Source organism: Ipomoea triloba, chromosome 9 (assembly GCF_003576645.1).
Source record: "Ipomoea triloba cultivar NCNSP0323 chromosome 9, ASM357664v1".
Taxonomy (NCBI): domain Eukaryota; kingdom Viridiplantae; phylum Streptophyta; class Magnoliopsida; order Solanales; family Convolvulaceae; genus Ipomoea; species Ipomoea triloba.
The window spans coordinates 25,836,717-25,905,820 of record NC_044924.1 but is presented as its reverse complement, the minus strand read 5'-3'; the positions used below and the strand labels follow the sequence as shown (position 1 = coordinate 25,905,820).

The 69,104-nt window shown below is 34.2% G+C and overlaps 6 protein-coding genes and 3 non-coding genes across 19 annotated transcripts in view; 6 read left to right on the top strand and 3 right to left on the bottom strand.

Moving 5' to 3' along the window:
- The first annotated feature begins 8,791 nt into the window (after positions 1-8,791).
- TRNAS-GCU lies at positions 8,792-8,873 on the top strand. The gene has a single exon. It is a non-coding gene; the product is annotated as a tRNA-Ser (tRNA).
- A 16,040-nt stretch (positions 8,874-24,913) lies between these two features.
- LOC116028441 lies at positions 24,914-25,721 on the bottom strand. Its single transcript, XM_031270157.1, has 2 exons — positions 25,460-25,721; positions 24,914-25,253 (listed from the first exon to the last, which is right to left on the bottom strand). Exons 1-2 carry the CDS (start codon positions 25,616-25,618, stop codon positions 24,972-24,974), a joined length of 441 nt encoding a protein of 146 aa, XP_031126017.1. The 5' UTR covers positions 25,619-25,721; the 3' UTR covers positions 24,914-24,971.
- Positions 25,722-26,168: 447 nt separating this feature from the next.
- On the top strand, positions 26,169-33,026 carry LOC116031015 (pentatricopeptide repeat-containing protein At1g05600). Of its 3 annotated transcripts, none has more exons than XM_031273446.1 (3): positions 26,169-26,378; positions 28,900-29,999; positions 32,707-33,026. In XM_031273446.1, the coding sequence occupies exons 2-3, from the start codon at positions 28,922-28,924 to the stop codon at positions 32,910-32,912; spliced, it is 1,284 nt and encodes a 427-aa protein (XP_031129306.1). In that variant the 5' UTR covers positions 26,169-26,378; positions 28,900-28,921; the 3' UTR covers positions 32,913-33,026. The 3 variants fall into 3 exon arrangements, with proteins under 3 accessions (XP_031129306.1, XP_031129305.1, XP_031129304.1); XM_031273445.1 differs by lacking the exon at positions 32,707-33,026 and adding an exon at positions 28,394-28,577 and having other exon boundaries at positions 28,900-30,456; XM_031273444.1 differs by lacking the exon at positions 32,707-33,026 and having other exon boundaries at positions 28,900-30,456.
- A 2,778-nt stretch (positions 33,027-35,804) lies between these two features.
- LOC116030029 (trafficking protein particle complex subunit 4-like) lies at positions 35,805-44,484 on the top strand. 8 transcript variants are annotated; one of them, XM_031272122.1, is made up of 5 exons: positions 35,820-35,927; positions 41,871-41,983; positions 42,760-42,841; positions 42,948-43,116; positions 43,993-44,484. In XM_031272122.1, the coding sequence occupies exons 3-5, from the start codon at positions 42,782-42,784 to the stop codon at positions 44,187-44,189; spliced, it is 426 nt and encodes a 141-aa protein (XP_031127982.1). In that variant the 5' UTR covers positions 35,820-35,927; positions 41,871-41,983; positions 42,760-42,781; the 3' UTR covers positions 44,190-44,484. The 8 variants fall into 8 exon arrangements, with proteins under 8 accessions (XP_031127980.1, XP_031127979.1, XP_031127976.1 ...); XM_031272121.1 differs by having other exon boundaries at positions 42,752-42,841; XM_031272117.1 differs by having other exon boundaries at positions 42,738-42,841.
- LOC116030028 lies at positions 37,983-39,020 on the bottom strand. Its single transcript, XM_031272115.1, has 2 exons — positions 38,613-39,020; positions 37,983-38,379 (listed from the first exon to the last, which is right to left on the bottom strand). Exons 1-2 carry the CDS (start codon positions 39,016-39,018, stop codon positions 38,342-38,344), a joined length of 444 nt encoding a protein of 147 aa, XP_031127975.1. The 5' UTR covers positions 39,019-39,020; the 3' UTR covers positions 37,983-38,341.
- Positions 44,485-46,626: 2,142 nt separating the features above from the next.
- On the top strand, positions 46,627-51,186 carry LOC116030207 (pentatricopeptide repeat-containing protein At5g50280, chloroplastic). Its single transcript, XM_031272383.1, has 4 exons — positions 46,627-46,903; positions 47,011-47,094; positions 48,299-49,059; positions 49,331-51,186. Exons 1-4 carry the CDS (start codon positions 46,745-46,747, stop codon positions 50,649-50,651), a joined length of 2,325 nt encoding a protein of 774 aa, XP_031128243.1. The 5' UTR covers positions 46,627-46,744; the 3' UTR covers positions 50,652-51,186.
- A 4,448-nt stretch (positions 51,187-55,634) lies between these two features.
- Positions 55,635-55,707, top strand: TRNAR-UCU. Its single transcript has one exon. It is a non-coding gene; the product is annotated as a tRNA-Arg (tRNA).
- Positions 55,708-58,288: 2,581 nt separating this feature from the next.
- Positions 58,289-58,361, bottom strand: TRNAE-CUC. The gene has a single exon. It is a non-coding gene; the product is annotated as a tRNA-Glu (tRNA).
- Positions 58,362-61,884: 3,523 nt separating this feature from the next.
- LOC116029357 (glutamate--tRNA ligase, cytoplasmic-like) overlaps positions 61,885-69,104 on the top strand; it is an 8,743-nt gene continuing 1,523 nt past the window's right edge. Inside the window, exons 1-6 of one of the 2 annotated variants that reach the window (XM_031271324.1) lie at positions 61,885-62,182; positions 62,599-62,752; positions 66,701-66,797; positions 66,934-67,087; positions 67,654-68,732; positions 69,039-69,104. The exon at positions 69,039-69,104 is cut by the window's right edge and continues 402 nt beyond it. In XM_031271324.1, the coding sequence (XP_031127184.1) occupies positions 62,616-62,752; positions 66,701-66,797; positions 66,934-67,087; positions 67,654-68,732; positions 69,039-69,104 (1,533 nt within the window). In that variant the 5' untranslated portion in view covers positions 61,885-62,182; positions 62,599-62,615. Of the gene's footprint in view, positions 62,183-62,598; positions 62,753-65,254; positions 65,492-66,700; positions 66,798-66,933; positions 67,088-67,653; positions 68,733-69,038 lie in introns of those variants that run through there. The other variant, XM_031271325.1, reaches the window with a different exon arrangement.

Below are 69,104 nucleotides of genomic sequence, written 5' to 3'. Positions count from 1 at the left end.
ATATATATATATATATATATATATATATATATATATATATATATATATATATATATATATATATATAGGGCTAGGGTTTGGTCATTCGACCCTTCTCCTGCGCAGTCGCGACGACTCTTCTCCCTCCACTCGCTCACCTCTGACTTCTCTCTTCTCTCAGAGACACTCTGACCATTCTTCTCCGTTCTCTCTTTTCTGATTTCTGTCCAGTCTCCATCTCTGAGACAGTGAGAGTCTCTTCTCTTATCTTCTCTAGTTTTGTACTTCTTTATTAGTCTCTTGTATTTGAGACTTCGAGGGTTCTGCCCGTTCTGCATAGCCCTAGTCCTACAACCTATACTTGAGTTCGCTGTCCGCAATAGACGCCGGTGGACAGTTGAGCCTTGGTGAAAACCTCAAGCAGTCAAGCCAGTGGTGGAAGCCGTGATGTGCGCCCGTGTGCGGTGTGACCGTGTCCCTATGTTGATTTGTTGAAGTTGAAGCCCCAATTCTCCGGGAAAATATTGGAGAAAATAAGTAATCTAAAATCTTTTATAAATTTAATACTATATTTCTAGGTTTCTTGTGTAGTTGTGTTATTGATGATTGATACTTGAGTGTGTTATTGATGATTCATGCTGTGATTTGTCTGTAAATTTGTTGTAATGGTGAGTTTAGGAGGTTGTGACTCTGTGAGCCCTAATTTTTGCGGCAAAATCATATAGATGATGAATTTCTGAAATTTTTGATATATGGTTTCAAATTTATGGTAATAGGACCCTTAAATTTGTACATATTGTATTTATGTTTCAATTTGTACATACTGGTGGAAGCTGTAATCTGTATTCTGTAATGCGCTTATGGATTTTATGAATTAAAGCTGTTTTATGAATTTGAAACTTGAATGTGTGAATCTATTACCCTAATTATGAGCTAATGAGCCCATGCCCAAGAGCCCTAAGCCCCTAAAGATAGGGCAATTCCATTTACATGATGATTTGAAGTTTCAAACCTGATAATGGATTTTATGGTGGAAGTCCAATATGTAATCTTCTTGAATATGTATCCATGTGCGTCTGCAATATGTTTATGAATTATGTATATATGCTATCTCATATCTGTATGCATTTTACATACAAAATGGTGGAAGCTATGCATGTGTCTTCTCTGCAGTCTATGTAATGTTGTAATCTGTCTGCTTTATTTATTTGGATATTTGTTTACTGATGCCCATCTATATAGATGGAAAGCATCAATGCATTTGGACACCTTCCAACCTCAATTGAAGAGGAACATGGATTAGAAGCCCAACGCATTGAGAGAAATCCTCAGCAGCCTATGTCTTCTAATCCTGTTGTTTCTACTAAGAAGAGGAAAGAGGTGGAGTCTAGGTCCAAAGTATGCGGTCATTTTGAAAAGATCATTGATGCTGAGGGCAAATTAATTAAGGGACAATGTCTTTACTGTGCAAAAGTTTTTGCATGTGAGAGTAAAAAGCATAGCACTTCCTCCTTGAGAAACCATATGTTGGGCTGCCTCAACGTTGAACTTCTTCATGCTAGGTGTTTTGAAGTTGATGGGTAAGGACTCCTTCCTCATAAAAGGGGGCACAATTGTAATTTTGGGCACTATTAGTACTCTAGTAGCTCTCATTCCTCTTTCTACCATATTATCTCTTATAGACTTCTATTGACCATGCAAGCCCAATCCTCCAAGATCTTTGCTTAGGTTCCTTTTTTTTTTTTTCTAACATATCGATCCTCGTAGTATAGTGTACGATTGGTACTCTCATTAACTGCTTCTCCCAACACTTACTCTAGTTTTTTCTCTATGACTTCCTTTAATTTGACTTTCTGTCCATACTACTCTTGGGATCCCCATGCCCTGTGGTCTTAACCACTCCTTCGTTAGCCTCTGCTAGCCTTGGGGCGTGCTCAATCTCGTAAGATGTGACTTAGACCTTTTTTTCTTGGCCCATGGCCGCCTAAGTAGTGTGCTCCATTGCTACTACGTCGTCCAAACTCCTATCACATTGGTTAACTCCATGATTATTGGTGAACGCTATGCTTAGGCTCTTTAGGGGCTTGATTGTGTCCCTTTTGTCCAATTACCTCGAATATCACCATGATGTTAGATTGTTCCATTTGATCGTCCCTGTGAGACACTAACCCTCAGGAGGGGGATAGTCGCTTTTCTAGCCGGCTAAATTATTTTTGCAAATTGTGGGATTGTCGACTACTTGATCCTGCCATGTTTGTACAAAAAAGGATTGAATTAGATTGGTAGAGGTTGACTAAGAACACATACTTTTCATAGTGTCCTCATAGACATCACTAATAATATAATGGGTTTTTTTTTAAAGAAAAGTAAACCCACCATGAAATTAGATATTTAGGGGTAAAATTGATAATGAATACAAAAATTTATCACTTTTCAAAAAAAAAATACAAAAATTTATCAAATAAGACACTAGACCACAAGTTCCCTTTCGGTTCATAAATAAAATAATATTAAATGTGGACACAAATCCAAGCCTATTGGGGGTTATTACAACACCTAGGCTATTTAATTAGGCAAGTTACTTGAAATAGAGAGATAAATGAAGTCGTATGTTGACTATGAAGATGGTGTTTGTAAAGGGATTAAGGACCTCCTTATATATAGGTATAGGTCCAAACTAATCTTTTCCTCCTAACCCACTTAAACTTTCTTCCTGAACTTCTTTGCTAAACCCTAGGCCTCCGTTAAATACAAAAATATTAAATTTAAAATTACAAAAAGTTATTTTAAAAAATAAAGGCAAAATTAGTCGGGTAAATTAAATGTGTAAAAAGTAGGTCATGAAAAATACTTTGAATGAAAAATAAAATAATATTAATTCTAATAAATGAAATATGGGTTTGATTTTTGATATACTGATAAATTATAATCTCTTTTTAAATAATAGACTTCAGATTTTTATATCTCAGGAAGATGCAAAGAGAGAGTATAATATATGAGAATGAGATTGAATGCAACTTAATATTTTAATAATGATATGGGTATGTGGTTGACATCACCATGAAATCTAGATATGTAACCAAACAAAGTACAAAATCAAACAAATTACAATAGGGCTACAAAATTGTATATACATATATTGAAAGAAAGAGGATAGATCGATAATGCTTATTCATATAAAAAATGAGGAATAACATGAAACATTTATATTAAGTGGTTAAAAATTTATGAGGATAGATCGATTGAGTTTCTTGCATTTATTCATGATCAAATGTGAACTAGGTTTCTCGTGTCATAAGTGTAGAATAATTTGATTCATCCATCTAAGATGATCAATGACTAAAAAATGACGGAGTCAATTTTATAAATATTATTAGTACAAGAGAAGCAACTTAGGGATTCCATATGCATCTATTTATTTAATGTAACAAAACTAATTTGTCCGAATCTGTTCTTTTTGCAACACGAGTAACTCAATTGCACATGAGACACTACCAACAAAAAAGAAGCGGTCAAACAATGAAGAGTGAAGACGAAGACAATGACAAACCTATCTAAAATCAAATTAACAAAACTTACAGTAAGTAGTATCTACCATACTACCTAATCCAATTATAATAATTATTTGAGCAAATACCAATATTTTGTCCCATGACTATTAGTAAAATGACAATTTTGGGCCACATGTTTAATTTCTACCAATTTTGAGCCCACGACTACTGTTTTAGTGCCAAAATTCATCGCGCCGGTCACCTATCCGTTTAAAACGTGTTGAAATCTAAAATTTTTAAAGGTATTTTCGTCATTTTCAACTCAACATCCCAATTTGAGCATGAATAAAGAGATTTAGGTCCTAAGATCGATCACAATTACAGTTCTTCTCCTCAAATTAAGGTAAAATGAGGAGGAAAATTGTGAATTTTGATCGATCTTAGGACTTAAATCCATTTATTCATGCTCAAATTGGGATATTAAGTTGAAAATGACGAAAATACCCTTAACAATTTTAGATTTTTGCACATTTTAAACAGATGTGTGACTGGCGCAATGAATTTTGGCACTAAACTAATAGTTGTGGATGAAAATCTATATATATATTAAAACAGAAGTGCTAGCTTTCCCGCTCATTTTAGTCCAAAAATTTTGAAATCGGTCAACATAATATTATATAATAATTCCTTATCAGAAATTCTATCATTCCTTATTTATGGTTAAAATTGACAAAATATTCAAAATATGATTACATTCCTTATTATACATGGAAATTAATGAAATATTTTATTCAATTCCATTACTGTACGGAAAGTAATAATTATTAAACAAAATTATAGTTATTATACCATGCAATTCAATTATACCATTCCTTATTTTCCCGTCCATCCTAAGAAAATACTTATGTTTTGAAATTTGAAATTACAAACATTTTTTACCTAATTAAAAAATAAAAAAATGATATATATGTTAATTTAATTTATAGTAATGATTACCTAAATATTTATTATAACATGAATCATGGTCTACTTTTAAGGTACACTAAACTATACTTAGTATATTCTTTTTCAACTTAAGTTCAGGTTTTTTTTTTATATACAAATAAAATTAATATATAAAAAATATATCATCAAAAAGTTCTAATTAAAATTTTTTAAAATAACACCTATATTGATATTTTTATTTTAATGTATTAAATTAATATACAATTATATTAACTCAACCTAATTACGTACGACAATTGAAATAATTCTTTTTCAAACATTTCATTCACATAAAAGTAAACTTCTGTGCAAAATAAAACAAAAATAAATCTCATTGTTATTTGTAATTCTATTTTCCATCATTATATTGCTATATATATAGATCTCTATCCTTCATAAAGTCATAAATAATAATATGGTAATTTAATGGTAATAGAATTTATAAAAATGAAAATATATATTCTATTAAAATAAAAAAATTCTAAATCAAAATAGATATGTAAAATTTAATTTATTCTAATAAGATAAAATTTTAATTTAAAGTAATATATATATATATATATATATAGTTATTATTGCTAAAAAGAGAACATAATAACTATAATACATATATACATATTGAATCATTGTTTCATGTCAAAAGTTCACCCAAAAAAAATTATTGTATATCAATTTGTTTACTTCATCTAACTTTTAAAAATAATTACAATATTATTACTACTATATATAAATTTCTTCCTACATAAATAATGTTAGTTTTCAAAGTTTAAGAATGCGAAAGGTAAAATATATCATTATTATGATTTTAGCATTCTACTAATAACAAATATAAGTATTATTGTATTAATTTAAATGTTTTGTAGTACAAATGTTGTAAACAAATTTTATAAAATACCATAAATTATAAAAATTTACAAATCTAAAATAATAGTTATTATTTAAATATTATGAGCCCAAAACAAATTAATTTACGTTAATAACATAACTGAAGAAAACTAACATAAAAATGAACTAATTGAACTAACTTACATTTGCGGAGTTTGAAAAAAATATAATGTTATTGGGTAAATGTCTCACATTTAAATATAATGTTATCAAATTAATTGAAATTCACATATTTAAAAATGATGCGTCATATCGAGATATATCAATTTAAAATGAAAAAAGAATAAGAGACAATAGAACTAAAAGAAATAAACTTTCAATAAATTAGTTAAAAACATATCATAGATCTACAAATATTGAATTGAACCACAAAGTCAATTGTGGACCTATTAATTAAATGATGATTTAGAGATGTTTTGATTGTGCTACATTTACGGGTTGAAAAATATTTAGAAACAAAACTAAGTGGTTTCCAGACATCTATTACTATTTATGATAACAGACAATAGTTTAAGGCAAAAAATTGTGTTCGACCGTCTAATGGTATCAATCCGTGAGACGGGTCGAATCTTTAATTAACGATGTCAAAGATCTGACTGTCTTACGGATTGAGACCCATGAGATGGTCTCACACAAGTATTACTCAAAGTTTAAAATAACACCAAAGTAGATTTTAAAACAAAACCCAAATATCAATGTAAAATTTAAAAATAAGAATGTGTTTTCATGCAAGGAAAAAAAATAATATTTATCAATATCTATATAATAAAAAATTATCAATTTCTATTTTTATCCATTTATGTAGACATATATTATATTTATAGTATTTTGTACAATATGAAAATATATACACATTTTTTAATAGAATTGTGATTACTGGCATAATTATACACGTTAATTACTGCAATGGTTACTTATTAAAAAATTATTTTAAAATATGTCTAAGCTCATACTCTTAATTAAAAATTCAAAAATATTTAAAAATTTGACTAAATATGTAATATATTTAGGGACTACATTAATCCATATAATTTAAAAATTAAATTCTTTTAATTTGTAAATGTAATTTTCTTAATTATAATTAATAAAATATAAAATATAATTAAGAATAAAATTTAAAAAAATGTGTATTCATAAATATTTATATTTTTAAAAATGCATACATACATATACTTATGCATTAAATTAATCATACAAAATTAAAATGTTATTTTTTAATTTCTAAATTTAATTATTTTAATTATAGTATATCAATATAAATTATAATTACAGAAATTATATTATAGAATATGCATATATACATATTAATAAATATTATTTGTATATACACTATATTACACAATCATATAAGAAAGTGCGTCTGATTAGAGTTTAAAATCACATATACAGAATTTAAAATTTACATTTTTAATTTCTAAGTATAATTTTCTTAGTTATTATTCATATTGTTAGAATTATAATATATATGAAATAAGATTAGGAATAATTCAATTTAATTATGTAAATTTTTCTCTATAAATTTATATAAATATTTACATGAATAGAGATTATATTAATCATACAAAGTTTTAATTTTATATGCTATGATAATAGATACTTGACTAAATATATAAAAATCCAATTATATTATTATATTGTACATTTTAATATATTGGTATGTTTCAAATTTTTTTATTTAAGTTCATAATAATAAAAAAAATCTCCGTGCACCGCACGGGTAAAACACTAGTTGGTATTAAAACAATAGTCGTGAGACCAAAATTGGTAGAAATTAAACATGTGGACCAAAATTGTCATTTTACTAATAGTCGTGGGACCAAAATTAGTATTTGCTCTAATTATTTAAATAATTGTTTTTAAAAAAGTAAAAATTAAACATTAATTTTAATGCAACTTATAATGAACGTTTCCTATATAATCTTGCATTGATATATTTCAAATTACTTATTTAAATACAAACATTGAGTATTAAATTAGTCGCGCAATGCGCATGCAAAACTAGTATAGAAAGAAAGAGAATAGATGGATTGATAATGCTTATTCATGTAAACAAATGAAAAATAACATGAAACATTTATATTAAGTGGTTAAACAGTTGCCAAGCACCTTGTACTCAGATGACATGTAGTGACTCTCCCATATTGGAGGTTATGAGATTGAGCCTCAGTGGCGATGCCGTTGACTCTTTGTTGACTCTCCCATATCTATACACACCACTTTTTTTTTGAATGGTACTGGCTCAACAAAGAGTCAACGGCATCTCCACTGAGGCTATATATATATTGCAACTAAAAGTGCCAAATTTTACTACATATATAAAAGTGTGTTAATGTATACGTTCATTGAGTGCACATTTCATAATTTCACAAAAATTCTTTTCACTTTAGAATTATTAATGTTCTTTTTTAATATCAAAATAAGAGATAAAATTATATTAAAATATAATTTTTTTAAAGAAAATATAATAATATAATGAACCATATGAAACGGTAAAAATATAATTCTCATTATTATTTGTGGTAAAGAAAAGGTAGCTAAGTAAATGACGTGTTAATGATACAAACACTGAAGTACACAAGTCATTAGTCAAATGCAGGTCCAATATTACAACAAATGCTTTTAATTAACAGTTTCGACTTTACCACATGTTAGGTAACTTTTTATAAAGATTGAAGACTTTAGTGCAATTAGCTAGGGTAATAGGGTTCAATAATTTAGTAGTTTGAGGCTTCAGAATATAGCTAAGTAGCTAGTAATGAGATTTTCTACCTATGTTCAATTTGCATGCAGCTACATTTCAATATCCATATGGGTACGTGGAGCAAAATTTGTATCAGATTTTTTTACTATATGACATGACAATATAATTCTTTTAACTTATTGATTATCATAAATTGAAGGATCCTACTTAATGTTTAAAAAAAAATTAATTTGAGAAGAAAAAGTCTATAACAAAATATTTGACAAATTATGTAAAAGTTAATAACTTTTTGAATATCAATACTTTTAAAGATTTTCTAGAAGTCTCGGTCAAATATTTACAGATTTTTAAAGACTCTTTAAAAATCTGAATGGATACTAATAGACTTTTAAATAGTTTTTTTTTTTTTATAAATTTAACTTGGTAGGGAGATACCCACATAGGTTCTGGACGATTTTAACTAGGATTGTACATGAATCGCCACGATGGGCATTCCATCCTATCATTATCTAAAAGTTTACATATACTATCCGGAGGATCTGCCAAAATGTGGATGCCTTTTGGGTAATCTTTAGACAATCTTGCCAATTGGTCCGCTACTGAGTTGAGCTCTCGGGGTACTGTTTCTAGACTCCATGATTCCACATTGCGTAATTCCTTCTTGCATGCTTTTAGAATATTCCCTACCACCTTGTTCGTGTTGAGGACGCCTATCACCTCACGTGCTAATTTGCTAATTTCTTTATCAATTGTTGCTTTGGCCGAGTGGTTAAGGCGTGTGCTTGCTAAGTACATGGGGTTTCCCCGTGAGAGTTCAAATCTCTTAGGCGACGTCAAGTTAACTTTTAAATAGTCTTTAAACGTAACATAAACTTGTTGGGTTATCTTAATTATATATTTTTTTATTTTAATATCAAGACAATGGTAGCCAACTACCATGTGGTGTGATGACATTCTGATTACCATTCCAAATGAGTAATCATAGTAAAATATATAATCAATAAAACAATGGGAAAAGGGTCAAATAAGCCTTCAAATTTTACCCAAAAGTGCAATTAAGCTCTCAAACATTCAAAAAGTTCAATTAAGTACACGAACTTATCATTTTGGTACATTTAAACCCAGATGACCAGTTGTTCACCTGAAAAAACAGGTCATAAGTTTCTGACCAACATTCCGGTGGCCGGACTTCTCCAACCAACAGCCGTCTTCTCCACTGGAGAAGTGGAGAAGACTAAGCCTCTTCGTCTGCTTCGTCTTCTCCGGCGGAGAGGATTAACAGCATGTTTGGTATATGAAATCCAAAGCTACAGAAATTTCCTTCTCGAACTGGTGAAATGATCCGCTCTCAAAATTCATTTTTCGAAGTTTACACAACCCCTCTCCCAACTCCATCATCGCACCTTTGTGATTTTGCAACAAATAAAAAACAAAACAAAAAATTTTCTATCACACATGAAGCCATATCTTAGTAATTTTCTAATTTCACCCTTCATCAAATGGAAAGTGACCACTTTCAATTCGAAAGCCAGCCATCAATGATTCGATTCAAATAATATTGAAGACTTTATTAGAGGAAAATAAACTTGATTGAAGAGGTGATGGAAGCCGACGACGCATTGCAGAATGGCGTGAAAAAGGGTTCGAGAAGGGTCATATGAGGAGTGCCACATATTCGAACCGACCTTCGTCGTCGTCCTCCTCCGCTTGCCGGAATGTTGGCCGAAAAATTATGACCGGTTGTTTCATGTGAACAACCGGTCATATGGGTCTAAATGTACCAAAACGATAAGTTCGTGTGTTTAATTGAACTTTTTGAATGTTCGAGAGCTTAATTGCACTTTTAGGTAAAGTTTGGGAGCTTTTTGAATGTTCGAGAGCTTAATTGCACTTTTAGGTAAAGTTTAAGAGCTTATTTAATCCTTTTCCCCAAAACAAATAAATATGATACATATCGTATTAATCTATACTCTTATGTTGTTTTCTCTATTGACGCCTCAAGGGTTATCATGTCGTCTTTTAATTATTGTTCAATTAGTTTGGTCCCTAGATATGCTAATCTAGGTGCACACACTCTTGCTTCCTCGGCCTTTTCACATGCTAACTCGTTGTATTGCGAATCAATTCCACCAGACTCTATCTCTGTTTTGATTTAATCTACCGTTTTTGGTTGGCTTTCAAAAAAAAATGATACATATAATAAACTAACATAAAATAAATACTTTATAATAATTATAATTAAAATGACAAATATAGTAAAGATGCATGAGAATCTTAGATAACCTAAAAATTGAGAGGGAATCACATTCCTTTCAAAATTCAATATGGAGGGTATGTTGCATCCATTAAGAAATGTTATATTTTATTAGGAAAGTAAGATAGCATGAACCAAACATGGGAATATAAGATTTGGAATGTCACATTCATTTGGTTATGTTGTATAACTTGAACCAAACATTAAAAGTCCATACAAATCCAGATTAAATACACTGCGAATAACCTTATAATGGCAAATTTTATTTTGGACCGTGTTCCACATAGCAGCGTGGACCAAGTAGAAAAATGACGTTGTTTGAAGGTTTTTTTTTTTTTTTTTGTTTTTTTTGTTAACAATGATAGATGACAAATTCTGTTATGCTCCATGTAGCAAACTCTCTCACTGTTCAGTTTCATTTTATACACCTTTTAGTTTTATTTCAGCACCATTAAAATATGATTATAATTTAACTACAGTTTCATTTGACAATATATACTAAATATGTGAGACCTGCTTTTTTTTTTTTTTTTTAAAACAAACATGCATTACTTAATTAGAAAATCCAAACGGATTACATCATAAATAAAAAGAGGGGCCGAATCTACACACTCTCTACAATCAACAATGAACACGGGTTCACTAGCTAGCTTATGGGCTGCCATGTTCGTAGATCGCTTAACAAACACAAAGCTAATACAATCAAAGTCATTAGCTATTTTACGAATGTCCTCAAGAATTAATCCAAAAGAAGAATTAGAATCAATGTCCTTCAAACCTTGAGTGACTATAAGGGCATCTGTTTCCACTAGGACTTTATCAATATTCTTCTCCTTGAGCCACTTCAATTCAAAGCCTCCCTTATACTGGTAGTCTCTACTAGTTTTGATTGATAAATAATCCATACCACTTAAGCTCCCTAGCAGTTACGAAATCCCCCCTTGAGTTGCGTAGAACACAGCTTAGATCTGTAACTCTGTTAGTCGTATTGATAGCTGCATCCACATTAAGCTTATACCAGTCTTGGGGAGGTTTCTCACATCTAACTTGCTTTGGTTGAGATACGGAGCTTCTGTTGTTCCTTTGTACCAAGTTCCAGGCCTCCAGAAAGTCCCTTCCATCACCATGTGGGGTTGTATTGATATGTTATTCCAGACTTTTTGGTTACGCAGTTCCCAGATTTTCCAACATGTTACTAAGAGCTGAAATAGAGAGATTTCATCCATATTCTTAACATTCTCTGTAATCCAAACTAGTAGGTAGTGCCCAACCACATATATATAGTATATATAAGATATACCAATATGTAATCAAGGGCTAGTATAGCTTAAATGGTAAGTTTGTGTTATATTGATGAAATGGTCCAGTGTTTGAACCACCATGTAGGCTTTGATGAATTTCTTTCAAAACTTATAATATCAATAATGTGGCTTTTTTTTTTTTCCTTTTTTTTTTCCATTTCTTAATATCAAAAGTGAGAATTTTAATTGAATTTTCTATTTGTAATATTGTGATTTTTTTTTCATTTCTTAATATTAATAGTGAGATGAGTGAAATTTTGTTTTTAGCATTTTTTAAAATATTAATAGTAAGAATTCTAATTGAATTTTTTATTTGTAACATTGTGACTTTTTTTTTAATATTAATAGTGAGATGAGTGATTTATAATGTGTTTTCCAGTCAAACTATTTTTTCTGATTAATTACGGAGTATGTTTTATATTTTATTTTAAATATTTTTATCTTGATGTATTTCGGATTTTCATCTCTAGTTAACAATATCTATGACTCGATCTCTAAGTGTTTCATTTTTTAAAAAAGAATATCTCATTAGTTTATCTTTCGCCCCCACTGAGAAAATTTTCTGGATCCGCCACTGCTAATAGGTAAGGGTCCTATTAAACTAGAAGATTATTTAAACCCCTCCACCAATTCCTAGCAAAGTCACAATAGATGAGGAGATGTTCTACTATCTCTAGATGCTTTAGACACAAGGAGCATAGTGTGGAGTAGGGAACATATCTTATTTGAAAATTGTTTGCTATTGGTAAAATTCTAGAACATGCTTGCCAAATAAAATTCTTCACTTTTGGAGGAACTGCCAACTTCCAGATTTGCGTCTAGCCAAAGCCATCATCATGAGGAATTTCACCACATAAGAATCTATAACAAGTCTTGACCGAATAAGTACCTTTTTCTTCTCCATTCCAAATGAGCTTGTCTTCACATTTGTTGTTAGGTACTGGTATACTTAGAATTTGCTCCCTATCTTTTGATTCAAAAATATCATTAAGAATTTCTTTGTCCCAATTGTTACCTTGCATGTTGAGGAGAGAGGTCACCTTGATGTCTTGGAGATAGTTCGGTGTTGGAGTCTTTACATAGTGAGAGTTTCTTTTTGAGAGCCAAGGATCTTTCCACACTTGTATCTTTTCACCATTCTAATCCCTACTCACCATCTATAGTTTTCCTTGAGAACAAATTGTGTTTCCAAGATGTTACTCCACACAGATGACGTGTTACTTCTAATCTTAGCTTCCAAAAAGTGAGAGTTTTTATAGTATTTAGCTTTGAACACCTTTGCTACTAAAGAATTAGGATAGTGGATATGTCTCCATGCTTGCTTACCCAAAAGGGCTAGGTTGAAAAGTCTTATTTTCCTGAATCCCATTCCACCATTTGCTTTTGGTTTGGACAGAGCCTCCCAATTTTTCCATCTTATTCCTCTCCCTTCAGACTGATTTCCTTTCAACAAAAAACCATTCATAGCAACCTCAATTTGATTACATAGAGTATGCAGGAGAAGGAAAATACTCATTGCATAGGTTGGGATAGATTGAAGAACATTCTTAATAAGAACCTCCCTTCCTGCTTTTGATAAGAACCTGCTGGTCCAACTTTTGATTCTCCTAAAAACCTTCTCCTTAATGAAACCCAATATCTCAGTTTTTTTTTTCTACCAATAAGAGATGGTAGACCTAAATATTTCCCACTCAACCCTTTAGAGATGTTAAGAATTTCAGAGATAACCTCCCTTGAGGTGTTATCCACATTTCTACAGAAAAATAAGGAGGACTTAGAGAGATTTATAGATTGGCCAAAGACACTTTCAAACTTAGATAGAACAGATTTGACAATACTAACTTCCAGGGAGTTAGCTCTATAGAAGATATAGCAGCTATCTGCATAGAATAGATGAGAAATTCCTAGGGCACCTTTTGCAATAGAAATACCATAAATATCCCTTGCTAAAACCTCTTTATTGATCAACACACTAAGGCACTACATAACAAGAATAAAAAGGTACAGGGATAGAGGATCACCCTGTCTCAAACCCCTCCTATGCAGAATAGGCCCAAGACACTAACCCTCAAGGATAATAGAGTAATAAACCGACCTCATACACACAAAAATCATATTTATAAACTCCTCACCAAACCCAAACTCCCTTCTACCAAACTCCAATTCACTCTATCATATGCTTTACTCATATCAATTTTCAGACCCACAACCCCACTCTCCCTTGGGTTTTCTTATTAAAAACGTGATGAGTTTCATGAGCAAGAAGTACGTTGTCGGTAATTAACCTACCCGGGACAAAGACACATTGAGCATCAAATATAAGGGCATTAAGGAGGGGTTTCAATCTGTTAGCAAGGGCTTTGGCTAGGATTTTATAGAGAACATTGCAAAGAGCAATCGGTAGTGTAAACAGGGTTGGCAGTTTTTGGGATGAGGGTAATATAGGTGGAGTTGGTTCAGGGGAGCCCATCCGGGCATGGGGATTTGTCTGGCTTCATGTAAAAAAGAACAGCCTTAATCTTCTCATTAGATAATTTCCTCAAAAGATTAGCATGCTGGATGCTATCAATTTTAGAATCTAGAATATCCAGTACAATTTGAAAATCACTACCTTCTTCAGAATATAAAGACTGAAAGTAATTTACAAGCATACTATTTAGATCGTTACCTCTTTCAGCTCAGCCTCCATGTTCTTTTTTTTTTAGTCTGAGAATTGTAAGAAATAAAACTGAATGAAGTACATAAAACATAGGATCTAACCTCCAGCCATAGCTTTAGATTGATGAAGAATATGTGATCACGGGACTACTGCAACAGAGTAACAGTATCGTTTCTCTCACTTTCTCAACCCTCTCTTTGATGGTGTAGAGAATGAACAGTGAGAGGACCAAGGGTACTTATTTATACTAACCATATGCCATCAATATGGTAATATATCCCTCCCCAATTATATTTTCAATCACAATAATTATTTACCTTAATTAACAAAAGTTGATATGGAAGTTATGCACCATATAATTATATTACCTATATTATAATAATCTAATATTGGTAAGTGTTACAAGAATATGATTCTTGGTACGTCTTCGCCTCACATCATTGTGGAAGAAAGTAGTGTTTTGATCGCCATCTCTTAGCCATAATTCCTTGGCTTTTTACTTCCATAAATCATTTTGATGTTGCAGAGCCCTCATATGTTGGAACTGGGTTTTCTTAAACAAAACGCACCCTGTAGCATTTGTTTTGTTCTTCAGTAAATTCATTTGTTTATCCTAATATTCAATTCTGCGTTTGAAGTTCCTTGTGAAAGCTTTTCCCCATTTCCAAATCGCGTCACTACACTGCTCGATGCACCCTATGATGTCAAGACCACGCGATAAAAACCAACTATTAATAACCACTTCTTGGTAGTGATCTTCCTTAAGCCAGAGATTCTCGAATTTAAAGCGATTGGGATGGAGAATTGGTGCAGAATGTTCCACCATGAGAAGAATTGGGGTATGGTCACTTCTTGAAGTGATGATTGAGCAAGCCCTAGCTTCCCTGAATTTATCCCTCCACCCATCTAAAACCAGAACCATATCTAACTTTGCTTGAATCCACTAGTTTCCCTCTTGATTTCTCCCAAGTAAATTGATGTCCTTCGAATGAGAAGTCCGATAGACCACTTTGTTGTACCGCGTCTCTAAATCCTTCCATTAACCAGTTGGGTTGTGGCTTGCCTCCTTTTTTCTCATTAGAACTAAGGATGTCGTTGAAGTCCCCCACCACTGCCCTTGTTAAGCTACTTTGATTCGACAATGTTTTTAGGAGATTCCATCCCAATTCTCTTGCATTTCTGTCCGGTTCTTCGTAGAAACCTGTTAATCTCCACTTCTTATGATCCTCCCCGTTAAATATTTCCATATCAATATGCTTGTTAAAATAAGACTTGATTGAGACCATTGGGCCCTTCTTCCATAGACATACAATCCCTCCACTGTGACCCCTGCTATTGACCACGAACATGCATTCAAAGCACACTTTAATTTTGATGGGCTCTATTTTGTTACTACACACTAATGTTTCAACAAAAAAATTAACATCGGGCTTTTTAGAGTGGATGAGATCCACCAGAACTTAAACTGACATGGAATTGTCCAAACCACGACGGTTCCAAGATAAGATTTTCATTGTCTAGGTGTGCTTGACAGTCAAGACCCACCTCTAAAAAATTGGCAAGATCATTTCCACTTTCACCTTGATCTACACTCATGGTCTCAACACAAGGCCCACTACCACAAGCTTCTTTTCTCTTCTTATTTTTCTCTCCGAGAAGCAGGCCCAAAATGGATGTTTGGTTTTGAATATTGGAGCCTATTTCAATCACCTGTTCATTAATGCTACTAATATTGCAATTAATGACCGTGTCACCCTTGCTATTGTCTGTCTGTCTGCTGCATATTGACCCCTGGACATTAAGGAGGCTTGCATGATGTTTGTCTAACCCGTACCTCATACCTCGATTCTGTTACCTCATCCTTCTTCTAGTTTGGTTCTCCAGCAACACTTCTAGCAGCTTGTTTCAACCTGCTTGGAAGTTGAGATAGAAGCCATCGATTTCCCTCGCTAAGCTCCCTCGTAGCAATTGCGCATAGTTCAGGCCCATAAGCTTTTTCCAACTCCGTATTCTTAGTGTTGAACTGCATGGGGCAATACTTTTCCGCATGGCCTAATCTTCCACATACAAAGCAGAAAGTAGGTAGCCTTTCGTATTTGCATTCGAGCCAAATACAATCTCCTCCTACTGGTTTAATTTTTACTATTTTCCTCAATGGCTTAGTAATATCCATGCTCACCCTAACCTTGATGAACGCATTCCATGTACCATCAAACCTATCCAGGTTTGCTTTGAAGAATTCCCCCAAGTGTGTACCAATGGTTTTAGCTATCTTCAAGTTTGAGTACTTTTTAGGGATCTTGTGAATCTGAACCCAAATTAAAACTCAAGTTTCGAAAAATCAACATCGTAGGGAGACTCATTGTTTTCGAACCTACGGAGGACTAGAAGATTCTATTCATAAGACCATGCCCCATCGTCTAACACTCTCTGCATATCCTTATCGTGACTAAAATAGAAAATGTAGAGGGTTGGTGATATTTCTTTCACCATCGTGCCCCTTCCAGTCTCCATATTGACACCGATATTTTCTTCATATAGTTGAACTTAACCTTCTTATCCGTAATGAGGGAGCTAACCAGCATAAAACTTTCAGTGTCAGAGTCGTCGTCTTCCTCATTTTCCATATTAACTTCAATGTCTTCCTCATCATAGATGCTAATAGTGGAATATTGTTCCTCAAGCGCCTCCTTTCCTTTACTTGAAGCCATGTAGACAGGAACAAAGGTTTAAAAGATGAAAAGGAGGTTGATGGGTAATAGGAACAGGAAATAGCAGTAAGGTTACAAGATTGACAAACTACAGTGAAAACACAAAAACAAAGCAAACCGCAAAACAAGTAAGGTATCAAATATCAATGCTTCATTAAATAAAAGTTCGCCAACGAACTTTAATGATAGTCATAAATGCAGAGGATGAAAGGAAGATTGAAACAAAACTTATGCAAGGTTGTTGGTCCCAAAAGAGATGAAGTAAACTTCTAGAGAGAGAGAAGGGGGGGGGGGTGAATAGAAGTTTACACCAATTTGAATTTGGTAAGCCAAAAGTTAAAACCACAACACTCAACGGCGCCTCCACCGCCGCTCAACGGCGCCTCCACCGGACCACCGCTCGCCGCTTCCTCTATTGTTACGTGGGAGTTTGTATCACATGCGTTGTTGTGCCCATATTTTGAATATAATTGTGCAAGATGGATTAAAAGTGATGGGTGATGGAATAGAAAGGGTGAGAGATAGTGTTTCTTATTGGGTAGCCACACCAAAAAGGATTGAAACTTTTAGAGAAAATGTGAAGCATTTGGGCATAGATAGTACTAAACAATTGGTGCTTGATTGTAAAACTCGATGGAATTCGACATATTTGATGCTTAGTGTTGCATTGGAATATAAGAATGTTTTTATGCGTTTGAAAGAACGTGATACTATGTTAACTTGTGCACCCTATGATGAGGATTGGGAGTTTGCTAAGGAAATTTGTGAAAGGTTGGAGTTGTTTTACACGGTCTCAAATAAATTTTCAGGGACTAATTATCCAACTTCTAATATCTTCTTTCCATTGATGTGTGAAATCAAGTTTGCTTTGCTTAGTTGGATTGAATGTTCTAATGTGGTTGTTGCAAATATGGCTAGAAGTATGTTGTTGAAATTTGATAAATATGGCTAATGTTCTTGACCCAAGATATAAGTTAGATGTGGTGGAGTTTTTTTTCCCTAAATTATATGGAAACAATGCTCAACAAGAAACAGATAGGGTTATGAAGTATTGTGTGAATTTGGTGAAAGAATATCAAAAGGATCCTCAAGCTACCAACAATAATGCTCAATTTGATTCTGAAATCTCAGTGGAGAGTGGATCTGAAGATGAGGTTTTTTTTACTTTTGGATTTGATACATATCAGGGTAAGAGTAGTTCTACAAGGAGTTTGAAATCAGAGTTGGACAAGTATTTGGAAGAAGAAAAAATGCCAAGACAGGATTCTAAGTTCAATGTTTTAATTTGGTGGCAAGGTGTTGGACTTCGTTATCCAACATTGCGAAAGATTGTAAAGGATATCTTAGCTGTACCTATTTCTACTGTGGCTTCAGAATCAGTTTTTAGCGCTGGTGGCAGGGTGGTGACACCACATCGAAGTAGGCTTCACCCGAAAATGTTGGAGGGGTTAATGTGTTCGCAAAGTTGGTTGTTAAAAGATGTCAAAGGCCAAGGTAATCAAATTTTATTAAATGAAATTTATATATTGTTTTATGATATTGTATGTAATATGTCACATATTTATTGTTTATTGTAGTGCCTACTTGGAAAGATGCATATGGTACAATTTTTTATGATTGTGGGATTAGTCCAGAACATTTGAAGAGCTCGAGGTGTATATATATATATATATATATATATATATCTTTTATAATTATTCATATATTATGAAATTGAATGGATTAACTTAAAAATATGTTTGAACAATTAATTAAATTATTTGTTTTCATATTGGAGAAGAAGATGGTGAAGAATGAAGATTGAAGAATGAATATTTGAACTTTGAAGAAGATTGTGAACAATGCTTTTGTTGTATTGTTATTGTATTATTAGACTATTTGCAATTTGGACTATTTGAAGAACATTTTACTTTTGGACTATTTTTAAGAGCAAATTGTCATTTTGGTCCACTGAGTATAGGGGTCCTATTAATTTGCATCCACGACTTTCAAAAGTGTTAATTACATACCATGACTTTTCAATTTGTATCAATTTTGGTCACTCCCGCCAAATTGGCGGCCAAATGTCGCCGGATTCTCTTAATCCCTCCGTTCCGGCTTAATATAAGGGGCAAAATTGTACTTTCCACTGTCTAAAATAACCCAACCCAACCCCTATCCTCAAACTCGGTTCAGCTTAATCCATCGAACTTTTGACCCGGATTTTCTTCTCTCTTCGTTATCTTTCTAGTCTGTTGTCTCCGCCGTTTGAGGCGGCAGTGGGGGTAAATAAACTTTTGTAGGTGGAGACACTTGGGGAAGCTGGGGAATAGGGAGGAGATGATTTCGGCGGTTTATCAATGGTGGAGCTTCGTTGGATCCCGACAAAAAGAGACCCAGAGAGGTAACCGGATCGGCCGCTGTCGCCGACGAAGACGACGTTTCCATCGCCGGAAGAACCAGAAGGAGTGGGAGCTTATGATTGTTGGTGGTTAGGAATGGCAACGGGGCGGGGAGGGGTATCCCCGTCCCCGCCACCCTGATTGTACATTTAAAATTAAAATTAAAATTAACAATATATACACATTACAATTAACATTATATACAATTATACACATTAAAGTACACAAATTACAGATTGTACATTTAAAGTATAAACACAGTATAACATATTATATACATTACATTTAAAGAATACAATTATACAAAGGTAAAACCTATAAACACAAACAATATAAAAACTATAAACACAAACAGTATAAAAACTATAAACAGATTTAAAATAAAGAATACATAACTAAAATAAATAATGGACTAATGGTTATTTTCTATAATTTTATTATTTTCTATGCTAATTGCCATAACTAAAATAAATAATATATATATTTTTTATTTTTTTTTTAAATTCGGGGACGAGGTCCCCGTCCCCGATCCCCGCAAAATTTCCCCATCCCCGTCGGAGACGGGGCACATTGCCATCCCTATTGGTGGTTATGACGATGGGTTTTTAGATATTGCTAAAATCGGAGTCGGAAGCTAAGGACTGCCGGCGCTGGAAGATCTCTTGACGACAACTCAAAGCTCGAATCCGCCGACAAAGAATGGCACTTCCATTTTAGAGTAGAATTCTGCCACTAAGCAACCTAGCTATGGTGGCCCACTTATTGTTGAACCGGGTTTGGGGGATAGGGGTTTGGGTTGGGTAATATTGGAGAGTGGAAAGTACAATTTTGTCCCTTATATTAAGCCGGAACGGAAAGATTAAGAGAATCCGGCGACATTTGGCCGCCAATTTGGTCGCAGTGACCAAAATTGATACAAATTGAAAAGTCATGGTATGCAATTAACACTTTTGAAAGTCGTGTATGTAAATTAATAGGACCCCTATACTCAGTGGACCAAAATGGCAATTTGCTCTATTTTTAAGTTGTATTTGTTATTTTTGGATTGGAAATTTGGAATTTAAACTTCGGTAGTCGGTAGTTTGTATTTTTAAAATTGTTATTTTTTATATTTTTTAAAAAAATTTGTACAAAATAATACTTTGACTAGGAGTTGACCGCGTCCCCGCCAAATTTCCCGCGGGGACGGGGATGGGGAATTTTCCCCCATCCCCGCCGGGGACGGGGTCAGGGTGGCGGGGACGGGGTCGGGATACCCCTCCCAGACCCGCCCCGTTGCCATTCCTAATGATGTGGGATAAAATCATGAGTTACCTTCATCATTTAAATCACAAAAAAATATAAAGGCAAAAGGGTCAAATAGACCCATGTACTAACACTGATTGTTCATCCAGCACCATGAACTAAAATATGGTTCATCTAAGTCATTATACTCCTAATTATTTTTCATCTAGCATTTTTAGCCCATTTCTAACAAGTAACTCATCTAATTTTTAATTACAGTGTACTGCACGACTGTTTGTGTATAGTGGGATATTCAAAGTTGTTCGGCAATGAAATTACATGAAATTCGATATATTAAAATTAAATATAATAACTTAAGATATATATTATATTGGGTAAATTTTATTATTTTTTAAAAAATAATTTAATTTTTATATATCAATTTTCATAGAATCTCATTATTGAACGACACTGAATACCCCGCTATACATATACAGTACACTCCGCTATACATACACAGTACACTGTAGTTGAAACTTTATATAGCAACTTTGATCTCTGCCCTATTTCTTTCCAAGAAATCATCCAAAAATACAATATCTTAAGTTATTTAATTATTCAAAAATATTAATTTATTTTTAAAATAAAATAAAATTTACCCAATACAATATATCTTATGTTATTATAAAAATAATTTAATTTTCATATATCGATTTCCATGAAATCTCATTGCCGAACGATAGTGAATACCCCGCTATACATACACTCATGTAGTTAAAACTTTATATAACAATTTTGATTTCTACTCTATTTCATTGCAAGAAATTATTTTTTTCATTAATGAAATATTGTAGAAATCATCCAAAACATCCATATAAATAACATGTCATCATATTTTCTAATTTTATTTTTCCATGTCATCAAATTAGATGGGTTATTTGTTAGAAATAGGCTAAAAATGCTAGATGAAAAATAATTAGGAGTATAATGACCTAGATGGACCATATTTTAGTTTAGGGAAAAGTGTCAAATCAGTCCCCTAAGTCAACCGAATAGTGCAATTGGCCCTCCTAAGTTAAAAAATCTCCGATTAACTCCCCTAAACCGGTAAAAAAACTCAATTAGTTCCTTTTGCTCCCAACCCAGCCGGTTAATGCTGACATGCCGCACACGTGGATTAATTCTTCACATTTTATCCTAAGTGGAATTTCCTACTTATTAATGTGTGTGTGTGTGTGTGTGTGTGTGTGTATATATATATATATATATATATATATATATATATATATATATATATATATATATATATATATATATATATATATATATATAAAATGATGAATTAAATCCCAGGAAATCCCCAAATTAGTCTAGGAAACCCTTCTCACTTCACGCACTCTACTCCGCTGCCTTCGCATGTCTACAATTGGACAATTTCCTCCAAATATCTCCACGGATTGACATTAAACAGAGACTACGAACTTCAAAAGCTGTTAAAGAGGTATGAATCTATTACCTAGTACTAGTTAAGAATTGATTTTGGTTTCATTTGGGGAAAATTCGTTGGGTAATATGTGTTATGAGTGTTGAAAATTTTGATGGTAAAGTGGAAACATTGTATTACTCTAACCAATTTGTTGTTCGTATGCTGTTGTGGTCCCCAAGATGCCCCACTTTTTGTGTTGTAAGAAGTGTGTGAATGATATGGGTCCCTCTTTGTAGTTGATAATGGAGACATAGTGTGTTGTTGTGGTCCCCTGCAATGTTTTTAATTTTTTCAACACAGATAAGAGATGGTGAAGGGCAAAAAGTTTATTCTGTTTTGCTTTTTTTTTTTTGCAGGGTAGTTGGGTGTTTTTTTATTGTCCCCAACTTTGTACTTGAACCATACTCCCCTTTATTTTATTTTGTTTTTGTTTCTTGTCAATGGATCTATATGTTGCTTTTGTTGCTTGTCAATTTTATAGGGGATTGTTTATGACATTTTTCCCTAAAATTATAAGAGTAGTAGCAGTAGCTATGTCACTACCAATTATTGGGTGTGAGTGTATGCATTTCTGGGCTTAGTAAGAGCATTTATTTTGTGTGTGTGTATATATGATATATATCTATTTAGTATCACTGTATATATCTTTGATCTCAATACAAACACACTAGGGGAATAAATGGGAATAATGATGCATATATATACTATTAGCTAAATGGGAATAATGATGCAGTATGTATTATGCTATTAGCTAAATGGGAATAATGATGCAGAATTTATGTTTATCATCAATCAAGAACAACATTTGCTATTATATCATTTTGTGCATTCTGCATATAGAAGAATCTAAGTAGTCAGCGGTTCATAATTGAGTTATTTTAATTTGTTTATATGTTATTATTGTGGTCCACACTAAAGTACATAATTATTTGTTTTTATAGGATGTTTGACGTAGTTGAGTTAAAGATTCATCATGGAGGTAGCTTTGAAAAAAATCCAAGGTTATCATACATAAATGGTGAGGTAGAAGTCATTAATATTGACCCAGATAGAATTTTCTCCCTTCACCTAATGAAATATATTAAAGAAGACAGATATGGACAAGTAGTTGGGCTTTACTTTAAGAGAGTAGAAGAGGCTATGGAGATGCTTCAACTATTATATGATAATTGCAGTACATTAAGAGCAGCTAATTTGGCACGTAGATATGGTAAGATAGACATTTATGCTGACCATGGGATTCAAGAGGCAGAACTAGTTCCTAATTTGTTTTTACCTTCCTCTGCACCTGAGTGTGATGATGGTGTAATAACTCAACCTGAAAAAGAAGTTGCAGCTGAGTGTGAAAATAATTGTGAGGCAGATGATGAACCTATAGATGACAGTGATGCAGAAGACAGTTGTGATCCCTTTCTATCAGATGATGATGATGAGGTAAGGGCAACTAGGAAGTTTGGGACTCAACAAGCTGAGGAAGACATTGATGGGGCTGGAAATTCACCTAATGATGAAGACATTCATGGGGCTGAAAATACAGATAATGAAGAAGGTATGCAGCAAAATGGAGGTGATAATGGTGGATGTGAAGACATGGACCAAGCAACATTTGGTGAAGATTATGACTCTGATGACCCACCAAGTTATCATACAGACAATGAGGATAATTTGAATGATGTAGGTGACCATTCGAGTAAGTGTAAGTTTCCCTCGTATAACCCACAAGCTTATCCACCAGTTCTGGAAGCAGGCTTGCTGTTTGAAGATAGCAAACAGTTTAAACAGGCCATAATTGCTTATGATGTCTACACTAAGAGAGATCTTAGATTTACTAAGAATGAGGCTAGTAGAGTCAGGGTTAAATGTGTGGAGAACTGCCCATTTTACTGTTGTGGTCGTTGCTACAGCAAAGAGATGTACCAACTTACTTATTCTCAGGCACTTGAACCAGTAAATGGAGAGTTATTCTGGCCAAGAACTCAATGTGAAGATATTCAAGCTCCTATACCAAGGAAAATGACAGGGCGCCCCAAGAAAAGAAGGAATCGAGAGGAAACTGAGCCACGCCATACAAAGACCAAAATGTCTAGGAAAGGAGGAACAATAAGTTGTTCCATGTGCAAGGAAATCGGACATAATAAGAGATTTTGTCCAAAAAAAAACAGTTGCAGCGGGAAGTGTATCATTGAATGTAAGTGTTACTAAAACTTGTGTTCATTTTTTACACTATTAACTATTAAGACTTTTTTTTTTTGGGTTTTATTACAGCATGGCCAAGCAGCAGGGGAATGATCTTGGAAAAAATAGACTAGCTGCAGATGGTGTTGAACTGATTTTTGCTATGTAGAATGTAGTATAAATTGTAAAATTGATGTTTTTTGTCAAATGACTTTTGCTAGGCTACTGTGAAATGGTTTTTGTAAAACATTTATACTGCATTCTAAATGCTAGGATACTGTCAAATGACCATTTTTGTAAAACAAGCTACTGCATTCTGATTACTAGGCTACTGTCAAATAGCCAACATGCTACTGGATTCTGGCAACTGATTTGTATAAATGGTTTTTGATTGGTCATTAATGTATGAAACTGTCAATCAATTTGAGCATTATTATGAAGTGATTTGTATGAGACTCATTTGAGGACACCTATTTATGCATTATTATGAGAAAACCCTTCCATTTGAGCATTATTATGAATCTTTCATATATGTATTTCACCACACTCATTTCTAATCACAATTTCATTTCATCATACTTAGTATAGAATGAATAAATAGAAGGAAAAACTCATACAAACTGTTTCTAAAATGAAAAAGAAAAACTCATACAAACTTGTAACAATAAGAACTCATATGCATTTCATCATACTCATTGAAGCAAGTTTTCATTTTATTCCATAAACCGATACAATTAACCTTACTTCAACATAGGAACATATTCAAAATTTACACTCTTGTGCTGAAAATTACTCAATAAGTAGATTCCTATAACTATTAGGATAACAAACACCCAAATTTTCTTCAAATCTTTTCTTTCCACGGATTGAACTTCCAAATCCCTTCGTAGGTGTTTGATTTCATCTTTCAATTCCAATATCAAACTTTTCAACTCATGAACTGATTGAGTACTCCCATCATTCAAAACTTCAACTGTAGCCAATATGTCTTCTTTCCAAACAAAAAAACCACATCCTCCATCCTGTAAAACACAAATGATAAAAATTCAAATACACAAATGAATTAAGGGGAAAAAAATACACTCAATTTTTCACAAGCATATTTTTAACACAAATAAATTACGAACACATGACTAAATGAAATACACCCACTGATTTATAAGTGCAAATGAAATAAAAAAAACAGTCACCCACCACATAATTCATATACTATACACAAAATACTAACCTTATATTTTTGACACCCAAAAAATTTTTGCCCACTATCACGTAAATGACACAATGGAGCTTTCAAACCACAACGACAATAGATTGCTGGTTCATAATGGAGATTTGGCCTTGAAGAAGTTGATGAAAATGGTGATGCACTCCGGCAAGAAGAAGACATTTTTGGTTGAGCGAATGACCGACTCCACAATCCGAAAAACAAGGAGCAGAATAACAATTTGGAAAATCGACCAAGTGATTTACGTGAAGAGAGCTTACGTTTATTTGGGAGATGAAGAGATCCGACTATGACGAGAGCTGATGAAGAGATCTGACCGTGAAGAGAGTGAATGAGGATGATAGGGTTTCCTGGAGTCTCGTGGTTTAGTTTGGGGTTGGGAAATAAATCAGTGTTCACAATATATATAAATATATAATATATAATATATATAATATTAATATAAAATGTGAAGAATTAATCCACGTGTGCGGCATGTCAGCATTAACCGGCTGGGTTGGGAGCAAAAGGAGCTAATTGAGTTTTTTTACCGGTTTAGGGGAGTTAATCGGAGCTTTTTTAACTTAGGGGGGCCAATTGCACTATCCGGTTGACTTAGGAGACTGATTTGACACTTTTTCCTTTAGTTTATGGTGCTAGATAACAATCGGTACATGACCTATTTGACCCTTTTGCCAAATATAAAATCAAAATTTTGTGAGTGTGGAGAAAATTGAGAGTGAGAAGTAAATTTATTTTCCTTCATCATATTTAATTTTTCAATTCTTGAAGTCTGCCTGGGCTTCTTCTGTCAGGTTCGACTGCAAAAATAAAGGGCAAACAATTACTCGTATAAGCGAAGGATATCTGATGCATTGAGCATCGCTGCCGGGCTTGCGCTAACAAAAACCTTTGGTTCTCCATCCTTAGTTCTTCGCGAAAGGTTTGCGTTACCCTAATCGATTCGGCTTGTGATTTTATTAATTTTTCACAGTACCCTTTGGATATTCGGATTCCTCTCTGCAAACACTAAGTTTTTTTTTTTATGGATAACTATGGTATGTGATGCGGCTTTGGTTAGGGTGATCTTGCTTGTTACAGCTTTCTTGTTGCAATTCTCTGCTCATTATAGATTCCATTAACGAGTAATTGTGTGCCACCTTAACTATTTTATTGCACTGAGATGGATATTGGTCGGTGATGATCTGTGCTATATGAATCAATTTTGACTTCTTTCAATTAAGGAAAGGTTGTAACCCATTCTGCATTTTGATTCGTTTATTGTTTATTTACATACAAGTCAAGGTGCAGCTACTAGAGAAATGAAATTAACTTCAAATGTAGAAAATTTTCTTATTCATTCCGTGGAATTGCAATTCCTAGGGTATTCCATAGTTTGTGGAATTGTAATTTCATGGTAAATTACTATTTTGCCTTTGTTATTACTTATTACTTATTATTATTATATTATTATTATATAAGGACATATTAGTCTTTATTCACTTCTTTCCTTTCAATTTCCAACCATTCTATTGCTGCTTACCGAACAATGTAATTTGAATTCCATCTTATTCTTTTCCCACGGAATTACAATTCCTTTCCCTCTTGACTCCCTCCTTACAACCAAACGCCCAAACTGGAAGAGTGGTCACATATTTGATGAGAAGACCCATCTGAAAAGATGGGGTTCACATCAAGAAAATACTTTGTCCCTCCTTTAAATCTCTGTTTTAATACCCACATATATCCAAAGGAAATTTAGTTGTCTAACTCTGGTTATTCAACTTTTGGCCTACCAGATGGGGTCGGGGGTCTCTCGATTTAATTCCTTAGAATGTGTCTAAATATTGATGAGCTGCGTCCATCATGTATCCAACAGGTGTTGGGTTATTAGAGAGTAGGACTCCCATCCATAAGTGTATTTAGGCAGTTTGTGTTAGACAGAAATTAGCTAACCATTTGCTACTGTCAATGTTGATAAGTAATGAAGAATGAGATTATTAAACTGAATCCTTGCTCTCATCTTCCTTCTGCTTGCACATGGTCCAAATTAAGGGTCAAATGGTCTCGCATTGTAGAGCTATATGGTGTGTTTGAAAATTTACTTTTCACTTAAGATATGCTGCTTCTATTTCCCCGAGGACACTACAGATAATATTGTGTATGGTAAAAGTTGGAAGGCTGATGTTTTATTAGTAGCGCTAGCCTACTTGTTTGTTAATGTTTGCTTGATTCTGTTTCAGTATATTGTAAAATGCATGGTAGTCTCATCTCATTTTCATAATGACCTTTAAGATTTGCTTGCTAATGCTTTATCCCTCCACATTGAATGGTTGATGTATTTTCTCTCGTCTTGGTAATTTGAATTTAGTTCTCTATGTTGGCTTAAAACATATATACTCTGGACCGAAGTATCAAATTGGTTGTTTTCACATTTCTATGGTATTGATTTTAATAATTATTTCAAATACACATGGATAAATGTCTTATGAAGTTTCAGTAGTTCTCTCTGTGTCTCCAACACACTCCAACCCTCACTTTCTTTCCTTCCTTCACCATGTAAAAATCGCGCCTAGGCGCCAGCCGGCTGCCTGGATTATAACCATAATCAGTGGTTTAGGCGGCCGATAGTTATTGTTAGTTTTTTTTAATGGGTTATTTCGCTCAAAACGATATTGTTTTGCGTGAAATAACCCTAAATCGTTCAAACCTTAGATGTTTTTTAGGTTAATATTTAATATTTTAGTATTAACTATTAAAATATTAAATAGTTTAAAATTATCAAGTTTTTAAAAAATAAAAAAATTAAAACGAAAAAGTAAAAGAAAAAAAAAAGGCCCCCTAACGCCCTAGGAGCGCCTAGCAATTTTTCAACCATGTGTATCATTTCTTGTAATATAATATTATAATGACTTTGATTGGATTCTTGAACTAAATTAACCAATTTTTTACTTGAAGATTTTATATAGCATCTGAATAGCTGATTGGGAAACAAAAATATGTGATGGTTTCTCTCGCTCTCTCAGCAAGGCTGCAAGATTATTCTTTTACAAAGTGAATATCACCTCACATCCAAAATTGCCCTCTGCATTTCTACTTCTCCACAAGCATTTACGCAGAGTTTCTGATACCCGCTGAAGAGGTCATGTTTGTTAGATGCACTGCTCTATACATCCGTGCAAAGTGTTCTGTTAAACAACGAATGCCCATAAACTGTTCGAAAAAATTTCTGACTGAATTTTTCTTCTGAATAGTTGAATTTTAGCCGTATACAAAATAACCACTGCCCTAAACTTGTTTTAGAATTGGATTGCACATGGTGTCTACCGTGAACCCTGAATTACTTTGTTGCTTGCTGTAAATTAAAGAAAATGTTGCTGCATTTATGTTTCACAGTAGGGAGTAGTTCTTATTTTAAAGAATAGCTGAGTATTAATCTCGGAGTATCTTTTGACTTGTTTCAGAATCGTGTCTGTTGTTGTTGACATGACAATAAGATGGCCAAGGCTTCTAACACCAACACAACTCTCACGGATCATTCAGAACCAGAAGAACCCACTAAGAGCGCTTGAAATATTTAATGAAGCGAAATATCGATATCCAAAATACCATCATAATGGTTCTGTTTATGCGACCTTGATCAACTTTTTGGGAAGCTCTGGTCGGCTGACTGAGATGAAACATGTTATTAACCAGATGAAGGAAGATTCGTGCCAGTGCCATGACTCGATCTTTGTGAGCGCTATTAAAAGCTATGCAAAAGCCAAATTGATTGATGAGGCTGTTTTGCTCTTCAAAAGCCTTCCAAGCTTCAATTGTGTGAATTGGACTCAATCGTTCAATGCCTTGTTGGAAATATTAATAGAAGAATCTAAGCTGGATCTTGCATATCACCTCTTTCTTGAGAATTCAAGCTGTTGGGAAGTGAAGTCTCGGACTTTTTCCTTGAATTTGCTGATGGGTGCCCTTTGTCGAATGAAAAGATCTGATCTTGCTTGTCATATATTCCAAGAGATGAATTACCAAAGCTGCTATCCTGACAAGGGAAGTTATAGGATTTTGATGAGCGGACTATGTCAAGAAAAGAGGTTCAATGAGGCTATTCATTTATTGTACTCTATGTTCTGGAGGGTTTCACAAAAGGGCAGTGGTGAGGATGTTGTGATATATCGAACACTTTTGGAAGAATTGTGTGATAACGGGGGTGTTGATGAGGCAGTTAATATTCTTTCAAAGGTCTTGCATAAAGGTCTTAAGGCCCCTAAGAGACACCGCAAGCATATTGATCTCACTCAGTGCCATGACGGAGCCGATATAGATAGTTTGAAGGTACTGATCAATGACGCATTAATCAAAGGCTTAATTCCAAGTTCTGAGAGTTACAGGGCAATGGCAATTGATTATTACAATGGAGGCAAGATTGATGAAGGTAACAAAGTGTTGAGCGAAATGTGTAATAAGGGCTTTAGACCATCGGTGGAAATTTATGAAGCTAAAGTAGCTGCGTTATTCAGAGAACATCGAGTCAATGAGGCGGTGGAAGTTGTTGACCAGGACATGGCAGGTAACAATTGTGCTCCCAGCATTTTTCTGTATAATGCTCTTATAAAAGGCTTGTGTGATGAAAGAAAATCAGATTTAGCCCTCAAGTATTTGGAGAAGATATCTAGGCAGGTAGGTTGTGTTGCTAACAGGGAGACTTATGAGAATTTAGTGGATGGGCTATGCCATGAGGGTAGGTATGCAAAAGCAAGTCTGGTGATGGAGCAAATGTTGAATAATTCCTATTGGCCTAGAGTTCAAACTTTTAATGCTCTTATCCCAGGTCTTTGCTTGGTAGATGACTTACACAAAGCAATTATGTTGTTAGAGGAGATGATTAGTCAAGCTAAGATACCAGAACCTTCAGTTTGGCTGTCATTAGTAGCTTCTATTTGCCATGACACTGCTGAAAATCCTGTTCTTTATAGACTAATGGAAAAATTAATAAGGCCTTGACAATGCCTTTATTTAAAGGGTTCTTTCTTTTTATACCATACTTTGATCTTTACTTTATGCACTGTCCTTCACTTTACTCAACTGATAAGCTGTAGTCAAGTGTCTTCTCCCGGGGATGACAAGGGAAATCCGCAACCATTATCTATGGGTGTGCATTGAATAAAATCCCGCCTTGTGACCCTAGCCGGTAAAGGGTTTTAGGAAACTCGCAACCACTATCTGAAGGTACTAGGTAAACCTCGCATTGTGACCCTAGCCGGTAAAGGGTTTTAGGGAAACTCGCAACCACTATCTGAAGATATGCACTAAGTAAACCCCCCATTGTGACCCTAGCCGGTAAAGGGTTTTAGGGAAACCTGCACCACTACCCCGAGAGTGTGCACTGGATAATCCCGCCTTGCGACCATAACAGGTAAAGAGTTTTAGAGAAACTAGCCTAGGTTGCCTGTAACTGACTGCCTTAAGCCAAGAGTTCTAGAATTTAAACTCGTGATCTTATAGTTACAAATTTGTATCCTTAGCCATCTTAACCGGGGTTACCCCCAAATTTCTTCTTTCAATTCCATGCAACCTTTATCTGTTATGAATTAATATCTCATCTGTTCTCTTAAAATCCTATTCTGCCTTTCCCTTAAACTATCATTCTCTAGTTATTAGTAGTTTTTTTATTCTGAAAAATTCAATGGCACTGTTTGGTAACATAGTTAGTTTATTATTTAATTTTAACTTATTTAAACACTACTAGCAGTTTGAATTGGTTAAACAACCAATATAAGTACTTGATTAATTAGTTTTTTCTAACAGTTTATTGTTCCAAAACGCTAAAATTAAAAAATTTGTTCAAAGCAGCTTTTTCGATCATCTTTTTGAGAAAGTCACTTTGCATGTAATCAACTATCAGCTAATAACTAATTTCCCAAACATTTTTCTACAATCAGCTAATGCTATCAACTAATCAACCTCACTAACTCAATCAGCTAACAACTATTTACTAAACACCCCAATATCATACTTTATAGCTAGTTTCGGAAGGCTACCTTACCCAATCATCATTGCATGGACCATGGTCCACATAGTTGTGCGGACCATAAATAAAAAGTACATTTTTAATATACTAAAAGTATATTATTTTAGAGTACATTATTTAAGTATTAAAAGTACATTATTTTATATATACTATGAAATAATGTACCTCTAATACAAAAATAATGTACTTTTAGTATAATAAAAATGTACCTTATATTCATGGTTCATATAGCTATTTGTGGGGAAGAATTTCGAGAGAACTCGGGTTCGATCCACACAAGTGACGATTCTCCTTGGGCCAGCTCTCGTGCCTCTCGGAGCGAACACGAGTGAACCCGGACTGTTAAACGGACGGAGAAAGACCCGGTGAATTTACCAAAAAAAAAAAAAAAAAAGTGGTCCACACATAATAATTTGCCCAACCTTATCATACTGGTTAAAACTATCAAAATGGTTTCTCCAATTCATATAATTTTGGTAGTGGAGTTTTGGTGGACAAGCAAGCCTATGGCAAGTGCACTCTCAATAGAGGATGGTGTGTACCCTTCTTACATAGTTACATATATATGAGGGATTGAGTGGACAACCGTGAGGACTACTATTCTCTATTGTCTTGTGTGCATATGACTTTGAACTCTCATGAAGTATTATGTGTTCATCAATTCCCTTGAGTTGAATGCCTAGTTGACATGGTTACGGTTGGTAGTTTTATTTCATTGCATAAGTTTGCTTGGGGACAAGCAAAACCTTGAGTGTGGGGAAGTTTGATAAGCTTAATTTCTAGACATTTTTTAGAGTAATTTTAGTAATTGTTTTGCATTAATAAATTAAATTTTAGTGTTGATCTTATTATAAATACCTTATTTATTTATAAGTTACTACTTTATATTGGTTTTAATAAATATATTAGGCTAATGTTGCATTTTTATTAATATAAATAGGAGTTTTAGTTTAACTATAATATTAAATTTATTTGGTAGCTCTATACGTTTAGTTTTAAATTAGTAATTTAATAATTAGGTTTAATTATTAAGTTGTGTCATTAGATTATAGTTTTCTTTCCTTTTAACTTTATTTTGTTTTATTTTATTTTCTTGCTGTCTTTGAGGGTTTCTGCGCAGCACTCAACAAACAAAAGGGAAAGAAGGAAAATTAATTTTTTTTCCATTGGGTTCACTGGAATTCACGAAAGAAAAGGGAAAAAAAAGGGGGGGGGGGGGGGTTAAGTTTGGTTTTGGGTGCGGCAGAACGCGGACGAAGAGAAAGGAGGGAAGGAGGAGGAGCAGCATGGTACGGACATAGGATCATCGGCGAGGAAATTCCAACGAAGAGGAGAAGAGATTCGAGACTTCACCGCAGGAGATTTCCGAGCTTAGGACGCGGCTCTCGTTCCTTTAGGCTTGAATTTCTTTCTTCTGTCTCTACTTTTACTCTTGTTATTTTGTTAGATTAAATTTTCAGATTAATATTTTCTTTTGATATGCTAAATTTCTTGAACAGTTTATGCATTTAATTATGATTAGTGGCTAAAGTTTTAATTATGGATTTCGATTAACTTAGGATTCAATTAATTGACTATTCTTCATGTGTTGATTCTTCCAATTTCAATTAAATAGTTGAATTGTTATTATATTTATCTTATGTATTTTAGTTGTGGTTTGTGTGATTGGCCATTGCATATTTCCATTTTTAGGGTTTATAAGAATAACTGACAGGTGAATTATGAACCTGGACCTCGTAAGATAAACACACTTGACCTAAACTAGACATAGCTTTAGGTATTTGTGGTGAGTTTTGGTTGTTGTTTAATGGGTTCAATTAATGTTGGTGAGATATCGACGGATGATCACAATTAATTGAATACAACCTAGTAGCTCGACGGAGTATTAGGATATAAATGGAGCAATCATCACTATAATCACACAAATCAGTACTTAGGATGGTTAGTTAATTATATAATAGGTGAACCCAAATCCCTAGTCTTTTCTCAATTAGAAGTTTTCTTAACTTTTAAACTCATAAATATTTTTTTTATTACATGAATTTCTGTTATTAGTGTCTTGCTCTTATAAACAAAATTGGTTATTCAAAACAACAATTAATTGTGTTCTTCGTGGGATCGACCCTGGAATACTCCAAGAATTTATACTGTGATTGACTATGTGCGCTTGCAGAAAATATCAATCACCATAGTCAAACCTTTCATATTTCTAACTCACCTTTGAAAAAGGGAGTTTGAATGAAATAACACACAAAGTGTTTGTTGAATTGCCTTATATAATCAAATTGTCGTGAGAATAGGACTTGATTAGTTGATAGTCCAATCGATGGTTGAACACAATCATTCATAGAAATGGCGTTGTTTTGGACCAATGTATGGAACATGTTCCATTGTATACTGAATGCCTTATAAGTTATAATTAACCCATTTATCATATTTAGGGTGTGTTTGGTTCGCACATAGATGGGTATCAAATGTTTGGTAATGGTAATGAGTTTTGGTGAAAGTATGGTGGAATATGAATTATTATTAATAGTTGGGAAGATGAGGAAGGGAAATGAAACCCTTATTTTATTAAAGAATGAGTTTTGCAATTAATAGAGTAATCAAAATTCATAGCATAGTGTTCTAAAAACCTGCAAGAATAACAATGACTTTGATACAAATTTTGAACATTATCAACCAAAGACACCCTTAATGCCAAAAACTTGTGGTTTAGTGGCACCCGATTGCACCCTCACATGGGAGGGGGTGGGTTCGAGCCTCAATGGAGGCTGCTATGAGCAATACTACATTGTAACAAAAGACACATTTTTCAATACTTGAAGTCTGCCTGGGCACTCAATGGTGGGCAACTTGGGCACCAACATCAAAACAAAATATGTAACACATGTGGCAGCTTTGGCAGCCAAAAGATGTAACACATGTGGCTGTCACACATGTGGCAGCTTGGGCACTAGCTTTGATGTAACACATGTGGCAGCTTTGGCAGCCAAAAGATGTAACATATGTGGCAGCTTGGGCACCAGCTTTGGCAGCTTGGGCAAAAGATGTAACATATGTGGCAGCTTGGGCACCAGCTTTGGCAGCTTGGGCACCAACATCAAAACAAAAGATAAGATGTATCGTGGTCGAAAGGGCTCAATGGTGACTCGAAATGGCTCAATGGTGACTCAAAATGTCATGGCCGTTTGTTCACATGACATGATGTCAATGATTCTTGCATATTTGTAGATGCAATAACAAAACCTAAACATGGATTTCCTATGTCTTCCCAATGTATGATATTGTTTTCTTCTTCTTCATCTTTCTTTTTTTAAAAAAAAAAAAAAAAGAAGAAGAAATGAGTAAATTACTTTGTTGAAAATTATAAATAGGTTATTAATTATGTGCATAAAATTTATATAGGTTATTACTATGTTGTCGATGCCGGTTATCCAAATACTCCTGGGTTTTTGGCACCTTATCGTGGGGAGAGCTATCACTTAAATGAATTCCGTGGACGAGGACGAATACGGAATAAGCAACCTCTATTCAACTACTGACACTCGTCCTTGCGTAATGTCATAGAGAGGTGTTTTGGGTTACTAAAAGCGAGGTTCCCAATTCTTAAATACATTCATGGTTACCTGTTGTGAAGACAAGCCCAAATCCCTCTTGCTTGTTGTGCAATGCACAATTTTATACGGTTGCAAGCCCAAATCCCTCTTGCTTGTTGTGCAATGCACAATTTTATACGGATGCAAGCCCAAATCCCTCTTGCTTGTTGTGCAATGCACAATTTTATACGGATGTATGATGCTATGGATCAATTATTTACCGAATATGAAAGGGAAGACATGGAAATGCCTAGTAGTAGTCGAAATGAACCTATAGAATTAGATATGTCTCAACAATTATGCATGAAGTTCGAGAAGACATAGCAAATGCTATATGGGGAAATTGTAATCAGTGATGCTATTCTTTTGTAACCAAACTATGTAATGATTGAAATAAGTACTATTAATTTATTGATTTTTTATTTTTTTTTGAATACTACTAAATCTATTAGAATGCAGTATCTGTTCATAATTACTTTCTCAACCAATTGAAGCACAAGAAGCACAAGAGTCAGTATTGAGGGAAGGGTTTGATGCCACTGGACCACAAGGTCCTTGGCTATTGATTTTTTATTTAAAAATTGAATTTGTAAATTGAAATTTAAAAATTGGAGAAATGAAAAATTGAAAAAATGGAGAATAAAAAATTGGAGAAATGAAAAAGGAAAACTGAAAAAAATGGAAAAATAGAAAATTGAAAATGAAAAAAATGAAATAAACCACCCCTTAATTCTTCTGTCAGGTTCGACTGCAAAAATAAAGGGCAAACAATTACTCGTATAAGCGAAGAATATCTGATGCATTGAGCATCTGCTGGGCTTGCGCTGACAAAAATCTTTGCTTCTCCATCCTTAGTTCCTCGCGAAAGGTTTGCATTACCCTAATTGATTCGTCTTGTGATTTTATTAATTTTTCACAGTACCCTTTGGATATTCAGATTCCTCTCTGCAACACTATATAAGCTTCAAGTACATCACCTCTTTGTGTATCCATTCATTGCCTGTAGCTTCATATCAAGTATCAAAATTCGGAAAAGTGTCTTGATTATCTACCCGTACCCACTAAGTTTTTATGGATAACTATGGAATGTGATGCTGCTTTAGTTAGGGTGACCTTGCTTGTTACTGCTTTCTTGTTGCAATTCTCTGCTCATTATAGATTCCATTAACGAGTAATTGTGTGCCACCTTAACTATTTTATTGCACTGAGATGGATATTGGTTGGTGATGATCTGTGCTATATGAATCAATTTTGACTTCTTTCGATTAATAAAAGGTTGTTACCCCATTCTGCATTTTGATTCATTTATTATTTATTTACATACAAGTCAAGGTGCAGCTACTAGAGAAACGAAACTAACTTCAAATGTAGAAAATTTTCTTATTTACTTTCTTTGAGACCTTTCTAGCTAGTGAGTTCTGATAGTTGATTTTGCATTCTTAATTTCTTGTTGACATGAGATAGGCTGGAGGGGAAAAAGTGACTATTATTTGATTGATGAAGTGTGATGGTAAAATGATCAATTTACACAATATGGGTACGTCTATTAGCAAATATTTCCGTCCTCTTAGATTCTCTCATGTCAGTTCGCAAAAATTTTCCTCACCTCATGTTTTCTCTTAGTATTTTTCCTTACCTTGTTTGTCTAAGGTTTATGGGATATGATCATATGAGCCTTTTGGATTTGTTGCTAATGCTCTGACATCTATGAAAGGTGCTTTGGAGTTTGGACTAAATGTGTACCTTATGGTTAATACATATTACTAAGTATTGCATGATGACTCAGTGACATAAGGTAAATGTATACCCATCTACAACCAACCACAGATTTACCTGGAGGTATTTGGAGGTAAAGGTACTAACTCCCAAGTTCCAGAAGAATGGAGTGCTTCCATTTCATCAACCATTGCCTGAGTCCACCCTGGATGAGTTAATGCTTCCTTGACATTGTTTGGAACAAAAACAGTTGACAAACTAGTAATGAAGGCACAATATGATGGAGACAAACGTTTATGTGAAAGGAAATTATAGATAGGATAAGGATTTCGAGTAGATCTGTTACCTACTCGACTGGCAATGGGAGAATCTGTTATGATATTTTGGGCCGTATCAGTGGGCAACGCTGGTGTGGGACATGAATCAACCAAGCATTCATCCTCTTGAGAACCTTGACGATTGCGCCGCTGGTAGGTATACAAGAAAGGTGAGTTCCGTCTTTCTTGTATGGTTGACATTGGTGCAGTTGTTTCAGCTATATTGGGAGACACAGGCTCTGTGAAATTAGGAACAGGAAGAATTTCTGTGGCTTCAAGTGGTTCCCATAAAAAATCAGATTCATCAACTGGAGTGGAGGAGAAAAAAGGTGTAGTTTCAAAAAATGTGACATCAAAGGAAGTATAGAAACGATGTGTTTTAGGACAATAACACCTAAAACCTTTTTGGAGGCGAGAGTACCCAATGAACACACATTTTATGGCCTTGGCATCAAGTTTGTCTCGTCCTGGGGTGGAGTCATGGACGAAGCAGGTACACCCGAAAATTCGTAATGGAAGTTTGTGGAGTGGTTCCTGTGGGAGTAAAAGATTAAGAGGAATTTTCCCTTGTAACACAGAAGATGGAATTCGATTTATGAGGTGACAGGAGTGAAGTATAGCATCTCCCCAAAATCTTTTAGGAACCTTGTGATGAATGAGCAAAGTGCGGGCTGTGTCAACAAGATGACGTATCTTCCGTTCAGCAACTCCATTTTGCTGAGGGGTCCTAGCACATGAAGATTCATGAAGTATTCCATGTGTGGAAAAAAAAGAAGTAAAAGAGTCAGAGAAATATTCTCTGGCATTGTCACTTCGTAGAACTTTGAGAGAAACTCCAAATTGATTCATGACTTCATTGTAGAATGTTTTGAACACATCAAATAGTTCAAAACGGTTTTTCATTAGAAAGACCCAACTGCATCGAGAAAAATCATCAATGAAAACGACAAAATACAAGAACCCTAAGGTGGTTGAAACACGACATGGTCCCCAAACATCAGAGTGAACTAAAGAAAAAGGTGTACTGGCCCTTCTATTCACTCTACTAGGATATGAGGCTCTTGAGTGTTTCCCAAGTTGACAAGACTCACATTCTATGTTCTTTAAATCTGACAAGCCAGGAACAAGTTGTTTTAATTTATTAATATTGGGATGCCCAAGGCGACAATGGCTAAGGAGAGGTGAAACAGTAGCGGCGCAAGCTGTGTTGGTATTGGTAGAGCCTAAAAGATGGTAGAGTCCTTGTGATTCATGTCCCGTACCAAGCATTTCCCTTGTTTGTCGGTCCTGAATAACCACGGAATCAGAAGAAAAGGTAACAAGGCAATTAAGAGAGTGAGTAAGCTGATGGATTGAAATCAAGTTGAAAGGACAACCGGGAATGTAAAGAACATGTTCTAGAGAAAAAGAATGGATAGTGACTTTTCCAATTCCCTTAGCTTTCCCTTTTGATCCATCACCAAAGGTAACAGATGGAAGAGAATCAGAGAAATCAATTTTGGAGAAAAACGAGGGATTACCAGATATGTGATCGGTGGCCCCGGAGTCCAAAAACCAAACAGAGTTTGATTGTGAAGCAAGAGCAATGTGGGTGCTGTCTGGAGAAATGGTTGTTTTGGCGGCCTTTAATTGCAAGAATTCTGCATACTCATCCTTTGAGATAACTTGTGTATCTGAATTCGCAGACTGAGCTATATTCACCATAGTTGGTTTTCCATGAAGTTTCCAGCAAACCTCACGAGTGTGCCCTTGTTTGTTACAGAAGTCACAAAAACGGGTAGAATTTCGTCCTCCGCCTCGGCCACCTCGATTGCTTCCTCGACCTCTTCCTCTATTGTAACTTTGAGTAGTGAGAGCAGAATGATCGACAAGGGTTGATGTGTTCCCTCTATGGATGGAGGAGACTTGAAGAAGTCTTTTGAACATTTCTTTAGTATTTGGAACAGCTCCATCTCCAAGTATACTATTTCGAACTTGCTCAAATTCTGGTTCAAGTTTGGCAAGTGTGAGAACAACAAAAAACTTGTCTCGTTGAGTAAGTTGCTCTTCAGGTGATCCTCCAATAGGCATGAGTTTGTTGAATTCAGCCATGAGTCCTTGGATTTTCCCCAAAAATTTTTCCATGGACATTTCTGACTTCTTGACACTTAGTATTTCACTGACAATGAAATAAAAACGAGAGATGTCGTTTGTATAAAGAGATTGAGCCTGTTTCCATACAGAAAAACAGGTTCTGAAAGGTCTAAACATGGGGATTAAATCCGGGGCAAGAGATTGCCATAATAGACTGCAAAGTTGAGCATCAACTCTCTTCCAAATATCCTTTTCATGCTGAATTTCTTCTGCTGTAGTAGTGAGGTGGTCAACCACTCCTTGACCCATAAACCATAGTTCTACTGCTGATGCCCAATCTTGATAATTTTGGGAACCAATGAGTCTTTCACTGGTGATAGTTAAACTCCCAGAAAGATTTGGAACGTAGACTTTAGGTTGAACTTGGAGAGATTTAGGTTGAACTTGGAGAGAAGGTTGGACTGGAAGAGGAGTATTTTGGACACTATCAATAATTTCCTCATCTGCCATATTGATAAATCAAATGTGAGAAAATCAGGATAGTGTCGCAGCAAAGGGATAGACCGATCTGAGAACTTTACTGAAAAAGTTTGCCGGAAAAAGTGTGTAGCTGCAGTTTGGAGTCAGTTTGGAGTGACTCCAACAAAATACAAGAATCCTGAGCTTCTAGAATGACACTATATCTTCAAATTTATGAAAAACTTATATTGGGAAGCTGTGTTTGAATTTTTCAGTTCGTATGAACAGTAAATTACTGTTCATACGAAGAAAGAAGAAGAAAATCAGGCCAAAGGACATGGCTCTGATACCATGTTAAGGAATTGAAGGGAGAAAAAATGCTTAAACTGTTATTTTATCATGCTAACTAATACATCTCTATTTATACACATGAGTGAAAGACAATTCTGCACTAAAAAGTCTAAAAGAAACTGCTGCCTAACAAACCAAATAAGGCTGCTGCCTAACATGTTGTTGACTGACAAATGGTGCTGCCTAACATTGCACTAACATAATAACAAACTAAATAAGGCTGCTGGTCTGCTGCCTAAACGGCTGCTGGTCTGCTGTCCAAAATATGAAATATTTCAACAAATACATATTACTAAGTATTGCATGATGACTCAGCTATATTTGAAATTGACATAAAAATGATAAAATATGTTATTGGGGCTTCTATTAAATGGGATTTACTCTATTCAGGCCATTACAATAGTTGACACTCAGGTTCTGTCATCCAACATAATAGCATCTCTAGTTTACTCTGAACTCTGAAGGCTTCAATGCAGCTAAAATTTTGAACTTTGCTCTTAGGCTTGCATGTTGTGGGATGTGGTATGTATATGGGCATTGTATTGTAAAAGAATTATGTGAAACTAAATAAAAATGCTACAGCTAACTAACCACTGTACCTCCTTATTGATATCAGAATCTCCTTGGCAATGACCTATAATTGGTGTCGCCTCATTACTCAAGTAAAAACAATGGATAGCATCTAAAGCATTATTATTTAAATAAAAAAATTTGTCAGTTCTAAGCTAACAAACTGGAAGAGTGGTCACATATTTGATGAGAGGACCCATCGGAAAAGATGGGGGTCACATCAAGAAAATACTTATTCATCCCTTCTTTCGATCTCTGTTTTAATACACATATACATGTATAATTTAATCAACTCCAAAGTCCAAAGGAAATTTTGTTGTCTAACTCTGGTTATTCAACTTTTGGCCTACCAGATGGGGTCTCTTGATTTAATTCCTTAGAATGTGTCTAAATATTGATGAGCTGCGTCCATCATGTATCCCACAGGTGTTGGGTTATCAGAGAGTAGGACTCGCATCCATAAGTGTATTAAGACAGTTTGTGTTAGACAGAAATTTGCTAACCATTTGCTACTGTCAATGTTGATAAGTAATGAAGAATGAGATTATTAAACTGAATCCTTGCTCTCATCTTCCTTCCCCTTGCACATGGTCCAAATTAAGGGTCAAATGGTCTCGCATTGTAGAGCTATATGGTGTGTTTGAAAATTTACTTTTCACTTAAGATATGCTGCATTGCTGCTTCTATTTCCCCGAGGACACTACAGATAATATTCTGTGTATGGTAAAAGTTGGAAGGCTGATGTTTTATTAGTAGCTCTTGCCTACTTGTTTGTTAATGTTTGCTTGATTCTGTTTCAGTATATTGTAAAATGCATGGTAGTCTCATCTCATTTTCATAATGACCTTTCAGATTTGCTTGCTAATGCTTTATCCCTCCACATTGAATGGTTGATGTTTTTTTTTTCGTCTTGGTAATTTGAATTTAGTTCTCTATGTTGGCTTAAAACATATATTCTCTGGACTGAAGTATCAAATTGGTTGTTTTCACATTTCTGTGGTATTGATTTTAATAATTATTTCAAATACACATGGATAAATGTCTTAGGAAGTTTCAATAGTTCTCTTGGTGTGTCTCCATGGCTTCATCCATTCCAACCCTCACTTTCTTTCCTTCCATCACCATGGATAAATTACCTGGGAGTGACAACTATCCATCTAGGTCTTTCTACTGTTGAGTCTTTAGCTCACATCCGTCCTTTCCAAGGAGAGTGAATATTCAAGTTTCGTCCCTCTTTGATTTAGTTTATATTGATGTTGGGGTCGTTGTGTCATCTTTACTTTGGGCTTTCATTATTTTGTTACTTCTGCTGATGACTAATCCAGGTGTAATTGGACTTTCCTTATGAAAGATCGTCAGTTCACCCATTCGTAATTTACATAGTGACAATGCAAAGGAGTTTTCTCGACCCCATATAGAACCTATATCGCCTCTCGGGGTATGTACATCAATGGTCTTGTGTTTATACATCACTACAAAATGGATTGTAGAATGTAAGAACTGACATTTGATAGAAATGGCTTGCACCCTATTGTTGCGCACGCATGTATTTCCTGAATTTTGGGTTGACGCTATCCTAAATTCCTAATAGCATGTTATCTCAAAAACAATATCCCATATTCAAAATGTCCTTGTGTTAAAGTATGTCTTACATTAAAAAATTAGAGAAGAAGATATGGGTTTATATGCTATAGGTTCAACTAACTAATCAGTTGGATTTAATTTGCATTATGGCCCAATTTGTTCATAGACATAGCTTGTACCCCTGTTTATTGTCGCCTCTGACTCATTCTCAATTCTAACACATAAAATGGGCTCTAAGCATTTATTTGTTATAATGCCTTGATGCTTGTGTGCATAAAATTTTTTAGCATTTATTATCTTTCCATTCTCCAGAGAGCCCTTACATAAATTGTATCTACATATCCACAAATGTGCGTGTCACTACTCACTAGTAGTTAATTATCTAGGATAGGATAAAAAGGAAACTTTTTTGGAAAGAAGGGGGCCTTATATAAAAGAGAATAGTAGTATAAGAGAAATTAAGGGAAGGGGTTATCTTAAGAAAGAACATCTTTTCTTTTTTTTAAAAATAGAACAAGAAAAAAAACTTTATAACCTCTATCCGCATTAACAAGCAAATTGTTGAAATATAATGTCCACTTACCATCGCTAGAACCTGATCTGATCAGATGCCTTTCTGAAGTCCTACAGTAAGAAGAAACAGATTTTTATAATGGCAGCAATTTACAGTCTCTATATCATCAACAAATCAGGAGGCCTTATTTTCTACAAGGTTACTATTTTGACAAATTTTTGTTCTACTTAGCAGCTTTCATTTTCTAAAAAAAAATATTCTGGAAAAGATTCAATCATTCAAATGTTGATGTGAAAAACCTTAGGATTACGGATCAGCTGGAAGAATGGACACCAATGATAGCTTGAGGTTGGCGAGTCTGTGGCATTCTATGCACGCCATCTCTCAGCAACTCTCTCCAATCATCGGTTGCTCAGGCATTGAACTCCTTCAAGCCGACACCTTTGATCTTCACTGCTTCCAGTCTCTCACTGGTAATTTCTTTTTCATCACTTTGTTTACAAAATTAGCAATGGGTTTTCGTTTCCTGTGTGTTTTATTGCACTTATACCCTTCTTTATTTTAAGGGAATTTTTAAAGGGAATGATGTATAACTTATTTTTATGCTTCAGGAGTGACAATAGTATACCGAACAAACTTATAAATAAATCTAGCTATACATAGATGAATCTGTATTGATTTTCTTGATTATATGTTATAAGCAAAAAAAAAAAAAAAAAAAAAGAAACTCGCACGCACAATGACATATATTGTGATTAAAGTGAACCATAACGGAACTGTAATTTGTGTTCTCTTGATATCTAACTGAAGGGAATGTGAATGATCTATCTAGAAAAAGATGATGGATGGAAGCATTCACACTGTGAAGGGACTTTTTGTGCATCCAACAATGCTTCTCCTTGCAAACCATAAACCTGCAACCTATGATTCTGAGTACCTTTGCTAGAAAGTTTCTTCAAATCTCATGTATTTTGCAAATGATATCTCAACAGAGATGTTTTCTCACTGTTTAAGTTTGAGCAACAATAGTTTATGTATAACGGTACCCACTTTTTGACAAAAAGGAACAGTAAAATACCAATTATCGAGTAGCTCATAAGTTGACAAAAGTAATGTTCCCGATAATTTCCTGCACAAAAGAAAACTATGCATAATCATGTTGATCTGCTGTAGACTGGTCAAGATGGATTATATGCTCTTGTATCATATTTAGCGGTTTGTTCTCTGTCTTAGTATGTTCTCCATAAAGTTGTCAAGTGCTTTAGTTGAAATGACACAGAACATACAATTTTGCTGTATATTTGGCAAGTACTAGCCAATTGCTGTACTCTGAGTTGTTTTTACTACAGGGACAAAAATTTTTGTGGTCTGTGAGCCTGGAACACTGCATATGGAACCTCTCTTGAAATATATCTACGAATTGTATACCGATTACGTTTTGAAGAATCCTTTCTACGAAATGGAGATGCCAATTCGATGTGAACTCTTCGACATCAACTTGGCACAGGCAGTACAGAAGGATCGTGTTGCATTATTAGGAAGATAGATTTTCTGTGCTTCATATATGGTTTACAAGTTGGCTCCTCTTTACTAACATTTTGCAGGCTATGGTATATGAAACTGTAAACAAGTTTACTTGTACTCTATAATTCGATACGGTTTTCGTTCTAACTTAGAAAAATCATGGTCCCAGAATTGAGTTTTTATCTACCGTTGTATGAAAATTGAACTTGTGATTTTCTTTTGATAGTTTTAGACTTATGCCACTAAACTATGGCTGGAATTCATTAGCTGTCTCTATTTTGTCATTGGTTGCGGAGATAGAGTACTTATACTTCTAATGTTGTTCATTATGTTGACACAGCCGCTTACAAAGCATTGTTCTATCAAAATTAATTAACATGGTAAAATCATGTGCTTGGTAAATAGCTATTGGCTAATAGTTGTTAGTTGTTAATGGGTTTGATTAGGTTTATAGTATTGGTTGATTGTAGAAAGATATTTGGTAAATTAACTGTTAATTGATAGTTGATTATATGTAAAATGACTTTGGGTATGTTTGGTTATTGGCGGATCCGCCAATTTTCAGTGTTTTGACCGAAGTCAAAACGCTAAAAAGCTGTTTGGTTAATGGCGGTTTGGAGCAGCGGTTTCGCTCCAAACCGCCAAGTTGCAAAACGCTGCTACAGCATTTTGGTCCCCAAAATACCCTTATAATTATAAAAAATAAAAAATAAAAAAAAAATTAACTTTTAGTTGCCTCTGGGCAAACATTGTTGTAAAGAAAAGGAGCCTTGAGGCCTCAAGGCTCCCTTCCTCACTTATCCCACCGATGTGGGATAAGTGAGGGGGAAAAGATTACAAAAGGGGAGCCTTAGAGGCCCGCCCCCTTTTTTTTTTTTTTTTTTAACATTATTATTATTATTGTTGTTGTTATTATTATTGTTATGTTATTATATTTATGTATGTATATACATATATATATATATATATATATATATATATATATATATACCCTTTTGGTCATTTTACATGTCAACCGCTAATCTAAACAGGTAATTTTACCAAACATCTTTTTACAAACCGCTAATACAATTCACTTGTCAAACCCGCTAATACAATCCGCTATTTGATAACCGCTAACACAATCCGCTACCGCTAAATTCCAACCGCTTATAACCAAACAAGCCCTTTCTCAAAAAGCTAATTGAAAAAGTTAGTTTTTTGAATTTTAGCCTTTTAGAGCAATAAGCTGTTACAAAAAGTTAATTAACCAAATGCTTATATTTGATTGTTTAACAAAGTCAAACAATTAATAGCGTTCAAACAACTCAAATGACTTGATTGGCTAACTATTTTATCAGGGCTGTTATAAACTACTCCATGCTCTACAGGAGCTTGTCAAAGTCATAAATTTATATCGTTTTACATGAAAAAAAAAAAAAAAAACCCTTGTAATGGAGTGGTGTAAACTTGTAACATTAAATAAGAGAGGTAACCAATTTAATGTTTAATTATGTATAATTGTACTTTAGTGAAAATTGATTACTTTAGGAATCAAATCGAAATTAGAACCATACAAATAAGATTTAGGTGGTCTGCCAAAGGCCTTGTGGTCTAGTGGCACCCAGTTGTATCCCCACATAGGAGGGGTGGGTTTGAGCTTCTATCACCACCACCACCAGTACTATTATTATTATTATTATATTATCAGTATTATAATAATAATTATTATTATTATTATCAGTATTATTATTATTATTAAAAATGTTTTAAAAAGGATAAAAGTGGAAATAAAATAAAATACTTATTCATGTTAGGTCAGTTATAAGCTAATACCGGGGGTGCTGGTAATAGCTATTACCCTTGCAAAGGTAATAGCTCATTCCTAGGAACAATGTTCCTGGGAATACAAGTGTTTACCAAACAACGGAATAGGCTATTACTGGGAATGCTATGCCATTTCCTGCCTATTCCGTGAACCAAACATCTCGTTAAACTCTATTAAAATTTTACTTAGTACATAGATACTTTAGTACTTTTTAATATTTCTTCTTCCATTATAATTTTGTTTAGTCTCAATATTTAATTTGTAAAATAAAAAACATGATTTTAATAGAGGGTCATGTAGAAAAAATAAGGACGATGTGTCACAATTTAGCGAAGAATGTTATCAAATCTCTATTTTGCATATGAAATACCAAAATTGACAATTTTATAAAGAATAAATTCAATAAAAGTAATAAAATTTTAAAATATCTATATACTAAATAAAATTTAATAGAGTTTGTTATTCTATAAATTAAAAATGTAACTTTTTGAAGAGTCAAAAGTGTATATTTACATTATAAAAAAAAGATTAAAATCACTAACGATTAAACAATTGAACGACTAAAATTATATTTTCCCTAAAAATAAACATTCAATATATTTATATATTTCATATTTTTCCTCGACAAATTTGCACTAAATCAGGATATGACTTTGTGTAGCCAATTCTTATCGTCAATTGTGATTGTGGGCCGGTCCGGCAGCGCTGGTGCTCCGTCGGGTAAATGTAGGTGGTGACGGCGCGTGAGAAGCACTTCTTGACAACCAACAATGGAAGCTCTTGGCCTTGGTTATGGACTCCCACACCTTTCTCTTCTCAGAAGCTATCATCGGCGACAGCAACAAAGGTCGCGGCTCTCTAGTTCAGCCAGTTGCGTCGCACTTTTAGCGCCAAGGTTTTCTCCCATGTCCGGAGCTTCAATCGCAAAGGTCTTCTTTGTCTTGTGTTTAGTTGAGTGTTGAGTGTTGAGTTCAATATGCGTTTCAACTGTTTGTGTGTGGTCTTTGCTGAAATGGTTATTTTTCTCATTTTGTAGTTTCAACACAAAATTGGAGTAAAAATGCTAGAGTTGAAGCAGATAGAAGAAATTGCTGCTGCTAGAAAAAGAGGGGATGCTCTGGTACATTTCTTGTTGAATGGCACTTCTCTTTGAAAATCTCTTTGACATATTTGTTTATGAGATAATGCTTTATGTGATTGTGGATATTGCAAAATTCCCCAATAATTTTCTTCTCTCAAAAGAAGAACTAATGTACTTGTTTCATCATAATAATTCATAAAAACTGCCACTGAATATTGTTGAGATTAACAAGAAAGGGCCAAGTCGAGTACATGCCTCTCGAAAATGTGATGGTGGTATAAAGAAATAAAGTTGGCATTCTCTACTAGCTATAGCTTTTGACTTAGTGGTGCTAGAGCCAGGTTAGGCGGAGGCCGGTAATGGGCCAATTGGTGGCTAGAGGATTGTTGGGCAGAGGTTGGTAAAGTGCCAAGTCCAACACCTTGCCTCTCGAAAATGTGATGGCGGTATAAGGAAATAAATTTGCGCTTTCGCTAGTAGCTTTAGCTTTTGGCATAGTGGTAAGCGCTTGATGCTAACAAATATAATATATTTGAGTGAGCCTGAGGGTTATGCATCAATCTGCCATTGACTAAGCACCATATGAAATCTTTGAGCTTAACAGGGGCAGCCTAGGAGAAACCTTGAGGTACTAAACTGGTTAGGAAAGCTCTATAGCTAAACATCTCTTACCTGTCTAATACCCAAACTATAACCTGAGGAAATATATGGAAATGATTAGTGTGTGAAGAAATGATCTCTCTGCCTTTTATATTATGTAGAAAAAGAAAATTCCAATGAATAGGATTTCCAATATGATGAGAGTAAAAAGATGAAGGTGATTTGAGCTAGTTCACAGAGGTAACACTACAACTATTTTTTGTCTAAGAAAAATTCCTCACCAGGTTACCATGTGTATCCTTATAAATGTGCAAAAAGCTGTCTGCACTGAACCTTAATCTCTACACACTACAGGTCACTTCTACAAATAAAATCACATGTTGAAATCTAGACTTTCTGCAAGCTCTTCTGTAGATCTGTGTCACTGTATGCTGTATGCCTGTAGCTGTTTTTTTGTTTTTATCTTTATCGTATTACTGCTTCAGTGCTTGTTTTCAGACTTTTGAGCATTTTATCTCTGGGTTTTGTTTGTATAAACAATTATAAAATGAACAAGTGGAAAAGGACCCCAATGTGCCTCACTTGTCACCTTCTTTCTTCATGCTATCTTCCGAATTGTCATGATTTTAAATACTGTTTGCAGGCATGTGTGAATGGCTCCTCAACATCCTCTATTTTTCTTCATTTTCTCCTAAAAGAAGAAGAAGAGGAAGAAGAAAAGGAGGAAGAAGAGGAGGAAGAGGAAGAAGAAAGGTTAACCTCAAAAATAAATGACCCAATTATGAATTTCTTCAAGACACGGGTAGAGAATCCTGACTCAGTTCCTGATGTGGATCATCATGGCAAGTTCTCTCTCAGTAAGAACCGCAAAACCTCTTGGCACCTTTCTCCTAGCATTGGTTCAACTAAAGAAAAAGAAGAAAAAGGAGGAGGAGGAGGAGTAGGAGGAGGAGAAGAAGAAGAAGAAGAAGAAGAAGATGACGACGATGACGATGATGATGATTATGAAATTGAGAAACTCCAAACTGGCCTTCCTATTACAAAAGTTGAGGGAGTTGTTGGTGAAATTCTGGAAAAGGCTAGGAGTTTACCGGAAAATGTGACATTAGGGGAAGTTTTAAGGGAGTTTGAAGGGAGGATTGGGGAGAAGGAGTGCGTGGAGGTGTTGGGGCTTCTGGGAGAAGAGGGTCTGCTCAAGGGCTGCCTATACTTTTTTGAATGGATGAGGTTGAATGAGCCTTCACTCCTTACGCCTCGGGCATGTACAGTTCTGTTTCCAATACTTGGGAGGGCTGGGATGGGCAACGAGTTAATACTTCTATTCAGAAGCTTGCCTAATCACAAGCCCTTCAGGAATGTTCATATTTATAATGCTGCTATTTCCGGGCTTTTGAGCTCTCGTCGGTAATATTTCTATTGCATTTCTACTGTGCACTATATCATGCGGTTAACTTGGGCAAAATCCCATTATTTTTTGTTTAGTTTTCTTAGTGATATTTTTGCTTTATTTACTAATTTATCTACATTTTATTTAAACAAAAACTTTGCATTTGTGGAATGCAAGTAACATCAGCACTCAGCTGAGCAGTTTCTTGCATATGGCATTTTAACCTAGTGACTTATAGTTAGACGATCCTTAGAAACTGAGTTGGACTTTCTCTTGTTTTAATCATAGGTACAGTGATGCCTGGGGAGTCTATGAGATGATGCAAATGAATAATGTTCAACCGGATCGTGTGACCTGTTCCATACTTATTACAGTAATGAGGAAAATGGGAAGCACTGCCAAGGAAGCCTGGCAGATCTTTGAGAAAATGAATAAGAAAGGGGCCATGTGGAGTCTAGAAGCCGTAGGTGCTTTGGTTAAATCATTTTGTGATGAGGGGCTTAAGAGGGAAGCCCTAATTATCCAATCTGAAATGGAGAAAAGGGGGATCTCTTCAAATGCTATTGTATATAATACTATAATGGATGCTTATAGTAAATCAAACCAAATTGAAGAAGCTGAGGGTCTGTTGGCTGAGATGAAGATGAAAGGAATATCACCCACGTCAGCCACTTATAACATTTTAATGGATGCATATAGCAGAAGGATGCAGCCTGATGTAGTTGAGAAGCTACTAGAAGAGATGGAAAATACCGGGTTGGAGCCAAATGTAAAATCCTATACATGCCTCATTAGTGCATATGGCAGGCAGAAGAAGATGGGTGACCGGGCTGCTGATGCTTTCTTGAGAATGAAAAAGGTTGGTATAAAACCAAATTCTCATTCATATGCAGCTCTTATTCATGCTTATTCAGTCAGTGGATGGCATGAGAAGGCTTATATCGCTTTTAAGAATATGCTAAGGGAAGGAATAAAACCCTCAATACAAGCTTACACTGCTTTGCTTGATGCATTTCGGCGTTCGGGTGACACAGAAGCACTAATGGAAATTTGGAAAATGATGATCAAAGATAAAATTCAAGGGACTAGGGTAACTTTCAATACTCTTCTCGATGGATTTGCTAAACAAGGTCACTATGTTGAAGCAAGAGATGTTATATGTGAGTTCGGAAAGGTTGGGTTGCAACCAACAGTTATGACATATAATATGTTGATGAATGCATATGCACGGGGAGGGCAAGAATCGAAGTTGCCACAGCTTCTGGAAGAAATGGCAGCACATAATCTAAAACCTGATTCGGTTACCTATGCCACAATGATATATGCCTATATCCGTGTTCGAGATTTCAAGAGAGCATTTTATTATCACAAGAAGATGGTTCAAAGTGGGGAAGTTCCTGATGCCAAATTATATCAGAAGCTCCGGGCAATATTGGATGAAAAAGCTTCGTTTAAGAACAGGAAGGATAGGAGTGCTTTGAAGGGCATTATTAGAAGCAACATGGGTGTACTGAAGCAGAAGAAAAGGAAAAAAGATGAGTTCTGGAAATATAAAAAGAATCGATCAAGAACTGATCAAACAGCTCAATATCAACGGAAAATGTTCTGATTGGCTTCCTTCTTCGATCACTATCGGGGTAATCCCTTTTCAGTTGCGCTTGATGGATATATTGTTTCTTACTTATATGCTACTAATGGGTTATAAAAAGAAATATCAGCATGTTGACGAGGAGAGTGGGGAGGTTCTGAAATTCTTTCCAAGTGGAACTGCTGACAAGAGCCAAGCAGTGGTTGGATGTAATTGCTCCTATTAGCTTGCAGCCATTCCTTGATAAAGGATTTCTTGTAAGATTTGCCTAGTATTTTTCATTCTTTGCTTCTTTATGTTTGTGGTCACATCATTTCTCACATGGGTGTTTAGTCACCTTAACCTAAAAGGCAAGAGGGTGGCCAAGTATCATGTATATGGTTCCAAGTTCATAGGAGTAATTATTAATTATGAAGTCCCTAGAACTCTAGAAGGCTAGAATTTCTGCTCTAATCGCTCCATGTACATGTTTGTTAAACGTATTTTTGTGTTATCAATGTAATCTATGCCAAAAGAAAAGGTTAATAGAGTTGTTTTGGATTGGACTTAATTCCAATTTTGCTTCTTGGCTATTGCATTTTCACTTTTGATTCTTGAGTTTATTATTAATCAAACTTTATTCTTCATTATTAAAGATGTCATTTGTAGTTTTCAATTATTAAAAGTGGTATATCTTTGTAGGTTCGAGTGGCATCCGGGTGCACCCCAATGTGGAAGGGGTGGATTCGAGCCTCAGTGGAGGCGCTGCTGTCTCTTTGTGTTTTAGTTGGTTGAGAAAGTAGTTTATGAACAGATACTACATTGTAACTGAGTCATTAGCACTAAAAAAAATATGGTATATCTAGAGCTATTGGTTCTGAACCCAAGCGTAGTTAGGTTAGGGAGTCATGGGCTAATTACATTGGTTAAATAATTTGAGTCTATGACCAAAGTTTTGTGGCCTAAATTGGATTGAAAAGTACAATTTGGAGGGGCAAAGTGTAAAGATTGAAGGGTGAGGTGTGAACTCAGATGTTGGCCAGTTGCCCCCAACCTTGACTGCTTGTACGGGCAAGGGTGTAGGGATGGCAATGGGGTGGGGCGGGGTATATCCCCGACCCCGCGAACGCATTCCTAACCCACTCTCCGCACTCGCATCCGCACGGGTAATAAAATTCTTACCCTATTCTCACTCCGGCGGAAATTTTGCGGGTGCAGGTAATACTCAACCCGCAATCGTTATATCATGGACCAGGGTCCATAGTGGTTCGAAACGAACGATATTAGTGGACGCGAACGCGTATGGCTTGGGAATTCATTGTCTATAATACACAAAATCCTTGTCTAGAATGCACAGAATGATTTAAGTGAATACATAGAATATTGACACAATTACACAGAAATCATCTTCATAACATTGGAATACACAAAACACGTCACAACCTATATTTAAGTACCACTAACATGAATACACGGAATTGTAGTCTACAATACACATAATGCTTTCAAAGAATACAAAAAATATGAAAACACCAAATACACAAACACATCACCCATGTATGTAAGTACCACTAACATGAATATACAGAATCTTTGTTTAGAATACACAAAATGACTTGAGGGAATACACAGAATATTGATACAACTACACAAAAATCATCCTCCTAACATTCGAATACACAAAACACGTCACAACTACCCCTAACATGAATACACAGAATCGTAGTCTACAATACACAGAATGTCTTCAAAGAATACACAAAATACTAGCACAAATACACAAACCGGTCGAAACGCGAAACGTGAAACGTGATTTCCAAAAAAATAAACCATTAATTAAAATAACCAAAACGACATCGTTTTGGTATGGGGTGCACAATGCATTGTGCACCCTGATCCACGATATAAATTGCCCCCCAACCCGCAACTCTAATCAATAACATTACACTTAAATCAAATAAAAATATTATAACTACAATTTAATTATAGCATGAATTTTTTCTGTAATTTTGAACATAACTCTAAAATTTTATAAGAGCCAATAATGTTAGTCCTTAATTGAAACTAAAATTGTGTCGGTAGTATAAGTTGTATTAAGTGTTTGCTCATTGTGTTATATGTGCTATTCTTTTTCACAAACAAAAAACTAAGATAATGAATCCCCGAGGCACTAGCCCATAAAAAAGTTTAATTCATTATGCATTTTTTTATTATTAAAGATACATAAACTTATATAATAAGTGAATACTAATAACACAAGTATTATATATATATATATATATATATATATATAAGTACAGGTGCGGGACGGGAATACTTCCCCCGCACCTGCCCCATACCCGTGCGGGTATACAAAACTCCCCCTATCTCCGCACCCATTACCCAAATCGTGCGGGTATTTTAAAACCCATTGGGGTGAAGATGCGGGGAACCCATAGGGTGCGGATAGAATTGCCATCAAGAGTGGCAAAGCAAGGTTGGGTAGTCAACGCTAGTGGCCAATTGACTGGTTTTTGGGTGGGGCGTCAATTTGGCCTCACCTATCAGTTAGTCGATCAATTGACTGGTGTCGATAACCAGCTGACTAGTTTTTGGACGGGGCAACAATCTAACCCTTGCCCATGCGTTAGTCGCTTAGCTAACTGAGTAGCTTGATCAGCCAGTTCTTTAGCCTATTGGTTTGCAACTTCTAATTACTAGCTTCATAGTGGAGTAGTGGATTAATTGACCCATAGGTTGGACCAATAGATTGGTTCTTTAAGTTTGTATTAATTTTTTATTTTATTTATTCCATTTGCAACCCATTTACAATATTTTAGTGGCAAATTATACTGTAATATTACAAGTATACAGAGTATGTTTCAGGCAAATTATACTGTGCACCACGGTGCACATAGCATTGTGCACCACGTATCTAAACGACGTCGTTTTGAGCATTGTAACTTGTAAGCTAATCGTCCGTTTTTTTGGAAATCAGGTTTCCCGTTTCGGCCGGTCTCTGTATTTATGTTAATATTCTGTGTATTCCAGACAATCATTCTGTGTATTCTAGGCAACCGTTCTGTGTATTCTAGGCAACCGTTATGTGTATTCATGTTAGTAACACATGTTGTGATTTCATGTTAGTAACACATGTTGTGATGTGTTTGTGCATTCGAATATTTAGGAGGATGAGTTTTGTGTATTTTGTGTAAATATTCAGTGTATTCATGTTATTAACACAAGTTGTGATGTGTTTGTGCATTCGAATGTTAGGAGGATGAGTTCTGTGTATTTTGTGTCAATATCCTGTGTATTATGGGCAAACATTCTGTGTATTCTAGGCAAACGTTCTGTGTATTCTATATAATGATTATGTGTATTATAGATAATGAATTCCCTGGAGTCATTCGCGTCTGCGTCCGCGTCCACTAATCTGTGTATTTTGTGTCAATATTCTGTGTATTCTGGGCAAACATTCTGTGTATTCTAGGCAAACGTTCTGTGTATTAAAGATAATGATTATGTGTATTATAGATAATGAATTCCCTGAGTCATTCGCGTCTGCGTCCACTAACACCGAAACGACGTCGTTTTATGTACGTGGTGCACATTGCTATGTGCACCGTGGTGCAGGGTATAACGATTGCTATGTTTCATTGTAGGGCCTTTTTTGGATTTTTGTGACCCCGTTCTTATAAATAAATGACGCCTTACCAAAAATATAAGCGCAATCTTTAAAATTAATACTTAAAATATATGATTTTTACTTCAAGTTATCTCTGCAGATACACGGCTTGGGACATCATTTGTGTCGTTGGGGAAACATAATGGTCTTGTCATGCTCAATTAATTAAGTCCTAATTATTAGGAGAGGGAAGTGATTTGAGATAAAACTTATTGTTTTAGGATTAACTAGTATTTTCACCCGTGCGATGCATGGAATGGATTTGTTATAACTGCATTGAGGAATGAAAGAAAAGTTATGACTGCATTTTATACAAATGAAAATAGGCGCGTAGGCTATTAGAAAAATAAATTTACTCACCATTAAATTTCGAATGAATTGTATTAAATGCTGAAGAACCAACAGTTGTTTGCAACATCAACTCATTTTCAAAAAAAATATATAAAAGGATCAGTATTTAGACAATTCTCATAGCATAATTCGTACTTTAAATACACAACTATGAATGTATCTCCTATTTGTAATATTAAATCTTAGATATTAATTGCATATATATTATTTGGTTTAGAATCCCATGCCACCCCCCCCCCCCCCCCNCCCCCCCATGGGATTTTAATTCCATGGATTTTAGGAAGAAAAAAAAAAGACAATGATGAGACAAAATTATCCTTCGTTTTGTTTAACCTAAAATTGATGTCTGACCTTTCATTATAAATTATAGTGTGTATTTTTCTTCGACTTCTCTTTGTGTATGTTCATTTAAATCTTTATATGCATTGTTTAATTATATACAACAACTCTCATATATGTTCCTTTGAATTCTTTATATGCAGAACTCTCCAAAATTTGCATTCTTTATATGCAACAACTCTAACAATTTGTGAATTACTTTGTCAATTAGAAATAATAATAATAATAATAATAATAATAATAATAATAATAATAACAACAACAACAACAACAACAACAACAACAACAACAACAACAACAACAATGGGCATTTTGAACTTTATACTACTTATTCCCTCTCAATTCTCATGTATACCAAACATTGGAATTGAAATTCCCGGTAATTTTATTCCTTCAAATCAAATACTAGAATTTAAACTCCACTATATTCCGGCATATATATATATATTCTATACTGAACGTATAAAAGTATAATTGCACATTATTAATATAATTATCTAATAATTATTATAGTAATTAAGAAATTTTAGCTACTTAGATAATAGTATAATTAACTAATAATTATTATGTTAATTAAGCTAATAAATACATGTATATTAGTATAATTATAATTATACAATGGTGTCTAGTCATTAATATTACTCTCAAAATGGATTAACCAGATATATGCGTCCATGGCCTAATGGATAAGGCGCTTGACTTCTAATCAAGCGATTGTGGGTTCGAGTCCCACTTGGCGTGTATCTTAAAAATAAAAATTAAGGTACATTACTAAAAGTATAATTGATAAATAATTGTTATGCCGCGATGCACGGAATGGGTTTGTTATAATATATTTGGATCGATAAATTATTTATAATTGTTATGCCGCAGATGCACGGAATGGGTTTGTTATAATATATTTGGATCGATAAATTATTTTATATAGGGCAATTGAAGATATGTATGGGTTTGTTATAATATATTTGGATCGATTATGTTTTCTGATGCGTGTATTTTCTTAAAAATTAAGCTACATTACTAAAAGTATAATTGACTAATAATTATTATGATAACTAGTATTTTCACCCGTGCGATGCACAGAATGAATTTGTTATAATATATTAAGAATATTTGGATCGATATATAATTATATAAATTATAACATCAAATATTATATAGTGCAATTGAAGATATATTTTGGATCAATTATGTTTTCTGATGTTATCCTTGTTTGAATTCCAGCAAATAATTGCTTAATTAGTAGCTAATGTATATATGTACACATGCTGTGCTGGAGCTTTAGAGATTTTATATATCATTGTTTAAGATTTTTATAAATTGGGCAAATATGTCCATTCTCTAGTAACTCAGTTATAGGAATCAATTGGTATTCTAACTCATATGTATGGAAGATATATTTTTGTCTAGATATATACTAATTTTTCCATCTTGGAAAAAAACATAATATCACCGGTTGTATTTACACATTATTGAAAACCTCTTTGTAGACAACATTGGTAGTAGCAACACAATCATGTCCATCATCGTCTATAACTAATTAACACTTTTATGCTATCAGGATGGGTGACTCGGTACAAAGCCATGTACAATTGACGTGATTAAAAACTTTTTTTCAGCAATAACCCAACGTGGGTTAGTGTTCGACCCTGGCTTTTGTTGATAGTCATAGCATATGTAAGCATCAATGAGAATTATTTATGCTAGAACTTGAAGGGCAATCTCGTATCAGAAAGAGTGAGAGACATTCGAGGATAAGAACTTTGGTTCCTTCATGTGTCTCATTAACTATTTTTGCTTCAACAATGTGATCTGTTAATCTTGTGATGATGAGTCGCATACCTTTATAAAGACCAAGAGAATGGTCTATCTTCCGCAATAACATAACAGGTGCACCGACATTTAATTAAAGTCAATGAATGATTAAGAAAATCATACAATCTCAAACTATTTAAGAATTTAGGAGTGTGTACTGCTAATAGGTTTTCATCGTCTGGTTCTCCCTTACACAACGAGTTACAACTTAAATATGTTCGTCCTTTTGCAATATTCATGTCACGCATGTACTGATTAATTTGATCAACGACATCTAAAGTTGGCGAGCGGATCACTGACTTTCCAGCTGCGACTCATCAAGCATGTCATATATTGAGTTTGAAATTTTAAAAAATCACTTTTAATGTAATCAAAGCATTGAGTCATAACAATATTGACACTGAAATTTTAATTTTATAATCTACATGTATATATTCTGTGATTTTTTCCATAAAATTAGTTTTGATAGTCAAGCTGTAAAACATATTGATTTTACCAATAGGTTCGAACCCCATCTCAACATATCGAATGCCTCACTTGTAGTTTCTTTCTTGAGTTTCTATTTGTTCAATAGGTTCCCCGGTAACATTTTAAAGGAATTAAATTGTTCCACGACAACGCTTAACTTATTCTCCCTTATTTCCTCAATTTCGAAGAGAATAAATAGTAAAGATGAAGACAATGACAATGTTACTCAAAAGAGAATTAAAAACACTTAGAAAACTTCAAATTAAAAGTAGTATTTATTTAGACTATCATTTTTAGACCAAATATTTAGACTATCATTTTTAGACTAAATATTTAGACTATCGATTTTACAAGGTTGCAAACATTTATTTTAGTAATAATTATAATGAATTTTCTATATTATCTTGGATTCATATGCTTTGAGTTAGATATTTAAATAAAAAAATTTGACATTCAATTACCCATGTATAAACTTCTCCTATATAATCTTGCATTGATATACTTTCAAATATTTATTTAAATATAAACATTGGGCATTAACTCATTCGCGCAATGCGCGTATAAAACTAGTTTACTAAATAAAAGGTAAATGAAATCAAATTCATGTACTTCATATTATATTACTATAATATAATATCTACATATATCATTACAATTAAAGATATAAGAATATATATGGTGGATGTAAGTGCATAGTAACAATAATTGAAAAAAATAACAAAATTTATAACAATAGAGACATTTTTGTACAAAAAATTGTATAGTACAACTTGTATAGCTTTTTTTTTTTTTTTTTTTTTTTTTTTTGAATACGCAACTTTTATAGCTTAACGTATTAAAAAATGTAATAGAAACATAGACATAAATGAATGGTATCCTTCATTTACAATTATTATATTTTTATTTTAGATAGATTTAGATAAAGCTTAGATATATATATTTCTTCCAAAAAACATATCACATACATACTAATACATGTACACGTAATTGGACTGAATGGTGTCACGGCAGGATAAGACATGGCCGCAAAATGTCAAAATTCCGTTGCCGGGAATCGAACCCGGGTCTCTCGGGTGAGAGCCGAGTATCCTAACCAACTAGACTACAACGGATTGGTGTTAGTTTGCTTTCGGTAATTATATTATATTTTAAACACGAAAGATTGCATTTCATCAACCATGTTAATTTGCTGATTTAGAAACAATTTTTTAAAAGAATTTTCACCCCTATTGGTCTCTCAAAATTTTTTAATCCACCCAATTCAATCCAAAATATTTAAAAATTATCATTTTTGATTTTTTTTTTCCGAAATTCACCACTTTTCACATGAAGTATGTAGGACGTTTGTAGCTAATTTTAGTTGATTCAAAAATTCAAAAGAAAACATAATCAAATTAATATTCAATAATTAAAAGCAAAAATATCACTATAGTCAAAAGACTAAAAGTGGAATGAACCCAATGGAAAAATTACAAGTGTTGAATCAATTAAGCTATGGTTTAACCCAAAGGGGTAGTTTTAAGTGGCACGAGTTTCTTTGTGGGGACGAATTTTGGGATAATTCGGGTTCGATTTCTATAAGTGACAATTTTCCTTGGGCTAGTTCCTTCGCCTTTCGGAGCGAGTGGGGATTAGCCGGATGGACCCGAAACACATCATAGGTTTATACCAAAAAATTAAACTATAGTTTCTCACTAGTTTGAATATTGTTTAAAGGACATTTTTTTAGGTCTCATTTCTTATGGACAAAAAGGAATTAAAGTGGCTACAATAGAGTGTGGATGAAAGCTCTCTTAGCCATCTGCTTGCCTTAGCAACAATATCTAATGGAGTTTATTACACAGTTTTTTAAAAGTCAACAAGGAAAGAGAGGGGAGGAGAGATGAAACAAAGAAAAAGAAAAAAAAAATGAAAGGCTGACAGCAGGCTCATCAGCAGAGGAAGAAAGCAAGAAAAAAAAAAAAGAAGCTATATTTATGCGCCTAGCGGCGCGTGCATTCCACGCGCCAGCTAGGCACGCGGCAGGTGCGGGAAACACGCACCTGCCTTTGCTTTTTAATATTGTTCTCCTTTCATTTTGTCAGCAATGGAACTCACAATTAACCCTTTCTTGCAGAAGTTCAATTCACAAAATAATTCCTTCCCATATCAGTTAGTTGAGTTTTTAGTCTGAAAAAACCAAATATTAACTACAGATTGTGCCAAAGACCTTGTGGTCAAGCAGCACCCAGTGTACACTCCCATGTGGAAGGGAGTGGGTTTGAGCCTCAATGGAGACATCTGTTGACTGGGAGTGGGTTCGAGCCTCAATGAAGACATCTGTTGACTCTTTGTTCGTTAATCACCTATTGTTTTATACTAATTGTCAACTAACATTTGGTTCAACCATAGAAATTAGAATGAATTTTAGAATAATTATTTTGACCTTTTTTTTTTTGTAAAATTAAAAATGAAATTGGATAAAATGTAAATGTCTGACTGTATTGAAAATGTTCAAACTAAATAAATTGAAATTGGAATGAAATATTAATTTAATATTTATAATAGACTCAACAAACACTAAAAAAATGTAGTAATTTTTATTGAGCTTTAAAACCACAAAATCTGAGAGCTAAACCCTGAGATTTAGAGGGGGTATGTAGCATTATCCATTTCAATTCTATGAAAGGGGTAGTTAAATTCTTTTGGAGATGAAATCAATGGTGTAACAGAGAAAAGTATAGATGAACAGGTACTACAATGTAATAGGGTCAATTGTATTCAAAAAAAAAATGGTGTAACCGAGAGGGTTGGAATGCAAGATCATCGTGAAAGTACTAAAAGTAGACGGCCAATTGACAACTAAACTGACGCAAGACCAAATCGGTTACGAAATTAATAGTTGAGGGCTTAATTGGGTAAAATTGATAGTCGATGATAAATTTGGTAGTTGAGTTAATACCCAATATAGTCTTCTACTATAGTGGTTTTACTTAATTTAGTCCTAAGTGACTTTTTGTGCTTAATTTAGTTCTCAACTTTGATGGTTTTACACAATTTAGTCATTTGTTAGGAATTCCGTTTGTTGGTTGTTAATAGTAGGGTTAACATGGTAATTTCCATTCCCTTTATTTTTTGTCAGATTACTCTCCTAATTTCCTCCTTCTTCTACATCAATTAAATTTCCCCTTCTTCTTTGTAACAAGCCCTAAAAATCTAAAGCATATGTAGAACCCAACAATTGTTGATAATAAATTGAAAGCAAACGCAGACCAAACGTGCTGGAAACAAACGCACTGGAAGCTTGTTATGCACTGTTGCACCGAAAGCAAACGCACTGTCAGCACGGTGGCCTGACTTCGTATTCCATCCCACATTCCTTGTCATTCTGATTTCGTCCACTTTATTCATCTTTGTGAAATTCATTTTTCTTTTATGTATTCTCTTTCAATGTTTAATTTTGGCATGTATTTACCCTTCATTTTATTAAAGATCAAGTTGATTAATAATGGCACCCGGTTGCACTCCCATATGGGAGGGGTGAGTTCCAACCTCAGTGGAGGCGATATTGACTCTTTGTACTTCAGTAGATTGAGAAAGTAGTTATGAACAGATATTGCATTGTAACAAAGTTAATAGTACTCAAAAAAGTTGATTAATAATGGGGGAAATTTAATCGATGAAGAAAGAGGGTGAAATTAATTAAGAGAGTAATTTGACAAAAAAAAAAAAGAAGAAGAAGAAGAGAAATTACCATGTTAACCCTATTATTGGCAGCCAACAAACAAAATTCCTAACATAGGACTAAATTGCGTAAAACTATCAAAGTCAAGGACTAAATTAAACACAAAAAGTCATTTAGAACTAAATTGAGTAAAACAACTATAGTCGATGACTATATTGGGTATTAACTCTTTGGTAATTACATCATAGTCGAGAGACCAAATCAATCATCTATTCCTTATTATATATGCAATTCTGCTATGTAATGACACTTTATTTCATGCAAATTGCATATTATAATTTTCATATAAAGTACTACATTTATACTATAAAATATTATATATAAGCCTTTAAAGTATTGATGATATATGCATTTATGTTATGACATTTTTTTATTCCTTGCAAAAATGTGTATTACATAATGCTATAAATTATTATATATAAGACTTAAAGTATTGATTATATATGCAATTATGTTATACTATTATTTCATTTTATACAATTTTTTATTAGAATTGTGCTATACAGTACTAGTGGTAAACCAGTCTAATATCACCAACAAGATCTTGGAGTTAGGCCTCCACCTACTAGAGTTTGTATCCTTGGAGTCCCTAAGTTAGATATTATGCTCCCCAAGTTGATCAAAATGGGGAGATGAATCTCCTTGTGCGTAGAGTCAACGACAGAGATTGACTGAGAGGTTGTTTAATGACTCACAATTTACATCCCTAGCAATTTTTGAGTAGGTATTTTGAAAGTTTAGGATTAGTAGATGACTTGCTTAGAACATAATGAATAAAAATGCTTTTATTTTATTTTTTATTTTTTAAAATTTTTTGGGTTAAAGTATGGTAAAAATAAGAAAAAGAAGTAACTGTAGTTAAGGTAAAAAATACACACAGACAGGCACACACCGGGAATTTACTCTTCTTTAAGCCCTAGCCCGCCACTGCAAGTCTCAAAGAAGAAACCACCGGGACTGGCGCCGCCACCGCTCCTCTGACACGGTCGCTCGTCTTGCTTTTGGCGAGTTGTTACCTTCAGATACGCTAACTGTATTTTGCCTTCCGAGACTCAGGCAACGGCGAGCTCCCGTTCGCCACTCATCCGACTCGTTGAGCTCGAACACCTAGTCGGCAGAGCTAAAGGCGAGTTGCGATCACTCAACCAGAACTACTACTTCGCCCTCGCGAAATAGCACTTCGAATCTGCCATTGCTGATCACTAGTCTGTGAGTCAAGACTCATATTCACTCGTATATATTTTTGTTTAATTGATCAGTTATATTTTTCTCCTAAAGTTTGAGTTGATTTTTGCTTCTTTTTTTTGTTCGTAGCCGTATAGTATCAGTTGTGAATTCTTATGGCTAAAGTAAAAAATCAATCAAATTATTTATTTATTTGTTAATTTTTGTAGGATTAGCTAGCACATGTTGAAAATGTAGTATTTCGTAGAAGCTGTAGGACCATTTTAAGTTTTTTTATTAATCATTTTCTCCTGCTGAAGTTTATTATTTATTATTTTTTTTCTTGTTGGGTTTTATTTTCTCTGTGGCTATACTTCACAGTTTCAAATGATTCTTGGTGTTATAGATTACAATTTGTCTAGAAACTTTCTGAAGTTGTGAACTCCACTCATGTTTCTCAGTCTAGTAATCAGCTGCTATGGAACTCAAAATCCTATTTTCCTCTGATAGTCCTCCGCTGGCTGTCTTTGTTGCTGCAAAAATTGCGGGTGTTGCTTTTTCCGCAGATGCAACTCTCAGCACTGGTTCTCCACCCACAGTTCTACTACCTAATGGGTAACCCAGCTTCTGCTTATTCACCTATTGACATTATATGCCATGTTTTTCAGAGTAAATTTTCATGTATATTTCTGTATATTTATATCTGAATATTCTAATAAAAATTGATTAAATTAGATAAGATAGCAATTATGGCTGTTAGTGTGCATTATGTTTATGATTTTGCATTGTAGAAGTACTAATCTTTCTGTTGTGTGTTCCTCTTTCTATTTCTTGTGATTGTAAATTGATGTCTGGTTGTTCATGTGACCTTGGTTACAATGATGAAGCAATTATCTCCTTTTGTTTTTTCTTCAACAAAGATTTGTGCAATGTACTTGTTGCTTCATTTTCGAGAAGTTAATCTAATACTCTAATTATGTATGTTTATCATGAAGACCCTATATTGTAAGTACTTGCTGGCTTGGGATCAACATAAAATTCTCTTCCCTTGGAAGGGGCTGTCTCTTGTTAAAAACCTGTACCCTAGAACTCTAGAAGTAAAGATTTATAAGTTTCCTTGAACCTGGTCTTTTTTTGATTAGTTATTTCCTTGAACAAGCTATTGATCAGACAAACTGGTCAAGTTTTTGGGTGTAAACTTTAGAGCTTGGACTCCAGAAACAAAAATTTCTACACCCTTGATTTGATATATTAGCCCAACATAAACCATGGTATTCCGAAGGTCACTACTGAGTGTTACTCTGATTTCCAAAGAATTTTCAGTGCATGGATTCTTCATTTATAATATAAAATGATCCCAAAATTTGTAAATTTTCTTCTTCTAAAGTTGTACAAATTAGATGAACTGCACATCACTAAAAGTAATTGCTTGACTATGCTTCTACGCAAGTGACTTGTGTATGAAGCAAAGATTGTTAAGCTAACATAGGACTTATGAACATAAGTTAAAAAAACCCAAAATGAAATATATTAGATTTGGATCTATGATATTAACATATTTTAGGTGTTGTGAGTTTGTGACTCATCATAATTTTGCTTATACCTTTATGTATGTAACATAGTATTCATAGGTTTATCAGTCTGCTAATGATAAAGGAATGGCACAAACCTATTGGCCTGTTTACTAATGGGAGAATTTTTCTATTTTTCTGGAAAATTGGAGAATTTGAGAATAAAAAACATGTTTACTAGCACAATTTTCCATTTTAAAAATTGAAAACATTTCCCAATTTTTTAGAAAACTAGAGAGCTTTTAGAAACTGTTTTCTAAATGGAATATAGAATCTCTATCATCTATTTGGCTATATATCACTATAACCATATTCTCACCATTATCTACTTACATATTTATTCATTACTATGATTACATTTATTATCATATTTTTTTTACTTATCAACATCTTCTATTTTTTCTACTTGCATTTACTTATATAAACATAATTTATTTGCTTGTGCTTAAAGCTAGACACTATTCACATTATCACAATTAAAACTTGAACTCTACACCATGTTTTAGATTTTGATTGAACTCAATAGATCATTGGTTCGGTGTATACGGATATAAATTTGGTTCGGATTTCAAATGTAAAAATCTTTTATACATACATATATATATATATATATATATATATATATATATATATATATATATATATATATATATATATATATATATAAAACATATTTTTAGTTTTCTTATATACGGATATAAATTTAGTTCGGATATGAAATTTAAAAATCTTACATATATTAAACTTAAAAGTATTAGTTATATCTATTCCATTTATTAAACCAAACATAACCAAAAATATTTTAAATATAAGGTCTAAAAATCATTTGAAATTAAACTTGTGTTAATTTATAAGTTAGTCTATTTTTTTTTTTTTAAAATGAGTGTTAGTAAACAAGTTTTCTAAATAGAAAATTGAAAATAGAGCACACAGAATGAAAACTAAAATACTACGTATTAGAAAACAGAAACAGAGAACAATTTCCTGAAGTAACTATTATGTAATGATTTAAGTTGCAAGGAATGTTTGTTCTCTTAAGTTTTATTTGATGTGTTGCAAGGATTTAATACCATTTTTGGTCTCTTCTATAATGACATTTCCACTTTTGGTTATCGATTTTTAATTCAACCACGTTTGGTTTCTCAGATCAACCAAATTTAGTCCAAAATGTCCAGAACTCATTTGAAGAAGTATGAATTTTGGTAAAAGTGTGGCCATTTTAGACATTTTGGACGAAACTTGGTCAATTTGTAATTTGTAAAATTCAAGGGACCAAATGCAATCAAAGTGAAAGTGGAAATGCTGCAATAGCTGTGGGATCAGAGATGGTATTATAGCTGTTGCAAGCATCCTTGGACCTTGAATTCGAAGTGTGTGAAGCCTTAACTAAGGGGAAAGAAATTAAATCATAACTAAAACCAGTTGCTTGACTATTCATCTACGTGAGTGAATGCACAGATGGGATTGTGTATGATACTTATTGATACTAAGGTTATTGTGCTGCCATAGGACTTGTGATCATGTTTATATATATATATATGAAATTGTGATAGTAATAGACCTGAAAATCTGTATTACAGCACTTAGCCTTTTTAGGTATCAATTACCTATAAAAAGGCATATTTGAGGTCTCATATCATGATTCGATTTATGACAACTTTTGGGTAAGATAACATCTTTAAGCTCAATAGTCCCTGCAAGTGATAAATAAATTATACAGACCTATAATTTCCTTGGACTTTTCTTGTTTGCATTCCATATGCTAACTAAGAGTAATGCACAGATCAAAGTTGCGGNTATATATATATATATATATATATATATATATATATATATATATATATATATATATATATATATATATATATATATATAAAACATATTTTTAGTTTTCTTATATACGGATATAAATTTAGTTCGGATATGAAATTTAAAAATCTTACATATATTAAACTTAAAAGTATTAGTTATATCTATTCCATTTATTAAACCAAACATAACCAAAAATATTTTAAATATAAGGTCTAAAAATCATTTGAAATTAAACTTGTGTTAATTTATAAGTTAGTCTATTTTTTTTTTTTTAAAATGAGTGTTAGTAAACAAGTTTTCTAAATAGAAAATTGAAAATAGAGCACACAGAATGAAAACTAAAATACTACGTATTAGAAAACAGAAACAGAGAACAATTTCCTGAAGTAACTATTATGTAATGATTTAAGTTGCAAGGAATGTTTGTTCTCTTAAGTTTTATTTGATGTGTTGCAAGGATTTAATACCATTTTTGGTCTCTTCTATAATGACATTTCCACTTTTGGTTATCGATTTTTAATTCAACCACGTTTGGTTTCTCAGATCAACCAAATTTAGTCCAAAATGTCCAGAACTCATTTGAAGAAGTATGAATTTTGGTAAAAGTGTGGCCATTTTAGACATTTTGGACGAAACTTGGTCAATTTGTAATTTGTAAAATTCAAGGGACCAAATGCAATCAAAGTGAAAGTGGAAATGCTGCAATAGCTGTGGGATCAGAGATGGTATTATAGCTGTTGCAAGCATCCTTGGACCTTGAATTCGAAGTGTGTGAAGCCTTAACTAAGGGGAAAGAAATTAAATCATAACTAAAACCAGTTGCTTGACTATTCATCTACGTGAGTGAATGCACAGATGGGATTGTGTATGATACTTATTGATACTAAGGTTATTGTGCTGCCATAGGACTTGTGATCATGTTTATATATATATATATGAAATTGTGATAGTAATAGACCTGAAAATCTGTATTACAGCACTTAGCCTTTTTAGGTATCAATTACCTATAAAAAGGCATATTTGAGGTCTCATATCATGATTCGATTTATGACAACTTTTGGGTAAGATAACATCTTTAAGCTCAATAGTCCCTGCAAGTGATAAATAAATTATACAGACCTATAATTTCCTTGGACTTTTCTTGTTTGCATTCCATATGCTAACTAAGAGTAATGCACAGATCAAAGTTGCGGGGAACTTTTGTTCTGTTAAGGTATATTGGCCGTGTAGAAAGCACTCCTGGATTATACCAGCGGGATTCGTTTGAGTCTAGTCAGGTGCACTATCCAATTTTTTTCCATTCAATATATTTTGGAATTTTTAAAATAATGTTTTTTTGGTATCCAGGCACTGTACTTTACCTTTCTGCTTTTGTTGTAATATTTCCATCCTTTTTTTTTTTTTTGGTTATAGATAGACGAATGGCTGGAGTATGCCCCTACTTTTGCATCTGGCTCTGAATTTCAGGGAGCATGCGATTATGTGGACCAATTTCTGATGCAGCACACATTTTTGGTTGGGAATAGTCTTTCAATTGCAGATATTGCTGTCTGGTCTGGTCTTGCAGGTAAATGTGTGCACTTGTACTATAATTATGCATGGATAGTATTCAGGAATTATTTTTAGGTGTTTTCCTGACCTACCTGATTGCTAGATCAAACTGGTACTATATTTACATTTGTAAATCAGCCTGCCTTGGCACTAAGTCAAACTGCTCTTGGCAAAATTCGTAGTTAGCCATGCTAAGATAATATAGTTGGATTGCTTAGAAGTAAAGGAATGTATGTGTAATATAAGACATGGAAATCAGAGCTTGCCTCTATTTATGTATTTTATTTATTTATTTATTTATTTATTTATTTTTCTTGTCCTTATATCAACTTGATTGATCAGTCTAAAGTCCTCTTTCCACTTCTTTGCTTTCAATTTTGTTTCTTTTTATCGGGAATGGTTAGCTAGTCACCAGAAAGCTCAAGCTAACAACTGAACTACAGCCAAGCTCTGAAGCTCCTTACCCTTTTCCCATAGCCATTATCAATTGCAAGTTATCTACGTAAACCGGCTTCACAATCTTAGTCTTAAGTGCTCCTCTATATTCACTTTGATCAATATATAGGAATCCAATCATTGCAGGAGCTGGACAGAGATGGGAAAGTCTTAGAAGATCAAAGAAATACCAAAATCTGGTTAGGTGGTTCAACTCAATATTTGTAGCATATGAAGCTGTTCTTGGTGAAGTCATCACAACATATATAGGGAAAAAGGGCTCCACAAAGGCAGCAACCAAAGTAAATGAGCAGAAAGTTTCAAATGCTAATCCTTCTGCTTCTACATTTGAGGTAGATCTTCCAGATGCTGAGGTTGGCAAGGTACGGTTGCGGTTTGCACCTGAGCCAAGTGGATTTCTTCATATTGGTCACTCTAAAGCTGCACTTCTAAACCAGTATTTTGCTGAGCGGTATAAAGGTGATGTCATTTTGCGCTTTGATGATACTAATCCAGACAAAGAAAGTAATGAGTTCGTGGATAATCTTTTGAAAGATGTTGAGACTTTGGGGATTAAATACAAAGCTGTAACATACACATCAGACTACTTTCCTCAGTTGATGGAGATGGCTGAAAAATTGATTCTAGAGGGGAAAGCATATGTTGATGATACACCACGAGAACAGATGAAGGAGGAAAGAATGAATGGTATAGAATCAAAGTGTAGGAACAACACTGTTGAGGAAAATTTGGCATTATGGAAGGAAATGATTGCTGGTTCTGAGAGGGGTAAGATGTGCTGTCTAAGAGGGAAGTTGGATATGCAGGATCCTAACAAGTCACTTAGAGATCCAGTATATTACCGCTGCAATGACACTGCACACCATAGGATTGGTTCCAAATATAAACTGTACCCTACTTATGATTTTGCTTGCCCCTTTGTTGATGCCACTGAAGGCATTACACATGCACTTAGGTCCAGTGAGTACCATGATCGCAATGATCAGTACTACCGGATACAGACCGATATGGGGTTCCAAAAAGTTCACATATATGAGTTCAGTCGGCTGAACCTGGTCTATACACTACTTAGTAAGCGGAAGCTGCTGTGGTTTGTTAAAAATGGACTGGTCGAAGGGTGGGATGATCCACGCTTTCCTACTGTGCAAGGAATTGTGCGCAGAGGGCTGAAGATTGAGGCTTTGATACAGTTCATTCTTGAACAAGTAAGATACTTAGATTTCTACTTTAGATTGACTTTACATAAATGCAGTAAGGAATTGTCCATTGTCATGATGGTTTTGAGTTGGCCTATCATTTATTTTTTTCAAAACTATTTTTCCCTTCCTAACAATTTTGGGAGGCAGATGAAGTAACTTGTTCTGTCTATATACATGCTTGATAATTTTGTATATCTGGTAAATCATAAATGTCCTCTAGAATTTGTTATTACATGTAAGTGATACGTCATAACAATCACAAATTGTAGATTTGTGTCTTGAAACTTAATATAGATTCTACCTGATTGTTAGGGAGCCTCAAAGAATCTGAATCTCATGGAGTGGGACAAGCTGTGGGCCATTAATAAGAAGATAATT

What these genes read in the sequence shown, in the direction of transcription:
- LOC116028441 (XM_031270157.1), bottom strand. Translation starts at nt 25,618, where the DNA reads ATGTCTTCTTCTTGCCGGAGTGCATCACCATTTTCATCAACTTCTTCA. An exon ending in TTGGGTGTCAAAAATATAAG is followed by an intron (nt 25,254 to 25,459) that starts GTTAGTATTTTG and finishes TGTGTTTTACAG; the next exon opens with GATGGAGGATGTGGTTTTTT.
- LOC116031015 (XM_031273444.1), top strand. Translation starts at nt 28,922, where the DNA reads ATGACAATAAGATGGCCAAGGCTTCTAACACCAACACAACTCTCACGG.
- LOC116030028 (XM_031272115.1), bottom strand. Translation starts at nt 39,018, where the DNA reads ATGTTCAAAAGACTTCTTCAAGTCTCCTCCATCCATAGAGGGAACACA. An exon ending in GGCCACCGATCACATATCTG is followed by an intron (nt 38,380 to 38,612) that starts GTAATCCCTCGT and finishes GTGGTTATTCAG; the next exon opens with GACCGACAAACAAGGGAAAT.
- LOC116030029 (XM_031272120.1), top strand. Translation starts at nt 42,782, where the DNA reads ATGGCAGCAATTTACAGTCTCTATATCATCAACAAATCAGGAGGCCTT. An exon ending in GAGGCCTTATTTTCTACAAG is followed by an intron (nt 42,842 to 42,947) that starts GTTACTATTTTG and finishes GAAAAACCTTAG; the next exon opens with GATTACGGATCAGCTGGAAG. An exon ending in CTGCTTCCAGTCTCTCACTG is followed by an intron (nt 43,117 to 43,992) that starts GTAATTTCTTTT and finishes TTTTTACTACAG; the next exon opens with GGACAAAAATTTTTGTGGTC.
- LOC116030207 (XM_031272383.1), top strand. Translation starts at nt 46,745, where the DNA reads ATGGAAGCTCTTGGCCTTGGTTATGGACTCCCACACCTTTCTCTTCTC. An exon ending in GAAAAAGAGGGGATGCTCTG is followed by an intron (nt 47,095 to 48,298) that starts GTACATTTCTTG and finishes TACTGTTTGCAG; the next exon opens with GCATGTGTGAATGGCTCCTC. An exon ending in GGGCTTTTGAGCTCTCGTCG is followed by an intron (nt 49,060 to 49,330) that starts GTAATATTTCTA and finishes TTTTAATCATAG; the next exon opens with GTACAGTGATGCCTGGGGAG.